The 72,089-nt window shown below is 37.3% G+C and overlaps 2 protein-coding genes across 8 annotated transcripts; one reads left to right on the top strand and one right to left on the bottom strand.

The window, feature by feature from the left end:
* The first annotated feature begins 18,790 nt into the window (after nt 1–18,790).
* Nucleotides 18,791–51,635, top strand: LOC131193945 (methylcrotonoyl-CoA carboxylase beta chain, mitochondrial-like). Of its 7 annotated transcripts, none has more exons than XM_058174411.1 (14): nt 18,791–19,186; nt 20,511–20,770; nt 24,196–24,389; nt 30,761–30,939; nt 35,369–35,449; nt 36,110–36,288; nt 38,347–38,539; nt 39,305–39,396; nt 42,253–42,409; nt 44,177–44,299; nt 45,033–45,181; nt 46,977–47,058; nt 49,873–49,958; nt 50,146–51,635. In XM_058174411.1, exons 2-14 carry the CDS (start codon nt 20,550–20,552, stop codon nt 50,147–50,149), a joined length of 1,740 nt encoding a protein of 579 aa, XP_058030394.1. In that variant the 5' UTR covers nt 18,791–19,186; nt 20,511–20,549; the 3' UTR covers nt 50,150–51,635. The 7 variants fall into 7 exon arrangements, with proteins under 7 accessions (XP_058030394.1, XP_058030390.1, XP_058030392.1 ...); XM_058174407.1 differs by having other exon boundaries at nt 18,792–18,968; nt 49,873–49,966; XM_058174409.1 differs by having other exon boundaries at nt 18,792–18,968; nt 20,436–20,770; nt 49,873–49,966.
* A 415-nt stretch (nt 51,636–52,050) lies between these two features.
* Nucleotides 52,051–70,018, bottom strand: RPE65 (retinoid isomerohydrolase RPE65). Its single transcript, XM_058176663.1, has 14 exons — nt 70,008–70,018; nt 69,165–69,247; nt 66,334–66,484; nt 63,842–63,949; nt 63,604–63,745; nt 61,094–61,241; nt 60,729–60,810; nt 57,554–57,686; nt 57,138–57,277; nt 55,975–56,104; nt 55,461–55,575; nt 55,282–55,376; nt 52,429–52,540; nt 52,051–52,202 (listed from the first exon to the last, which is right to left on the bottom strand). The coding sequence occupies exons 1-14, from the start codon at nt 70,016–70,018 to the stop codon at nt 52,051–52,053; spliced, it is 1,602 nt and encodes a 533-aa protein (XP_058032646.1).
* Nucleotides 70,019–72,089: the final 2,071 nt, after the last annotated feature.

Here is a 72,089-nt window from a genome sequence, read left to right as displayed (position 1 = left end):
GGCCCGGTGTGGAAAAGTACAGCTGGGTGTCATCAGCGTACAGCTGGTACCTCACACCGAAGCCACTGATGATCTCACCCAGCGGCTTCATATAGATGTTGAACAGCAGGGGCGAGAGGATCGACCCCTGCGGCACCCCACAAGTGAGGCGCCTCGGAGCCGACCTCTGCCCCCCTGTATTATTATATAATTATTATATTATTATATAATATTAAGGGAAAAAGAATCAAAATACCATTGTTGTGGATATTTACAGTAGTATCTTGGTACTCAGCTACTTTGAAATTCATTGAATTGGTATTCAATACATTTTGACACAAAAATTTTGTTGGACACACAAACCAGAATTTGTTGGTGTCAGCTGCTTTGTGGCTCACTATATTATTCCTTATGGAAAAATTTTGGTACTTATTGTTCTTGATGCTCATTGAGCCTCCCAGAACCAATTAATGATGAGTACTGAGGTACCACAGTACTTAAAACTAATGCAACAAACCAAGCAAAAGCTAGACATAAAATCTTTGCAAAGTCAAGATATTCAGGAAACACAATTGTTTTCAGCTTTCCTGAAATCAACTAGAAATCAAATTCTAAAACAAGCAGGCATGCTTTGTAGAAAGTTTCATTATCCAAAAATTGGAAAAGGCAACCAGAAGATCAATTATATTGGACTTACTTACTAGCAAAAAAGAAACGGTTAAAAAAGTGAAAAGTGGTAGGAACTTTAGAGGAGAGTGACCAGAAAAAGGAGAAAGGATTTCCATGGATGAATATCCTGAAGGGAAAAACAATTGTGGTACAACAGTTTAAAAGAGTTGGGAAATTCTGGAGAGAAAAAAACAGAAATTAGGAAAAAGAGGATTTCTGTACTTTGGGGGTGGGGAGTTGTAGAAAAAAATAAGAGAAAAGATTAGAAAGGAAATTGATCATTAGAAAATAATGTAGGCCTAGGAACAGAATTAGAGGACTAAACTGAACAATAAATTATTTAGCTAATGAGAAATAACCTAGATGGTTACATGGATGGAAATACTTCCTTGTGTTAACTTTATTATAATATGAAGTTCCAATCGCTAATGAACATTAATTCCTATATGAAGTACTGACTACTCTGCCCTTCTCATCAATAGTGGAAAACTATGTGAATTATGTTAGCAATTTATGTTATATTTTATCCCGCCTTTTTAATATATATTTTGGTCAACTTAAGATGGTGAATTTGATCTATTTTGCATTCAATTTTCATTGTGGCAATTAATATTTCTCAACAGTGTTTTATTCTCTTTTGCTTCATCTCTGAAATTCCTACATCTGGGATATTTAAACTGAAGATCAGGTTCTGTGTCTGTAATCAACAGATGGAAAGAGTAACAAATGAAATTGTGTCTAATAATAAAGACAATCTTATGCCTGAAGCCAGAAACTGTGTTTTTGTTAGTGATTACATAAAGAAAGCATTTAAATAAATGCCATAAACATCTTTTGAACATCTTTAGTTAAAAAAAGCTTTAGAGCACGGGTGTCAAACTTGCATCATCATGTTGTTATCACATGATATATTGCGCTTTCCCCCTCCCTGCTAAAACGGGGGTGGGGGATGGCCAGTGCATGACGCATCTGGCCTGCAGCCTATGAGTTTGATACTCCTGCTTTAAAGAGTAGAGCCAAATAATCATCTTAATTCTTTTGCAAATTAAAGAGCCATTTTTTTCTTACATCATCATCATCATCATCATCATCATCATCATCATCATCATCATCATCATCATCATCATCATCATAATTTAATTTGTATACCGCCCTTCTCCCGAAGGACTCAGGGCGGTGAACAGCCAGAATAAAAATACAAAAAGAATAACAAATACAACAATAAAAACAACCCTTAAAAAACTTAGCCCATTGGCCAAATTTAAAATACAGTAATACCCTATAAAATTAACAAAAATTTAAAACCCATAAAATCAAAATTAAGATTCTAAAAATCAAGCCAGTCCAGCAAGACGAAATAGATACATTTTAAGTTCGCGGCGAAAGGTCCCAAGGTCAGATAGTTGTCGAAGTCCAGGGGGAAGTTCGTTCCACAGGGTAGGAGCCCCCACAGAGAAGGCCCTCCCCTGAAACCATGATCGACATTGTTTGGCTGACAGCACCCTGAGGAGTCCCTCTCTGTGAGAACGCACCGGTCGCTGGGAGATAGAAGACGGCAGTAGACGGTCCCGTAAATACCACGGTCCTAAGCCATGGAGCGCTTTAAAGGTGGTAACCAATACCTTGAAGCGCACTTGGAAGACAACAGGTAGCCAGTGCAGTCTGCGCAGGATAGGTGTTACGTGGGAGCTTCGAGCTGCTCCCTCAATAATCCGCGCAGCCGCATTCTGGACTAACTGGAGTCTCCGGGTGCTCTTCAGGGGGAGCCCCATGTACAGAGCATTTTAGTCCAAGCGAAAAGTGACGAGAGCATGAGTGACCGTGCATAGGGCATCCCGGTCTAGGAAGGGACGCAACTGGCGGATCAGGCATCACATATACAAAAACGTTTAGTAACCTATACTCTATATTTCCTTAGAGAAACATGTATTAATTCAGTGAACAATTAAGCTGGCAGTAATGAGATAAATTTCATTGTCCACAGTTCTCTCAGATTCATGGAGAAACACTGAGAGGGCAACAAACTGTATACCTTTTCACTTTTAACTTCACAAGGGAGTCCCAAAAAGCGTTGTAACTCATCAGCAGTCTTGAATCATATTCCCCTCTTTCTCCATATTTCTTGTTATTTAAGTGTGGCCTATGAATTTTGTGGCTTGGCCTTTTGTGGCTTTTCTGCTGGCATGAACCAGATATGGAGGGAGAAAAAGGAGAAAAAACAGCTCACTTTTAGCCGTGAAAGGCAGCTGGTCCATCATGAGGCCTCATGAGCTGACCTGCCTGTTGGTTGGGACTGGTGTGAAGAGATTTTGAATCAGCAGTCCCACTGGTGCAGTGAGATTTATAGGTATTGGGGGCTAGAACCCCACTTCCTCAGACATTGTGGGACTGTGCAAGTCTAAAATTTAGAGAGAAAGAGAAAGTGTAGACTAGAGAGAAAGCAAGCAGACTGAAAGTTTGTAGCTGCAGGAAATCCAGAGAAGCTAGACAGAAAAGGCTGGAGAGGTGTTTAAGGATGTAGCATGCAGGGCAACTATCAGTTCCTATTTGGAGAAAGGAGAACCATCCTGGATTTTGGGAAGTGAAGACCCAGAGGGACAAGCTAAACCCAAGGCCAGCAAGGCAAAGAAAGAACCAATTGGTTGCAGAAAAATCTGCACCTTAAAAAAGTTTTAGGATGGTATTTCAAACATATCTTTATAATTCTGTCCTTTCATCCTGGTAATACAATACTCTCTTTTATAGGTCTGAAAATATATGAAAAATATATAGACCAAAGCCTGAAATTTCACACACTAAGGAGTTAAGTGTAGATAGCAGAATTAGACACTTCTATACAGGGATAAAATTCTACATAAATTTACTTAAGAATAACTCCGTTGTTTTTCAAAACTAAATTTATGGGCATACTGTTGTGGACTTACTTTAGGTTGCAATATTTCTCCAATATAATGTTATAAAAATATATTTCTAATCTCCTAAAATAGATTGTTCCTTAAGTAGTTACCTGAGTAGAGTTCTAGCTTTTTATAAGAAAAAATACCTATTTTAAATATAAATAAATAATAAAATGTGGCATATAGTATTTAACTTATCTTACACAAATAGGTCATTCCACCTAATAGTTAATTCAAAGATTTGACTTTAAAATATGCAACAAAACAAATGTAATTAACTACATAGTTGCATTTTTAAAGGACAATATACTCCCTGGAAATTCAATAAAAGCTTTATTTGATTAAATTATTCATAAGGCATTTAACAATTTATAAGGTACTCAATCATGATTTTTTAGGATACTGCCATTCTCTCATAAAATAGATGCATTTAAAGTTTAAAAAAAGGAAAGTGAAAATAGAACATTTATAGTATTAAATGATGTAGATGTAACAAAAAATCTGGTTTATAAACTAGCTTTCGGGAAGTAAATGATTAAAATACTTTAGACACTTGTATATAACTAAATTATTTAGTTTTAAAAACCCCAAATCCATGACTTTATTACAAATCATAACAATTTTGGATTAATTCACAGTACAATAAAATTACAGTATTTTACAGTTCAGAAGAGAGGCAAAAATGGGAAACAAAATACTTAAATAATGGGTGATAGATCTTGGCCAGACTTTAACAAAAGTTTTTCATTGTCATCACAAAACAACTATTAGTAGAAAAAAAATGTTATATAACATATCAATTGCTGTTGCAAATATATATGAATCAAAATGTTTTTAGATATAAGCAGGGGTGAAATCCAATTTTTTTTACTACCGGTTCTATGGGCATAGATTGATGGGCGTGGTGTGGATTGGTGGCTTAGGCGTGACAGGGGAAAGATACTGCGAAATCTCCATTCCCACCCCACACCAGGAGAAGGATACTGCAAAATCCCCATTCCCTTCCCACTCCTGGGGCAAGGATATTGTAAAATCTCCATTCCCACCCCACTCTGGGGCCAGCCAGAAGCAGTATTTGCTGGTTCTCCAAACTACTCAAAATTTCCGCTACCGGTTCTCCGAACTGCTCAAAATTTCCGCTACCGGTTCTCCAGAACCTGTCAGAACCTGCTGGATTTCACCCCTGGATATAAAGATATTTACATAGACTTGATGAATTTCAAAACTCACAAGGCAATTATACTTTTAAAAATATGTATTGAGAAATGTAATATAATGAACAGTTATTTATCTTTCAGCAATCAAGCTACTCATCAGAAAAAATAGCAATTCAAATCCTGATATTTTTCTCAAGCATCTTCATCCTTCACTGCTGCTGGGTACTTGGCTTCAGTTGTGTTTTACTTTTTATGATACAAGTATTCTGCTTAATGATTCCAGCTGATACTGGCAAATAGATTGTTAAGCAAAGCATTCACTAAGTAAAACTGAGACTGTGCTTATGATCTTACTTCAGCTTCTTTTTTTTTTTTTGCTTTACAGACCTGCAAAGATCATAAATGTGAGGATTGGATGCAAACTTACATTTTTGTCATCATCTGCAAATGATCACTAACTGAGGACTATCTGTATGGTACAGAGTAAAAACTCTTTTTACATTCCAATTTACAAACTTTTATATATCATGGTTGTCACAGATGGGCCTATACATATTGAACTCTGCTGCCCATTAAGCTTTTGATCAATAGAGGATTTTATAAAATGTTTTTGAATAATATAGAGAAGGTGTCTGTTAATGATAATAGTATTTCTCAGTTTTGGAACCTTCTGATCAGTATGTCAGAAAAGCAAATAAAGTCCAGAGTTAACTCAAGCATATACACAACATTCTATGCAACATGAAATGTCTAATCTGCCTTGCAAAGCTAGTGTTGTTGCTAATATCTCATTAGCTCAAAAGTATGCAAGTAATCCTTGACTTATGACAGTTGGAACTATAATTTTGATTGCTAAGTGATCATTTAGTGATGTGATTGTTAGATGAGTTAGCACATGACCAGATCTGATTTTACAACCGTTGTTACCAGAGTTGTTAAGAGAACCACTATGGTCATTAAATCTCATTAAATGAATCACGTAGTCATTAAATGAATCCAGATTTCCCAATTTACTTTGTTGAGAGCTGTCTGGGAAGGTTGTAGATCACCATCATGTGATCACAGGATGCTGCAACCATTGTAAATGCAAGACAGTTGCAAAGTGCCCTTACTGTGATCATGTCACCATGGGGATGTGCAAGAATTGCAACATTCAGGACAAGTGATAAGTCAGTTTTTCCAAGGCCATCATAGCTCCAAACCATTGATAAATGAACAGTCATAAATCAAGGACTATCTTATGTAATATACTGACACATACTCAGGATACAAAGTTGAACACATTTCTTACAGAAACTATAAATATGAGGTAGAAGAATTGAATTGTACAAATGATCTCAGTTGTTTCACTACTGTCATTGTTAATACTTTAAAAATTTTCTTTCACTAAACTAAAGATCTGGCTGGCACACTGTCAGATTATAAAATCACAGAAAAAGACAGTAAGGAAAAACCTTTAATATGAAAATCCTTGTGACCCACTTTACTGAACAATAGTTCTGCAAAGAAACCACAGGTGACCCTTATTCAAAAAATAGTTCAAACTAACATTTCTATACAACACATCTTACTTGGCAAATTTTAGTAATAGAAACATTTTAAGAGCTAGTTTACTGAGTTCTTTCAATTCTTTTTTAAAACATTCCTTTCAATTAGCAGGCTCCCTGCAGAATTTAGCTGACATGAATAATGAACAAATGGTTCTCTTATTATATTTCCTACTGTCTACTTTATGTGAAGATGATTCAAATGATACACGCATATTTATGCCACACATAACACAAATAAGTACATGTCGGTTCTGAAAACTAATAGTAGTCTGATCTTTTGTGGTATTCATTTGTTTTAGATGAGAATACATCAACAGTTATATACCAATAATGGACAATATTTGTAGCTCAAGGTTGAAATGAAAGGTCCTTGGTGCTCTCTGAGCTTGGCTGTTTTCTTTCAGACATTTTATTACCCAAACTAGGTAACATCATTAGTGCTACCTCGGAAAGCACCAAGGACCCCTCAGTTACATACCATTTTTCTCAAAAATAATGCTTTTGTCTAATGCTTACAGGCTACAGACAGTGCTGTTTGAGACTGAACGTTTTTAGAAACTTTTATTTTAGAATTTTTATTTCACCTTTATTATTTTTATTAATATCTCGACAGCAAACATACCCAATACTCCTTTCTCTTGTTCTTTCCACAGTAATCTTTGATATGTATATCTCTAGAAGCAAGAGAGCCATTTGATATAGTGATTAAGATATGAGGTTACAGTGAGACCATGAGTTCTAGTCCCACTTTAGGCACAAAGACAGCTGGATGACTTTGGGCCAGTCACTTTCTCTCAGCCCTAGTAAGGAGGCAATGGCAATCATTTCTGAAAAACCTCCCCCAAAAAGCTATAGGGACGTCTCCAGTCAATCTCTGAGAATCAGATACAACTGAATGAAAGGGGAAAAAGCAGATACCTGACATCAAATAGTGAGACAAAGCACATGTGATCCTGATAAGTCCTTTTTAGAGTACCAATTTTGGGCTGCTGATATGAATGGATTCTGGTTTCTTGTTCAATGGATGTACAGAAACTTGGCAAAAACCAGTCTTTCTATTTTTATTTTATAGACTGAAAAATGTTTTAACTTCTGATTAAATGATATAAGCTTGGAGACTTTTGATGATGTGCATTAAAAAACAACTTCATCCATCACCAAGGGAAAGCAATAAACACTTTTATGGTGGGGGGGGGTTGAGAACTACACTGGCAGTAATGTACATTACATTATTGTTCAGGAACATGTAATTTCTCCAAAGACATAAGGCAGAAACCGGAAGATACAAGTGCAAGAAAACATCATAGAATTAAATTACTGAAAAATTTAGTTTTTGAAGAACTTTCAAAAGTGCAGAAACAAGTTTTCATTTAGAAAAAAATCTAATTCACAGCTATATGATTTAGAATACCTGACTTGATGGTGATGCTTGTGGAAAAGTACTGGAATAATAATTTATTGCAAAATGAATAAATATAAGCCAGACACATGATGTCACTGCAAAAAATTATAGGTTTCATCAACAGAAATATCAAAATCACAGAAACTAATAACCACATTATTTTGCAGACATCCCCACCACAGTCTACTGTATCTTGTTCTGAGCATGCAAACTTAGGAAATGTTGGAAAAAATGCCTGGGTTTGAATCTAGCCAGATTCTCATAGAACACATAAAACACAGAGAGTTTCTTCAGACAGAATTATGTGGAGTACAGCAATCAGAAGTTAGGCTACAAGATGCCCTGGGGACATGTGAAGTCCAAAATGGGCTTTGTTCGTAAAGAGTGTGTGTTAGATGTATAGATCTTCCCAGATGTGGAATATTATGAAGGATCTGATCAGTGGTGAAATCAATTTTTTTTTACTACCGATTCTGTGGGCTTGACTTGGTGGGCGTGGTGTGGCTTGGTGGGTGTGGCAGGGGAGGATACTGCAAAATCTCCATTCCCACCCCACTCCTGGGGGGAAGGATATTGCAAAATCTCCATTCCCATCCCACTCTGGGGTCAGCCAGAGGTGGTATTTGCTGGTTTTCTGAATTACTCAAAATTTCCGCTGCTGGTTCTCCGAACTGCTCAAAATTTCTGCTACCAGTTCTCCAGAATTGTCAGAACCTGCTGGATTTCACCCCTGGATCTGATATAGTATTGTGATTTAGGAGATTTCTTTATCTTGAAGTAATTTTACTTCCTGGCTGGCTTCCCGGGAAGATGCCCTTTTGTAGCCTTCCATAAAATGAAAGCTTAAGTATCTTCTGTAACTTTGTGGATTAGAAGAGGTTTTTGCCTATTTAAAGGGGTGATCCAGTTGGAAGGTGGATAGTTTTCTTCCTACAGAAGGATTCATAAAAGTAGAACAGATTCAGAATCGGACAAATGGAATCATCAAATGATTACAAACCAAGTCTTATAATAAAAGATTGGAGGATTTCACTATAATAATCACTGAGAAAAGATCAAGTATCTGAAAGGATGTTACACAAAAGATTAAAATCTGATCTACCTTATTCCAGAGTCAAGGACCCAGAAAAATAAATTTAAATAACAACATATTCTGGATGAATATCTAGAATAGCAAGAGATATTTGATAGATCAAATTATCCATACATAGTAGACTCCCCTTCACTGGATTTGTTCAAATGAGATGAATCCATCTGGGATGCTTTAACTGGGACTCCTGCACTGAGCAAGTGGTTGGACGTCTAACTAAATGGCTCCCTTCAACTTACTTATTCTATAAAGGCAACAGGAAAGAAATGTAGCCCTGAAATAACAACCAAATCTATTTGCATCATAACATTTTCCATATTCCTTAAGAAATCTTAATGAACATAGTGCCTTTGGGAGTCAGCATCCACGTACTTTTTATTCAGAATCTGTACAAGTAAAAACCAAAGCAAGACGTATTTGGATAAAATTGCCGGGCTTTGTGCTGTAACTTATATCCCTCTGCTGAAAATTTGCTAGAACTTAAACCTGCTCATAAGATGCTGAATTTAAGCTTAGTTAGAAGTACTAATCAAATAAATCTGAAAAAAATGAACAAAGAAACTTCACTTAAAGGGCTAAAAAACAAATCAGAAAAACACGTATATGCCAGGTAACACTAGTTGGTTGCTCATTCCTTGAAAAGATCTGTACGCTCCAGCAATTCAGAGAACATTTTTTAATAAATAACTTGTACAAGAACAATGCTTATGTAAGAGAAGAAAGCTGTCATCTCAAGAAAAATCCTGAGTGATCGTTTATTTGAATGATTTTATAGATATATTGATAAAGATTTTAGCTTCTTAACCCACATTCTAACTAAAGGATTAGTTCAAAATATTGAAATTGTTCTGAAATGTGACAGAAAATGTAGTTAGATATTATAAATGTTTCAATGTAATTTTTTAAAATATATGAATAATCTTGATGTTTCAAATAAGTATTAAACAGTATGGGAGACAAATAGAAAACAGTAAGACATAATAGAGAAAACTAAGCCATTCAATCAATAGTAGCAAATGCAAAGTTAGCTATTCATGTATATTCAGAACCAGTGGTGAAATTTAGTCGGATCTATCTGGCTCGCTCAATCTGATAGGGCTGGCAGCGGGAGGCTCCACCCACCTGCCCGGATGTCATCCCATCCCATTTTTTACCCTCTGCACATGCGTAGAAGGCCCTGCGCATGCATGGAGGAGGCGCGCTCGCTCACATTTGCAATCCAGTAGCGAAGGTAAGTGCATTTTACCCCTGTTCAAAACCACTGCCAAATTGTGTTTTCTTATCTCATCTCAGCCAAACAATTTAATTGGTATCGTGGTCAACTCATAAAAAGCTAATATTAAAACACCATTGGTCTTGTTCACAATTGTGCAAAGCATTTCCGGAGCACATAGGACACTGCATGAAATAGTACACATATCACACACACACTCATACACAGAGAATAAATTTATCTTAGATAATTTATAAGAGCATAGAAGGTACTTAAGAATACATACTGAACTGAACTGAAAGTGAAATGACAAGATATGGTTAAACTATTCCATCTACAGGCTAAATTGTTCCATCTGCAGCTAATTTTCTCTTTGTGGAACAATCAGATTTTTAAAATAAGTGCTCAAAAGTGTTTCACTACCACCTGATAGTAACTCATATGTATTCAAATCAGCAAAAATATTCACGTGCTTTTCTAGAGAGAACCCTTTTACATGCATTTCAAATTATTATAATTTCTGGTTCTTGTATTTCTAATGCAAACACACAGCAGAATGATCATAATTTAGTACACGTATGGTCCATTGTTGAATGTCTAAATAAGAAATAGCATGTGCCATAAATGTCTAGGAGATAAGCCATCCAAACAGCCATCCAACCAACCAGCCAAACTACCATCCAACCAACCACCCAACCAACCACTCTACCAAACATCTCAATAAAAAATCAAGTACCCAACATCCAAACACTCACCTCCCAAAACATCCATCCACCCATCCAACCATCTATACAACCACCTGTTGTACACAACCCCCAACCTACCAACATCCAAAACTAGGTATGCACGCCCCTTACCTCTTCAACACCAACTACTACAGATCTCAAATGCAAATTGATAAATGCGAGAAGCATTGTTAACAAATTACCTGAATTTATCCTCTTGTTAAACAGTGGTACATTCGATATCATTTTTGTTTGTGAAACATGGCTGAACTCATCCCTTCCTGACTCTATTATCTCAAACAAAGAATATCAAGTTCATCGATCAGATCGTGAAATCCGAAGAGGTGGTGGAGTGGCTATCTTTACAAAAGTCACTGAATCTAAAAATATTCAAGTCTCACACAAACTTTCTCTCCTGAAACTATTGTATGCGACCTATCCCTTAACACCACTCTTGATTCTTACTATGCTACAGAGCCCTGACTATGACATTACCCATGCAAATATGCTAACCTCACTGCTAACATGGGCTACCTCTTGCCCATACCCTCTCATCTTCCTGGGTGACCTAAATCTACCTCTCATTAACTGGATAACTAATGAATGTACAACTGATCCAATCCATACTACACTATACAACGCTGTTACAAACCTAGGTCTTGAACAACTTGTAACTAACAATACAAGACTCAACAACTGCCTTGATCTCATCTTCTGCAACAACCCAAACTCAATTTATGGACTACAAATTAAAGAACCTTTTTCCAACAGTGACCACTGCACGATTGATTTTCGTCTCAATATACGTCCATACTCAAATCGTCATAACAATAGTATCCCCATCTACAACTTCAAAAAAGCCAACTACGACCTTATAAACAACGATCTTTCATTTCTGGACTGGCAAAATCTGTTTGCAAACTGCATAACTGCTGAAGACCACTATAGAGTTTTTCTACTTGAAATCAATAGAGTCATTAAACTATATGTACCACAAATGACTACCATGACCAAGAAAAACAAACTACCCATATCAATAAAAAAGCTTCAATCAAAAAAATCCTCTGGAAAAGAAACAAAAAAGGCTATGTTACAAATTTCAAAAACCGCTACAGAAACATATGCAACCAAATAAAAACTGAATGCACAAATTACCACACCAAGCAAGAAGAGAACCTTCTACGCACAAATTCCAATCGTGCCTTTTATAATTTTGTCAACAATAAACTTAAAGACTCAAGATCCATCCCACCACTAAAAGATTCTAACAACAAAGAATACAATGACGAAACAGTCAAAGCAAACCTCTTCAACATTTTCTTTGGCTCAGTTTTTGTTAACTTCGATAACACATATCGGACATTCCACAAACAAACCAGCAATGACTATGATGATTTAACTCATATAGATTTCACAGAAGACAACGTTGGAAAAACTCTTCACAACTTAAAACCATCGCTTTCTATTGGACCCGATGGACTATGTGCATACTTCTTAAAAAAACTTTCCATTAATATAGCAGAACCCCTAAGTATTATCTTTGATAAAGCTTTCACTACCAGTTCTCTTCCCAAACTTTGGTCACTAGCCACAGTCATCCCTATCTTCAAAAAAGGAGACCCCAGCTTAGTCGAAAACTACAGACCGATCTCCCTTTGCTGCGTCACCTGCAAAGTCATGGAATCTATCATCAACCAATCCATTACCTCACACTTAGAAACTAACAACCTACTCTCCAACAAACAATTTGGTTTCAGGAAAAAATTATCATGTAACTTACAACTTCTCCACTGCAAAAACATATGGACTTCAAATCTCGATCAAGGCAAATCAATAGATGCAATCTACATAGACTTCTGCAAAGCTTTTGACTCAGTAGTACACGATAAACTTCTCCTAAAACTAACATCCTATGGCATCTCAGGACCCCTTCACAAATGGATATCTGCTTTTCTGTCTAACAGACAACAAGTGGTCAAAATTGGCAATGCTTTATCAAATCCTGTTCCTGTCAAGAGTGGCGTTCCTCAAGGCAGCGTCCTTGGACCAACACTCTTTATACTATACATTAATGATCTTTGTGACCACATCTCAAGTAATTGTGTCCTCTTTGCTGATGATGTCAAACTATTTAATACCACAGACAATTCTTCTATCATTCAAAACAACCTTGATCATCTAACCGAATGCTCAGTCTTACATATAGGAAAAAAGAACCCAAAAACTAAGTACATACTAGATGGACATTACCTTACAGATGACCCCCATCCCGTTAAAGACCTTGGAGTTTTCATGTCAAATGATCTAAGTGCCAAAGCCCACTGCAACTACATAGCAAAAAAAGCTCTAAGAGTTGTAAACCTAATTTTGCGTAGCTTTTTTTCCAAAACACCACACTACTAACCAGTGCATATAAAACATTTGCTAGACCAATTCTAGAATACAGCTCACCTGTTTGGAACCCTCACCACATCTCTGACATCAATACAATTGAACGTGTCCAGAAATATTTTACAAGAAGAGTTCTCCATTCCTCTGAAAACAACAAAATACCTTATCCCACCAGACTTGAAATCCTAGGCTTAGAAAACTTGGAACTCCATCGCCTTCGACAAGACCTAAGTTTAACTCACAGAATCATCTATTGTAATGTCCTTCCTGTCAAAGACTACTTCAGCTTTAATTGCAATAATACAAGAGCAACCAATAGATTTAAACTTAATGTCAACCGCTTTAATCTAGATTGCAGAAAATATGACTTCTGTAACAGAAACATCAGTGCTTGGAATACTTTACCTGACTCTGTGGTCTCTTCTCATAATCCTAAAAGCTTTAACCAAAAACTTTCTACTATTGACCTCACCCCATTCCTAAGAGGACCATAAGGGGCGTGCATAAGCGCACAAACGTGCCTACCGTTCCTGTCCTATTGTTTTTCTTTTCTTTTTCCTATATATATATGCTTATACCTTTATATACTATATAACCTTTCCGTATGATAGTTACATATATTGTTGTGACAAAATAAATAAATAAAAAATAAAAATAAATATTTAACTCTGACAATATATTTACTTCATTGATTCTTAGCTCTGATAGTACAAGAAAGTATATTTGCTATACTGATACATGGATGTATTCATAAATAAAAAGTAAATCATTACACTAAAGATTATGACTGGGTTATATTGCATATCACTTTTAAAAACACTCTAAGCTTACCTGAAATTCTTCTAAAAATCAGCAAAATTGAAAAGTTATAGTAGTAGTTAAGATGTTGAATTAAGACACCAAAAGATGGTGAGTTCTAGTCCTTCCTTAGACATGAGCTCAGCCCAACTCACCTTATAGAAATTGTTGCAGTGGGGAGAGGAAGCAGGAGCATTATGTATGCTGCCTGAATTTGTACAGAAATAAAGGTGGGATAGAAATAAAAAACATATAGATCTCTAGGCAAAAAATGAGAAAATGAAGTTCTATGGATATTACTGAATTGCACCTCTCAGCAGACATCACTATCAGTCAAGCTAACAGGCTGCTGGGAGTTTTATTTCATCACTGACTGGAAAACAGTTCTACACTCCTGCCTTGAAAAGATTCTGGATAAAGAAGCAAGCAGTGGGGAAAGTCACGTGAAAATAGAATTTTAATTGCCAATTCTGTATTCTTCTCTTTTACTTCATCAGCAAATGTTCCGTTCCTCAAAGGATTATGACAGCTTGCTACCAGTGATGCTGAACATTGAGACACCATGTTAATTAAATAAAAATATGCCAGTGAGTAACTCTGAAGGAATGTTTTCCAATCTTGAACAGATGGTTGTCAGACAAAGTAAGATGTTAATATATTTAACAAGTTTATATATGAACATTTTAAGGATTAGTGATCCAGTGGAAAGGCAATATGACTTTAATGTAGCTGACCCTGAGACTTTTGAGAATTACTCTTCTAAACATAAAATTATCTGCCGGTCATATTATACAAATATACCAATTTCCTCAAATCTCTCATTTATTGGATGATTAAAAAAAGGAGGGAAGGGACACAATGCCCCTTTCATGTCACATTATCTGTCTCTGGTTGAAACATTAATTTTTGTCATTATTGTTCTATGGAACTAAACCCTCTTTATACATTCAGCAACTATTATTTTCTTCTTTCATGATGTGACAAAAGTGATGAAGTCTTCTTCAGGTTGAGGTTGATAATTGATGACTTGTTAACTTAGCCATATTATTTTCTTGGAAAAGTTCAGAAGAAATTTGTCATTTCTTTATTCCAGAATGTTTTTTTTAACTTCCTGGACTAGAAGGCCAGTATTACTACTGAAAAGCAGTGCCTCCAGGCTTACAACTCCTAAAAGTGGGGATCCACCAGCTCTTTTGCCAGCAAATGCAAATTGATTACACTGTTGTAGTAAGTGTATATGGTCCTGGAGATAACTTGGTGCCAACCCATAAATTTATATTCAGGAAGAACTGTCATCTATACCAATATCTGGAGTTCAGATTTAGTCAACATGAGAATCTTCCGGAGTGAAAACATTTCTGCAACTACTAATTAAAGGTCCCTTTTCTCACTAATTTCAAGGAAAGAAATGCAAACTTTATTCAGCGGAGGCTAAGCAGCACTTCAGATTTTAAGCAACTCCATAAACCAAACATGTCTTTTCCTGGGATCACATCACAGCTGAGAAGGGCAGCCATGTAATACAATAAAACTGCAACTGTTAAAAACTGAAAGGTTTTATATGAGCCATCCCACATGCTCCAAAGCACTTTTACTCCCTTTGAATTTAAAACACTGTACAGTACACATGATTACATAATAACCCTGACTGGAAAAAAAGGGGGAAATTACCCTTTTGTTTCAAATGGGCTGAAACTAGTGATTAATTCTATTAGCAATTTAGCCTCTGCCCATTCAAACTAGCTCCAGAAACAATGGGAAGTGGGACTGTGGGAGTGGAATAGTAAAAAGAAGCACTGTCTTGTGTAACATGTGAGTAAACAAGTTTGTATATCTTCAAATATTTGCTGATATAAATTTTAAAGTAAAATTTAAATTCATTTACATGAAATTACATTTACTTTTCTTTCCAATTGGTACTTCTTTAGAATAGAATAGAATAGAATAGAATAGAATAGAATAGAATAGAATAGAATTGAATTTTTATTGGCCAAGTGTGATTGGACACACAAGGAATTTGTCTTGGTGCATATGCTCTCAGTGTACATAAAAGAAAAGATACATTCATCAAGGTACAACATTTACAACACAATTGATGGTCAATATATCAATATAAATCATAAGGATTGCCAGCAACAAGTTATAGTCATACAGTCATAAATGGAAAGAGATTGATGATGGGAATTATGAGAAGATCAATAGTAGTGCAGATTCAGTAAATAGTTTGACAGTGTTGATGGAATTATTTGTTTAGCAGAGTGATGGCCTTCGGGAAAAAACTGTTCTTGTGTCTAGTTGTTCTGGTGTGCAGTGCTCTATAGCGTCGTTTTGAGGGTAGTAGTTGAAACAGTTTATGTCCAGGATGCGAGGGGTCTGTAAATATTTTCACGGCCCTCTTCTTGATTCGTGCAGTATACAGGTCCTCAATGGAAGGCAGGTTGGTAGCAATTATTTTTTCTGCAGTTCTAATTATCCTCTGAAGTCTGTGTTTAGGAGTACAAATGAAAATGGCCATAGTTAATATACATGGAAGAAAAAAACAATTATCTATGTCTATGAACAAAATATCTATGGATAAAAATCATGTCCATCTAATCCAGATAACATAAGGATGAAGTCTTAACAAGCACACACAATTGAATCCTGTTTAAATACTACATGACACAAATCATGTTTAAGATTGTTTAGTCCTTGACTTACCACAGTTCATTTAGTGATTGTTGAAAGTTATAACAGCACTGAAAAAAAGTGACATGACTATTTTTCACATTTATGACCGTTGCACCATCCCCAAGGTCATGTGATCTAAATTCAGACATCTGTAACTGATTCATATGATAGTTGCAATGTCCTGGGGTCATGTGATTGTCTTTTGTAACCTTCTAACAAACAAAGTCAATGGGGAAGCCAGCTACAATAGGGTTACTAACTTAACAACTGCCATGATTCACTTAACTGTGGCAAAAAAGTCATAAAATCAGCCAAAACTCAAGAACTGTCTTGCTTAGCAACATAAATTTCAAGCTTGTGGTCAGAAATTGAGGACTATCTGTATCCTCTTCCTTCGACAGTTCCTATATTGGTTGAAAGAAATGTCCATCTGGTTCAGTTCCAAGTGGGAAAAAAGACACTGGAAACATGAAGGCTAATTAGAAAGATGGTTTATTGATGGACAGGACCACATGGGTTTGAGGTCCTGGGCAGCTGACCACATGGAGTGGAGAGTGAGGGCTATTTATAACCACTCTTGGGCCTTGCCCTTGGCTTCCTGTTCCTGTGGCAAAAGCATGTATTCTATTGGTTGTTGTAGGGGTCACCGTCACTCCTAACTTTGTAGGCTGTCTGAGTCCCAGGTTTGGTTGAAGCTTGCTGGGTGATGCAAAGAAGGGGCTTGTTGTGGCATGTGGTGAGCTTTGCTGCTAGATGGTAGAGGGCTAATCCTATTATGTCTTTAGGGGTCATGTCTTAATCCCATCACCCTGCAGCTGAAGGTTTTTTGTTTTGTAGATAGGCCTGCCCAGTCCTGCTGGGGATATTAAGAAAGGTGGGAGCTGCTTTCCCAGAGCATGTTTCCCCTTTAGCGAAATATATTCTGCCTTTTTTAATATTTCATTCTTCTAGGAGAGGGGTGAGTGCTAACTTTCTACATATTAAAAAAGAACAAAAACCTGAAGGCAGTATTTCTTCAATGTTGCCCTACGACCACTGAGGGTTCCCCAAGACTCTTGCAGGGGTTTGCACAATCCAAATAGAATAGAATAGAATTTTATTGGCCAAGTGTGATTGGACACACAAGGAATTTGTCTTGGTGCATATGCTCTCAGTATACATAAAAGAAAAGATACGTTCATCAAGGTACAACATTTACAACACAATTGATGGTCAATATATCAATATAAATCATAAGGATTGCCAGCAACAAAGTTATAGTCATACAGTCATAAGTGGAAAGAGATTGGTGATGGGAACTATGAGACGATTAATAGTAGTGCAGATTCAGTAAATAGTTTGACAGTGTTGAGGGAATTATTTGTTTAGCAGAATGATGGCCTTCGGGGAAAAACTGTTCTTGTGTCTAGTTGTTCTGATGTGCAGTGCTCTATAGCGTCGTTTTGAGGGTAGGAGTTGAAACAGTTTATGTCCAGGATGCGAGGGGTCTGTAAATATTTTCACGGCCCTCTTCATGATTCGTGCAGTATATAGGTCCTTAATGGAAGGCAGGTTGGTAGCAATTATTTTTTCTGCAGTTCTAATTATCCTCTGAAGTCTGTGTCTGTCTTGTTGGGTTGCAGAACCGAAAGTTTGAAAGCTTCTGCTGAAAAACAAACGACACTTTTAAAATCCCCATCAAGCAATCATGAGGAGCGGGAGGTAGCATGACCGTCCCCAATCGACCACAACCGAGTCCAAAGTTCCCGCTGCTATGCAAGAAAGTTGCTAAGTGAGTTTTGACCCATTGTATGCACCGTCCGTTCCGCCGCCCCCCCCCCCCCCGCCACAAATCAGAGCTCCGCTGTAACCTCTAGCTCTATTTTTTTCACGGAATGAAATTAAAACGCCCAAAGGAAAATAATCCAACCAAAGTTTAAACGTTTGGTCGCCTCCATCGCAGGTGAGGCGCCCCCCTGAACCTTCACGACCAGACGACGTTTTTAAAAAGCGCCTGGTAAAACAAAGACGAAAAGAAAGGGAGCTATTGGGCTTCTAAAAGGAAAATAAAATGAGCTCCTACTTTAAACTGCAAAACGAACGACTAATGGTGAGGCTTAGGGAAACTTTTGGCGGGAAAAGCGCCGGCCTACCAACCGACCGGCCTGGCAGCAAACGGCTCCGGGGCCTCACATGAGGCAACCCCGCCTCAGCTCTTCCTCGGCACGTGGTAAAAGACGGAGCCGGAAAAGCCAGGAAGCGGAGCGGGCCTGCGCACTCCGCCACGGAGCGGCTGGGAGTTCCAGGTTGTGGAGACCGGAGTTACCAAGACCGGGAGAGGTGGCCCGTCAGTCCGTCTGTCCCTCCGTCCTTTCCCTCCCTGAAGGCGCGGCGCCGTTTGTCTTAGCGCGGGGTGAAGCTTCTGGGAAGCGTTGCGCCTGATAAACGGTTTGGAACGGCCGAGTTTGGGTGAGGCCGGGGCCGCTTCCAGCCACTCGGATCTTTTACTCTTTTTCGCTCCAAAATTTTCAACGGTCTGAAGGGTGCCGGGCCCGCTTCGGTTCTTTCTTTCTTTCTTTATTATTGTTTTGCTTTCTGGTTACGGAATGATAGGATTTCTCGTCGGGGAGCGCCTTTATTGAGCAATACCGAGCCACAGCATGTCGGTATGCAACAGTTGCAAAGTCAGGTTTTTGCAATGTGGGTGTCCTTGTGGGATTTGGGTATCCAGGTTTTCGGCGCGGTCGAAGTGCATTTGCGCAACTATGGGAAGGATATAAAGTACTCTCCTCCCCACCTCCAGATGTATCAAATGAGTTTTATGCTGTGACTGTATCTCAGTTACTATTGCAAAAAGTTCTGTTTAGAACTGTTTTCAAAAAGTGGTTGGAAACGATCTGAAACGGCCAGTGGACTTTTCTACTGATGGCAAAAAACCTAGGAGCTGATTTCTACCTTTATTTTACATATGTTTCCAACTGATAGTTATGACTGTAGCGAACCTCCAAGTATTTGCAATCTGATTTGGAAGACTATACTAATTTCTGAGCTTGGTCAGGCTTTAAAATGTTTGGGAAATTCTTCATTTTCATCTAGAAGAGCTATGCCTAATTCTGAAAAATCCCTGGAACTGGATACTAAAGCTTGAGTATTATTAGGAAATAGTTACTAATAGTAACTTTTTAGTAACTGTTTTCAAATAATACTGAAGCTTTGATACCCAGTTGCTAGTTACTCTTCTTCCAACAGTATCTTCACTGTTCTGTACTTTTGCATCTCAGATGTGATAGCCCTGATTCAGAATCTGACAAGAGGCTGGTACATTTTACCTACCGTAAAAGTAAAATCTGATTTTGAATTAGAATAAATAATATCACAAACAGATAACTGTACAGATAATCGTCAACTTAAAACCATCAGTTTAGTGGCCAAAGTTAACAACAGCACTGAAAAAAGTGACATGACCATTTTTCACATTTTACAAGCTTTGTCATATCCCCGTGCCATGTTATCAAAATTCAGATGCTTGGCAACTGTCATGTACTTACTCTGGTTGCAGTGTGCCAGGGTCATGTGATTGCCTTTTGTGCTCTTCTGACAAGCATAGTCAATGGGGAAGTCAGATTCACTTAACAACCTTAACAACTGCAGTGATTCACTTAGCAACCGGGGTAACAAAGGTCATAAAACAAGGCAAGATTCACTTAACTGTCCTGCTTTGCAACGGATATTTGGGGCTCAATTAGGGTTGTAACTTGTAAAGTCATTGGTGAAATAACCTGGAAAATTGTGGTGTATAACTCAACCTATTTGGAGACCCTAAAATTGGGAAAAGATTTCTATTATATTATGTGATTTTGTAATTATGTTTTTTTTTGGTATTAATAAATGTTTTTGTTGTTTTTTTCAATCCAGAATGATGTAGAACTATGTTCCCTTTATTCCATTCTCCGGGAATTCACAGTCCCCTTTGTTTACATCCTACTTCAGATTATTCTAAACACCAAGAGGCAGTAGCAGGAAATTGACATGGGCAAACAACAAATATGGAATTTGCTGAACTGCAAGTCTGCAATAAAATCGATCAATAAAGTTCCATATAACATGATGCATTCTACACCTGTGATTTTAAACCTAAAAAATAAGTGTCAGGATATGAGAAATTTTCCAGTATTGGAAGGTGAAATACCTTCATTCTGTAAACATATATTTGAGGGAAATGCAAGGAACAGCAAGACATGTATTCAAAGGTAATTTTCTTGTTTGCAATATTCCTACCACTTTCATCTTTCACTTCATCATCAAACAATTTGGAGTAATATATTTATATATGCATATATTTACTGTATTGATTTATATATTGCTTATCTCACAATTGCAATTTTGGGCAGCAAACGGGAGTTTAAAAAATCTAATAGTAACAATAAACATTTTATATATTAGTATTGGAAGTAATTTTGTATTGCTTTAGCTGAGATTGCAGATTCATTTAACTTGTCAGCACATAACCAAAGTTATATATAATCAATAATTTATTTTTTAAAATGTTTATTTTATTTAGCCTATTTATATCAGCGCTCATCTACCAAAGATACTATGGGCAGACTTGATAAAGAAAAACCAAAATCACAATCAAATACTTAAGAAAAACAAACAATGTAAGAGATACAATTGCATATACATCAGAATTCCATTAGTAGTTGTTAGTTGTGAAGTCATGTCCAACTCATTGCAATCCCATGGACAACATTCTTCCAAGCCTTCCTGTCCTCTACCATCCTCTGGAGTCCATTTAAGCTCACGCCTACTACTTCAGTGACTCCATCCAGCTACTCATTATCTGTCTTCCCCTTCTTTTGCCTTCAATCTTTCCCAGCATTCGGCTTTTCTCCAGTGAGTCCTTCCTTCTCATTAGGTGGCCAAAGTATTTGCATTTCATCTTCAGGATCTGTCCTCCTAAAGATCTCTAGGACTGACCGGTTTGATCGCCTTGCAGTCGAAGGGACTCACAGGAGTCTTCTCCAGCACCAGAGTTCAAAGGCCTCAATTCTTTGGTGCTCAGCATTCCTTATGGCCCAACTTTCACAGCCATACATTGCAACTGGGAAAACCATAGCCTTGACTATACATACTTTTGTTGGCAGGGTGATGTCTCTGTTTTTTAACCTATCTAGTTAATCTACCTAGATTTGCCATAGCTTTCCTCCCTAGTGTTGTGACCCAGGCCCAAGTAGGTAGTAGGAAATTCAGTCAGTGAAAAAATTAACAAACTTTATTCAAACAGCTGAGAATGAAGTAATAGTTCAACTAAATTAAAGCAAATTCCTCCCAACACAAATTTCTCAGTTCTGTCACAAACCTTGATCCAATTAGGCAAACTGCCAAGGACCTTTCTTGGCAAACATTCAGAAGACACCGATACAAAAATAAATGCAAGAAGACGAAGCTACCAACGTTGTTTTCTGGCAAAGCCCAAACACCATTGCTGGTCTTTTTTGGCCTTATGGGAGAGGCCAATCATCTCTTGGCCCTATTCCCAAATTGTCCTTTCTGCTTGAGCCGCTCTTGTCTTCTGGCAGCTCTTGTCATGCATGCATTAGGAACAGGCTCTTCCTGTTCCTCTGCCTCACTACTGTAAGTCTCTGGAGGCTCTGGAGTCCGCACATCACTCCCTGATGGCCCTGGCCTCACCTCAGCCTCCGACGCAGAACCCTCATCCAGGCCTTCCCCAGCCTCCAGGACTGGCCCATGCTCTTCCTCAGCCTCATCACTGTCAGACTCTGTTGACAGCTCTGCAGGCTGCTGGCCGACCACAACAACCAGGAGCAAGCGTCTTAATTTCTTGGCTGCAGTCCCCATCTGTGGTGATCTTAGAGCCCAGGAAAATAAAATCTGTCGCTTATCTCCATTTCCTCCCCATCTATTTGCCAGGAATTTAGAGGTCTGGATGCCATGATCTTAGTTTTCTTAATGTTGAGTTTCAAGCCAACTTTTGCACTCTCCTTCACCCATATCAAGAGACTCTTTAGTTCCTCTTTGCTTTCTGCCATTAGAGTGGTATCAACTGCATATCTGAGGTTGTTGATATTTCTCCCGGCAATCTTAATTCCAACTTTTGATTCATCTAGCCCTGCCTTTCTCATGATGTGCTCTGCATATTCTGCATGACCTGTCTGTCTTGGGTGGCCCTGCACAGCATAACTCATAGCTTCATTGGGCTACACAAGCCCCATCGTCACGACAAGGCAATGAACCATGAAGGGGAACTCCATTAGTACCCTGGGCCTAGTGTATTGGGCAATAGCCAGATTTTCATGGTCTTAATGGAAGGGAGGCTGTTTCACAATACAGGTATCAATATAGGGATGTTTTCTTGGCCCTACCAAGTGACACTCTTCACCAATAAAACCCAGTGCATGCTGATTCTGTCCAATGTGGTGAGGTGGGCAGAAATAATTGAGAAGTCACCACAAGCATCTCATATACTGTATTCACAAAGTTTCCATAGTTTATTAAGAATCGAAGATGGATGGATAAAGATACAAATATATTTATTCTTTAACCATATTACATTATTATGTACATTCTTAGGATCATTTTTGGATGTAGAATGGCAGAAAATTATATTGTCGTCTCAAAAATATCATCAAGAATATAGTACCAATTGATTTAAAATCAATCTGATTCAAAGTATTTGGAATGAAGAATTACTTAACAGGCAAATATAAAGAATCATTACATCTTTAAATAGTATATAGGGTCATACGTATCAATATTATGAAGGATTATAACACATTCTATTCTTATAAAAGTATTACAGAAAGGGCCTTCTATCACTGCTATTTATAAACATAAGTTAATTCCTCCTTAAACGTCTTCCACATAATTTCAGAGGAAAATAAATACTCAGCAGCTCTCTTTCTAGCATCTATACAAGGCTAAGAAAGTAATCAAAACTAGATACAAATAATACATCTTCTATATTATTGAATTTGAATGCAAGATGTTTATATTGTAATTACTCGATCTTTTGTAAAATCCCACCAAATGAATTGGCTGTTTACTTCAGTTAATCGTGTTCCACAGATAAAAGCAGAGAAAGCAAGAACTTCACTCAGAATCATTAACGAGCCGAAAGAGTAACGTGAAGGCAAAGGAATAACTTTTCATAAATTCTTACAGCTTAATAATTTCCAGAGAATTTTTTGAGAAAACCAAAATCCACAAATCAGAGAATGAAGTAATTTAAAATGGTAGATTTCTTTAAGATCTCCGATATTCACTATCATGGCAAAAGATTTCTTAGTGACTTTATAATAGAGCAGATCAGACATAATCAAATCTAAGTCAAGAATGGCATGCTTATATGTCAGGGAGCAGCCAGTCTTGCCAAGAATTTTGGCTTACCATGAACAATCAAGCATGCTAATTCAGGCTGTTTTATTTCTACCAGACTCTCATATAAGTTTACTTTTCTTTACATACTGAATAATAAAAATACTAGTAGCTGTTAAGTATGTGGAATTTGCATTTAACTATATACAATCTCATTATTTCCCTGCCATACCCATATGATAGCAAAATAATATGCATACTGCTGTTTAACATCTGAGAACATTGATAAGGAGATTTGGGAAACATTTCTGGTCTCTTGACTGTTTCTTTTTCATATTAGATATTCAGAGCTATCTGAGAAGGTCAAAAGCAGAACAAAAAGTGCAATATTGATTCATACACAGAGGAAAAAGAAATTGCTTGTTCATGAACGCTTAAAATTGCTTCTTGACGATGAATCTTTTCTTGAGCTTTCTCCTCTTGCAGGGCTTGATATGCCATATGGTGATGTTCCTGCTGGAGGATGTATCACTGGTAAGTTTTGTATAAGGTATAACTGGCCCAGGAATTCTGGGAATTGAAGTCTACAGGTCGTAAAGTTTCCAAAGTTGCCCACTCTTGGTATAAGGAGAAATTCAGTGTACAAGTAGTCCTTGATTTACAACCACAATTGGGACCAGAATTTCTGTTGCATAGCAAGGCAATTGTTAAGTGAGTAGTGCCTGATTTTTCTGATCTTTTTTACCACTTTTTAAAATTGAATCCCTGTAGTTATGCAGTTATTAAGCAAATCCAGCTTCCGCCATTGACTTTCCTTGTCAGAAGCAAAGTGGGAAGATGATCACATGACCCTGGATATTGCAACCATTGTAAATACATGTTGGTTGTCAAGCACCCATATTTTGAACATGCAACTGTGGAGATGTCACAATGGTCATAAGAGTGAGGACCTATTGTTACTCTTTTCAGTGCCATTGCAACTTTGAATGGTCGCTAAACAAGTGGTTATAAACAAGGGCTACATAGCATCAACATTTGTGTGTCCAAAAGTTCTAACCAGTTCAGATGTGGTAGGAATTGGACTTGCTGTCAAACAATAAAAAAGAAAAGAAATTTGGTGCATATTCAAAGATATATTTTTGAATGCAGAATTAGGGAAGTATGAATTTTGTGACTTCTTGGACACGTTTTTGGAATTAGTTCTGATACATCTTATAAAATTGTCATCGTTTGACCCAAATTCACACCAGCTTATGATTACCACATTTCTAGGTGAAGATGTGCTTATAATGGATACTTTTAAAACAACATTATATATTTCTTTTAGTAATTGAAAATTTCTGAATACCTAACTAATCTCTAGGTCTTCTGGTTAACTATACCACCCATTGTATGTAAGTGGCAGATAATTATTAGAAGCAGAATTTAATATACAGGATTGGGAGAATGATATAATTTATGATGAAAAAGACTGTGATAATTATTGGTGATGAGATCCTAGAAAACATGGCAATGGTATGTTATTGGCAGAATATGCAAGACTGAAATGTTTATTTTATTTTGGAGTGCTTGAAGATGGTTTAAGAGGTTAATGAAAAGATGTAAAGTTTAAATGTACCCATTTAACCTGTGTTAAACATATAAAAAAAAATAGGAAATTGGATGAAAATTGTCAATTTTATCTCTGAATTTTATATAAAAAAATTTTATTTTCATTTTCCAACATCATATTTATGTACAATCTGTTATCCATCATTAATCATTAATTTTTATTTATTGCTGATTCGGGCCTGCCCGACTGCCACTTCCTTTCTTCACAACCTCCCTCTACCCTCTACTATTTTCCCCTCCTTCATCTCCTTCACTTTACTACTTCCTCTCCTCCTTCTCCACTCCTCCCTTCTTCCACCCTTTCTAACCTTCTTATTCCCCTCCTCCTTCTTAACTCTTTCCTACCTACTTTCTTCCCTCCTTCTACTCCTCTCTCCCTTTCTTTCTGAAATGGCAGTCGAGTAGTCCCAATATCATTTCAAATTTTAATTTCATATCTTCAATCATTACTGTAAATTAATAACCAATCCATGTATCATTTTCCCCTCTCCTCCCTCCCTCTCCCTCTCCCTCCCTCCCCTGCCCCTCCTCCCCTTCCCCACCCCCAGACTTCCCAGAGCAAATACCGGGTATTATGACCAACAGTCACAAGCTAAAATATACAAAATATACAAAAACTCCCACCCCTCTCTAAAACTTTAAATCCCCTCACAATAATGATAAAGAGATAAGAAAGAGTAATAAAAAAAAAGAAAAGGAACAATACCAATACAATCTTCCCTTCACGTATTACTTCTTCTTACAGTCCATTTTTAAAATTAGTCCATCTTCTCAAATTCAAATGTTCTCCACTTGCATATTCCTTCAAATTTCATAAGTCCATTTCTTAAATTACAGTCCATCTTCTCAAGCTCAAATTTTCATCACTTACCGTATATACTCGAGTATAAGCCGAGTTTTTCAGCACGTTTTTTGTGCTGAAAAACGTCCCCTCGGCTTATACTCGGGTCTATACGGCTTATACTCGAGTTTTTTTTTTAAGCCCTCGGCTTATACTCGGGTCTATACGGCTTATACTCGAGTTTTTTTTCCTTTTTCACATTTACGGACGGAAGCCCTGCCGGTGCAGTGAGAGGGCGGGCGGGGAGCCGCCAGCCTTCTCAGCTGAGGGAGGAGGGTTTCAACCGGTAGGTGCCTCATTTCCCACCCTCGGCTTATACTCGAGTCCCCAGTTTACCCCAGTTTTTGGGGTAAAATTGGGGACCTCGGCTTATACTCGGATCGGCTTATATTCGAGTATATACGGTATATATTTCTTCAATTGTCATAACATTTAATGTCCAATCTTCCAATATTACTCCATCAGTCAAATATCATTACGAATAGTCTCTCAGATACGATATTTCCAACTTAACTTCATAACTTTTGCTGTCTATAAACCTATATCCAAAGCGTATCAATTAAAACGAATAATCATTTAAGTTACATCCATAATATAACAATAAACAATTAACATCATTACATCCACAACATGATCTAAATTCATAAATTTTACTTTCCATCCATCAAAATTAAATAGTATCATCCCATAGGTTTATACCTTACAAATAACAAATAACAAAAATCCTATAATTTATATCCTAAACAAATCAATTCTAGAAATTAACCATAATCATCATATTCACATCTTAAACATTCCTCCCCTCTCTTATTCTATTTTCCATCATCTCCAAACCAGTTAACTTAGCATCTAACAACAAAGGATTCCCACTCTTTAAAACATTAATATAGAAATGTCTTGCTTTCATAACTGTACTAAGAAAATACTTTCTACCTCTAAAATTCACTGACAAACCCATTGGAACTTCCCATCTAAAATATATCTGATATTTCTTAAACTCATCCACTAAAAAAGCAAATTCTCTTCTCTTTCTTAACATTTTAGGAGGAATTTCCTTCATCATTTTTATATCTTGTCCCAATATTTGAAATTTATTTTTATAAAAGGCTTGCAAGATTTCATACCTAACCTTTTTAGTTGTAAAATAAATAATCACATCCCTCGGTAATCTATTTTGTCTTGTCCACCAAGAATTAACACAATAAATTCTTTCAATATTAATCTCAAAGTCTTCTGGCTCCACACCCTTTATCTGAGCAAAAGCTTGCGTAAAAATCTCTTTTAAATTTTCCTTCCTACTTTCCTTTAACCCCCTCACCCTTATGGTATATTCCATTAATCTATATTGTAATATTACTCTTTCTTCATCTGCCCTATCTACCTTTGCCTGTATATCTTCGATCTTATTATCTAAGTTTCAATTGTTTTGATTCTTTTGAATTTCCTCTATTTTCCTTATTTTCCTTTATTTATTTATTTATTTATTTATTTATTTATTTATTTATTTATTTATTTATTTATTTATTTATAATTACATTTCTATACCGCACCATCTCCTGGAGGACTCAGGGTGGTTTACAGCCAAAATTAAAATACCCACACCAATACAATATAAATATAATAAATAACAATATTTAAAAACAATTAAAAACAAATATTTACTGGCCAAATCACTAAAACGGTCGGAGACCGATTAAAACCCATTAAAATTTCGCTAAAATATGTCTTAGGCTAGTCCCGCTCGGTGAAATAATAAGGTCTTCAGTTCACGTTTGAAGGCCCAGAGGTCGGGGAGTTGGCGTAACTCCGGAGGAAGCTCGTTCCATAGGGCTGGTGCCACCACAGAGAAGGCCCTCCCACTGGGGGCCGCCAACCTACATTGTTTGGTCGACGGCACCCTGAGGAGGCCCGCTCTGTGGGAGCGCACAGGTCGTTGGGAGGCAATTGGTGGCAGAAGGTGGTCTCTTTGCAACTCTAAATTAACTTTATTAAGTTCTTCCAAACTATCCTCCATCTGAATACAAGACCTTAATATTTGCGAAATTGCATCCTTTACCATTTTCAATTGCATCCTTTACCAATTGCATCCTTTACCATTTTCATTTCCCTCTTCTGCTCTTCTACCACTTCCTTAAAATCCAACATCTCTTTCTCTATTTCATCAAATTTTTGATCTATTTCTGAAAAATGAGTCTCCAGAAACTCCTGTAAAAAATTTATTAATTCTTCTTTGATGTCTTCTTTTAATTTTCGTATCTGAACTGAAGAAATTTCAAAGTTTTTAGTGGCTTTTGGTACTATTTGCTTAAAAGCCATTTTTTAAAATATATAACCTACCCAGTAACTGGGGACAAAAAGGGGTTAAAAAGGAAAGATTCAAAAAACTTTTCTTCTAAATCACTATAATCCCAAAGAAGAAGAAAAAATATAAATCATAAAATTCTCATTTCTTCCATTTAGTCAGTATCTTCTTGTATATCTCCTTGTTCCACACTGGCCGTTAATAAGCATTTCCTTAACTTTCGTTTCCAATACACAAATCGCCATTTGCTTGCATTCCACAAAACACCATTTGCTTTCTTCTCTCCTATCTTCGCAACAAATGTATCCTCTATTAGGGGCTTGCAATCTTCTTACAAACAAATACTATAACTCCAGTTTCTGCTCTATCCATGTTACAATCCATCACAAATCCATTTCTGCCATGGAGATTGGACGCTATGTTTTTTTCCTGCCAAAAGGCAGATGCCCTCCAAGTCCGGAGCTTCTTTCAGGCTTTATAAGGAGCACTCCCCTCAAGGCTCCAGAAACTTTTCTGGGGCTCCTCTGGGTGGCTCAACTTCAGCCCGAATGCTCATCTCTCCCTCTTTGCCTGAGGGGGAGATTTTCAAGCTGCCGGACAGTTGATTGACGCTGTCCTGGCAGCTCTACAGACTACGGGGTTAGCGGTCTAAAAAAGATCACCATCAACGAAGCGGAGCCAACAGGAAGTCAATTTTATCTCTGAATTTTAGTACTGTGATCTAGGACGGTACTCTGGAAAAATTGTAAATGGGACAATGTGTGGATGACCTTGAGGAATGATGGGAAGATATACTGCCTAAGAAACAATCAGATAAGCAAGACAGAGGGCCCCAGTGGCTTTGCTAGTCGTATTATGGTGTGTAAATTGGTCATCTATACATCTACTTGCTGTTGGTGTTATAACAAATGACAAGATTGGTCTCTGATCCTCTGACCCTAACCCACTAACTGCAGAACATCTGGTAGTCACATTGTTACAATACGAACAGCAAGTAGATTGAACATAGTTATAAATAGAATAACCTGGAATAAATTAATGAATAAATATTGGGAAGTTAAAATGAAAAGCAACTCCAAAATTGTATCAATTAATTCAGAAATAAATATAAATTATAAACAGATCAGTGGCAAACCAAATTATTAATGAATTAAATAGTTCAAGTTGATAGAAGTAATTATATTTAAGACAAAGGTAATAACTAAAAGGAGACCAAATAAAATTGGGGTACAAACTGAGTTTTCAAGATGCTTTGATAATTTTGTACTTTTTGGAGTGTAAGACAACCGTTTCCCCCCAAATGAAGGTGGAAATGTTGGTGTGTCTTATACACCTAATACAGCCCTTTTTGGCCTCCAGAAACTCTGCCCTGCATGTCCCATTTTTGCCAAAAAGAGGCCCATTTTTCACAAAAACGGGATGTGCAGAGGATTTGTGAGGCTTGCAGAGTGCTTCTGGGGGCTGGGGAGGGCAAAAATGTAATGCATGGGGGGAGGTGTTTGGAAGGCCAAAAACAGGCCTGTTTTTCACAAAACAGCATTTTTGCCCTCCCCAGCCCCCAGGAGCACTCTGCAGGCCTCCTAAATCTGTGTGCCCTGTTTTCGGCCTCCCAAACTCCGCCCTGTGTGTCCCATTTTTGCCAAAAACAGGCCCATTTTTCACAAAACAGCATTTTTGCCCTCCCAGCCCCCAGGAGCACTCTACGGCCTCACAAACCCTCTGTGCATCTCATTTTTGTGAAAAATGGGCTTTTCACAAAAACAGGACGTGTAGAGGGTTTGAGAGGCCTGCAGAGTGCTCCTGGGGGCCGGGAAGGGCAAAAACTTTTTTTCTTGTTTACCTCTTCAAAATCTTGGTGCATCTTATATTCTGGTATATCTTATAGTCCAAAAAATACGGTATTTGGGGATTTTGAAAAAGCAAGAGTTTTGTCTCTGCATTATTCCATATATTTCAACCCTATCATCATAGTAATGCAGCAAATATTGAAAATCAAGCTATCTGCTTGGTAGCTCAGTTACAAAAGTTATCAAAAACTATCTGGAATATTCTGTACTATGCCTTAAAGTTGTATACAATTATAATTTATTTACATTTGTAGAAAGCCTGCTAATGTTTCTCTCGTGATAATTCTTTTCACTTTTGTTGAAGGAATTGGAAGAATATCTGGAATCTGGTGTTCTTTTATAGCAAATGATTCATTAATAAAAGGTGGAACCATTTATCCTATTACACTGAAGAAAATGCTAAGATCTCAAGAAATAGCAATTAAAAATAAACTTCCATTTGTCTATATAGTAGACAGTGGGGGAGCATTCTTGCCACTTCAGGTAAAACATTAATAATATAACAAATAAGTTATATATAATACTGTATACACTTAGGCATATAAGACTTATAAGATGGATAGGTGTATAAGCTTATCTGTCACATTTTTAACCAAAGTACTGTGAAAAATGTGCCACTTTCAATAAGCCAACTCTCAAATTTTCATTTGTTTTAATTTCCACAATTGATCTATCTCTGGGTAATTCACAGAGCATCCATTTCTCATAGTAGTTTTGCTAAAAATTTGAAGGTCATCTCATATATGTGCATCTCATATATGTAAGTATATACTGGATATACAGGTACAGGTAGTCCTTGACTTATGACTGTAATGGAGCCTGCCAGTTACAGTCGTAAGTCTTGACAGTTGTAAGTGGACTATAGAACAAATATCATAGGGCTGGAAGAGACTCGAAGGTCTTCTGTCCAACCACCTCCTTGAAACAGGAGACCTTATACTATCCCAGCCAAATGATTATCCAGTCTATTTTTGAAAACTTTCTGTTATGGAATTCCCACAACTCTGTGAGGCAAGCTATTCCATTGATTAATCGTCTTACTGTCAGAAAATTTATCCTTTCTTTTAGGTTGGATCTCTTTTTAACAAGTTTCTATCCATTACTTTTTGTCTTGCCCTTCAGTGCTTTGAAGAATGAGTCAGTCCCCTTTTGTGACAGCCCCTCAGGTACTGAAAGACAGTTATCAAGACGCCCTAATCTTTCTTTTCAATAGAATAGAATAGAATAGAATAGGCTAGACACACCTAGCTCCCTCAACCATTCATCATACATTTTAGCCTCTGGACCCTTTCTCAATTTTATTGTCCTTCTCTGCATATTTTCTAGGGTCTTATCATCTTTCTTTTTTTTTTTTGTATTATAGTGACCAGAACTGTTCTCAGGATTCGAAGTGTGACCTCACTAGTGCAATATAAAGCAATATTATCACTTCTCATGATCTTGATGCTATCCCTCCTTTGATGCAGCCAAGGACTGCACTGGCTTTTTTGGCAACTGCAATACATTGCTGGTTCATAATTAAATGTTGGTTCACTTGTCCACTTAGATCTCTCTTACAGTTACTATTGTTGAGCCAGATAACCCCTATTCTGTACCTTTGCATTTGATTGTTCTGCCTAAGTGCAGGACCTTACTTTTCTCATCACTGACTTGCTGCTTCTTGGATAGGATTCAATGCTCAAATTTGTCAAGATCCTTCTGAATCTTGAGTCTATTTTCCAATTATCCCCAACTTGGCCTCATCTGCATATTTGATGACTTCTCCTTCTTGTCTAGATCATTTATGAAGATGGTGAAGAGTTCCATTGAGAGTTGCATGCTAGATGTGGTTGGCTAGCCAATTGTGAATCCATCTGGTGATGGTACTGTTCACATTGGTGTGTCTTATTATGAATGGAATGGAATGAGCTGGAAGGGATCGTGGAGGTCTTCTAGTCCAGCTCCCTGCTCAAACAGGAGAACCTATACTATTTCAGATAAGTGATGGAGCACCCATGATTTCTGGAGGCAAGCTGTTCCACTGGTTAATTGTCCTCACTGTTAGGAAGTTTCTCCTTAATTCCAGGTTGCTTCTCTCTTTGATTAGTTTCCAACCATTGTTTCTTGTCCTGCCCTCCAGTTCTTTGGTGAATAATTTGACCCTCTCTTCTTTGTGATAGCCCATCAAGTACTGGAAAACTGCTATCATGTCACCCCTAATTCTTCTTTTCTTTAGACTAGCCAAACCCAAATCCTGCAGCCATTCTTCATATGTTTCTTCATAGGTAGGCTATGGTCTATTTTATCAAAATACTGTACTGAAGTCCAAATATAATATGTCTACAGTATTTCACTGGTTCGCTAAATTAGTCACTTTATCAGGAATGCAGTAAAGTTTGTCTAGTATGATCTGTTTTTAACAAATCCATGCTAGCTTCTAGAAATCATCTTGTTTGTTTCTAAGTGCTCACAGACCTTCTGTGTGATTATTTTTTCCAAGATTTTCCTGGGTATTGATGTCAAGCTGTTTCCTTGAATACCTTCTTGTTCCTTATATATTGAAATGAACTTCTTAATTATATATATATATATTGCATTAGTTCTCAGTATCAACTTATTTTGAGCCATAGCTTTCCTGACTATTTCCTTGCAGATTCAGGCTATTTGCTGGTATTCTGTTTTAGTTATGTGACCCTTTTTCCATTTTTTATATTCCTCAATTTGTCATAGAGCTTTTTGTGGAACCATGCTGGTTTCATATGATGTCTTTTTTCTTTTTTGTTTTCACATATGTGATCATCCAATTTTACCGTCTTTTTATCAGCAGTCATTAAGTGAATGCTGTGGTCATTAAGTGAATGCTGTGGTCATTAAGCAGTCATTAAGTGAATGCTGTGGTCGTTTATGGAATTTTTGTACCAAAAACCTATAAGAGGACTAGCAAAGCCAGGGGAAGGAGTTAAAAGAAGCATCAGTTTAGAATCGCTACATAACTACAAATGAACTAAGTCCAATTCCCTTGAATGCTATTGACCCTTATTCTACTCAGATGTTTACTGTTAGTCTGAGAAGATTCCTGTGCACATGCTTTAATAATAAATCAGCAATCTGAAACTTCTCCATGTGGGTATAGTTTTTCCACACTTGATAAAATTGGAACTCTAGGATTTGGCAAAACGTAAATTGTAGTCTTATGACTGCAGGACATTACAAATGATTGTAAATGCAGGCTGGTCACCATGAGACGGGGTGGGGGCTGGGGGGCTGGGACTGGCTTTGAGAGTTTCAGAACCAGGCCACAACTACCTTTTGGAGAGTATTGTAATTTTGAACTACCTGTAGTTTAAAAAATGCCTTATGTACTTTGAACAAGCCTATCCATGGATAAGCCAAACCCAATTTTGAAGGTATATTTTGACACCTAAATGTTTTGGCTTATCTATTTATATAAAAGCGAAAACCACTCACACATTAATCCCAAAATCTCCAGAACAGCAAAGCCTTCAAACTTGAAATTTGCCACGTATGTTCCTCTTGGCTTCTAGGTACTCACTAAGAAAGGATTTTTCGAAATGACCATCAGAGCATTAGTATTTCCTATATTATTATAATACACTCTGATGCTAATTAGATGTTCTACTCCCCCTCCCAACTTGAAAATAACTGGAGAGAATGGGATAGCATAAGACAAGCTTCTGTGGGGCAAGCCACAGAAGGGGCTAGAAAGCCTGAGGGAGGGAAGGGGATCGGATAGTAGAGGCTTCTGTGGGGCAAGGCTGAGGGAGAGATGGGGAGATGAGAGGCTTCAGTGGGGTCAGCCTGAGGGAGAGAAGGGGAGAGGCTTCTATGGGGCAAGCCTGAGGGAGAGAAGGGGAGTGGAGAGGACAGGAGAGGCTTCTGTGGAGCCAGCCTGAGGGAAAGAAGGGGAGAGGAGAGGCTTTGTGGGCCAGCCTGAGGGAGAGAAGGGGAGAGGAGAGGATCTATGGGACCAGCCTGAGGGAGAGAAGGGGAGAGAAGAGGATCTATGGGGTCAGCCTGAGGGAGAGTTATAAGAACTGAAAATTGAATGCAGATTTTCTACAACAATTAGGAAATTGGTTTTTTCCCCCCTTTTCATTGCTTTCTTCTTGAGAAAGGTTATACCCTCAAAATCTTTTCCAGTGTCATAAAACAGATTGGGCTCCCAACACAATGCCTTATAAATTATTTTTATTTAATTTCATAGGGAGGCACACTCTGCATTCATTTTGTGGTAGTATCTGATCATTTTGCTTTTGTTTGGAAACATAAGCAAATTAATGGAGAGGAAGTTTTTACCATGTAACTTTATTTTAGTTCTTTCAAGGGTTAATGTAAGAGATTAGATTTGCTTTTTTAAAAAAACCAGCTAAACAAAATTCCACTAATATATAACACTGTTTAAATATATTGAAAGTACTGTACTATAATAAAATAAAATATAATAATGTATATTCACAAACTTTTGATCGGCATTTTAAAAGCGTTTTTCTCTAGCCAGACCTAGGATTTGTAAATGTTGGCCTTACATAAGAGAACTTTAGCTTTATTCAGTTACTGCATGAAAAAAGAACAAATAAAATCTTGAAAAGCTAACACTGTACCCAGGGACACTGCAACTGTCATAAATACATGTCAGTTTCCAAGCATCCAAATTTTAATCATGTTGAATGCAGATATGCTGCGGTCATAAGTATGAAAAGCAATCATAAGTCACTTTTTTCAGTGCCATTGTAACTTTGAATGGTTGTAAGTCAAGGACTACCTGTATAATACTGGTTTTCTAAATCTGGGTGAAGGAAATACAGAAACATAATATGACTTTTGTTAAAATGAAAAATGATATGTATAGGCTCTAAATTTATACATTGCTGATGCTTATTTTCCTTTGCTCTTTTCTGCCTCTAAATTTTAGGCTGAGCTGTTTGCTGACCAATTCCACGGAGGCCGAATATTCTATAATCAGGCTGTAATGTCTGCACTGAAAATCCCTCAGGTATAATATTATACTGGACAGTACATTTCAAAATGTATTTTCAGCAAAATTAAGTAATAAGCAGAAGAATAAACAACTGTTGAGCATAGCACTTAATAATTTCAGAAGAGATATGTAGGAGCTATTGTTTTTCATGGACTGGAATTCTGTTATGATTCAGAAAACATTTTGTAAATAGCTCTCTGGTTAATTATTTAATGAAGTTGTTAAGCATTTATATTAGCTTCTTTATCTGGTTCTCTGCAATGAATTATTGGGGCACAGTAAGTGGATCATATACAATTATTCATAAAAAAAACAAGTCATTTCAAAATTCCAATAGTCTGTGACTGATTTGGGGTATTGTATCAAACCAAGTACAGATTTCCCATTATTACCCGAGATACATGATAGATAGAAATGTGCACGCATGCTTTTTTTTGTTAATATATTGTTTATATGTTAGCTATTTTTGCTGTAGTGTAGAATTTAGAAGGGAGTTTTGGTTCTGCATCCTAAAATAACAATCTTTATTCTTGTATTTCTATGGGGTTTTCTGAAATTACTAAATGCTGCTTCTCCAGAATATGTTATGAAGACAGCATGCCTTTAGAACTTACTTAGAAATTTAAATTTAATTTCATTTATTTTTTTCTTACACAGCTATCTTGTGTCTTCTAGATGTCAATTGTATGTGGCTCTTGTACTGCTGGAGGTGCTTATATTCCTGTGATGTCAGAAGAAACATCCATTGTAGATAAAATTGGGACAGTGTTTCTCGGTGGTCCCCCTTTAGTTAAAGCAGCCACAGGAGAAGATACTAATCCTGAGGAATTAGGAGGAGCCAGTGTGCATGCTAAGTAAAACATTAGTTTCTCAGCTCTTAATACTGATTGAATTGTACATTCAGTCATAGGTAATTTTCTATAATAAAGGTTTGCCTGATATATACTCAAACTACTGGTATTGAAAAAACATATTTCAAAGCCAGTGTAAAAAGAAATTGCCAAACTGGAACATGTCCAGAGGAGAATTATCAAAATAGTCAGGAGACTGGAAACAAAATAGCTTGAATAGGGGTGTGCATAAAATGGTAATATAGTGATATGGCCGCTCAATTCTGGTAACTCTGGTGACTCTAGGCTATTTAACAACTAAAACCCCAGATACAAAACTCAGTGGACACTTCCTCCCATGACAACAACAACAAAAAATTATTCGATGGGCTCCATATCCCCCTGTCTTCAGGGCTTTTTGAAAGAAAATCAAGGCAGGAGCCAATCTTCTGAGCCATGGTGGCGCAGTGGTTAGAATGCAGTACTGCAGGCTATTTCTGCTGGCTGCCTGGAATTTGGCAGTTTGATTCGCATCGACTCAAGGTTGAGTCAGCCTTCCATCCTTCCAAGTTTGGTAAAATGAGGATCCAGATTGTTGGGGGCCATATGCTGACTCTGTAAACCACTTAGAGAGGGCTGTAAAGCACTCTGAAGCAGTATATAAGTGTAAGTACTATCGCTATTGCTATCTCTACAGGGATGGTGTACCACAGAGAGAGGGAGTCACCCCAGAGAAGGCCCTTCTTCTTGGTCCATCTAGATGGCCCCTACATAACATACCCTGCATCATTTTGTCTAATCTGAAAAAAATGTGGCTCATTCTGGGTGATATGCTAAACCACTTTGGATCAGCCATAGTAGTACAGAAACAAAGCCAGGATATATTGGTTGTTCTTGTTCCAAGTTTTGACACAAACAATATATAGACAGATCTGTAGGTAAGGCTAGCCCACATTTTCCTCTTTACCCTCCTCTACATAGCCTGAGTATTGGGCAACCTATGACCATCTTCTTTCCAGCTTTTTCTTCTCTTCCCTCCTTCCATTGCCTCTCCAAGGGATTTACTGGTTTGAGCTTCTGTACTTTATTATGATGGTCTCAGTACTACAGAAAGGAACAGATTTTCAGCCTGGCATATTACACTGTTATTTATTTATTTATTTATTTATTTATTTAATATTGCCACCTATTCACACATGACGAATAAAGGCGGTTTACAGAATATAAAGCCACATTTAAAACAATAAAACTAATAAAAAAAATCAAATAAATTAATATAGTATAAAAAATAAAATCACCCCACCCAATTATTCCACCCCAACATCATCCATTCCCTTCTCCCCTCCCTTTCTTAACTGCTTCCATTCATGTGAATGAATACATCATGAGAATGATGAACTTCTTAAAAGTCTAAGCTAAGCTTTGCCAATACAGAATTAATTTGATTCAAATGCATAAAGAGCTCAATCCTTTACTAACTTACGTGAATGGTGTAATAATAGTAATAGTATTTGTGCAGCAATATAGATGCAAAATGTGATTTGGAGGATGCATCAGCATGTTCCATTTGTCTGTTGAGAATGCCTGTAACAAAATACATCTTTCCCATAATAGTATATCACCAGTGGAGATCGCTGATGGAGTTGGATAAAAGATGCAGCTGGTTTTAAGGTGCTATAAGCATTTAAGTGATAACTAGTTAAGTGCAAGCTAAATCACATTTTGTCTTTCAAATACAGATTGCTGCATAGTTTTATTTGTATGCTGTATTGCCCATAACTAAGTCATACACGAGAAGCTATCTGACTTAGGAAGAGTGACTGCCAAGTTGCCTTGAACATAGGCATATCTCTGTTCAAATTACTGTATTTCATATAAGCTTTTATATACTGGCAATATTTTCAAATGTGCATTTTGAAGTAGCATAATAAAAAGTAATATTTAATATTTTTCATGGATCTAGCTGTTACTTAAAATAGATCTTCATTTTTCATGCTTTCATTATTAATACTAATATTTTAATGGTTTAACCTGAATGTTGTATTTTATACTACTTACATATAAAGGAAATCTCTCTTTTAGGATCAGTGGCTGTGTTGATCATTTTGCAACTTCTGAAAAAGAAGCATTTGAATATACTAAAAATGCTATTTCAACACTGAATTATGTAATTCCTATAGAAGAGAGTCTAGAATTTGATAATCCCTTGTATGGTGATGATGACCTCCTAGGACTTGCACCACAAGATTATAGTTACACATTACATGTAAAATTGGTAAGAATCCAGTTGCAGGTCTGAACACAATTAAATTGATTTTCATCATTCTGATATAGAAAGACTGAGCAACCTATTTGGGTGTATAAATCAGTGATTAAAACAGAAGTCTTGAGATCCTTAACCTGCATAAATCATTTATGGAAGCTTATTTTATTGCTGACAACAAGCATTTTAAAATCTTAAATTTTATTATGGTATACTTTTTGTGGATCATTGTCTATTTCATATATGAAGTGTAAACCTATATTTTCACATATAAGTTACTTTTCAGTGACGGTTATAGTATACATCTAAAAAAACTGGCTAAAATTCCAGAGATGTTATATTTAAAAAAAAGTGTTTAGGGACTTATTATTTTTTTATTAAAAAATAAATTTTTAATTTTTTAATTTTATTAATTTTTATGATTTTTATTAATTTTGATGTAACAGACTAGTGCCATTATTGTTACTGCAATTATATTTTAGTTAATTAATTTTTCAAGATTTTTGAAACACCCATATCCCTCAAAGACGACTCTACATTAAGTGTAGATATTATGCTGTGGTGATTTAATTAATTAGAAGGATTTTCAGGACTGAAAATAAAATTAAATTCTGACCATACATTTGATGTCTAAGCATCAAATTAAAAATTTAATACATAATTCTGTATTTGATTTGATTTTCTTATCAAACAAAATTGAAAATGAGCCAATAATTTTTTTTATTGAAGAAAAGTGACTTCATGCTGATTTTTCATTTCTTTAACAATATTTTACAGATTCTGAGCCGGATAATAGATGGCAGCAGATTCCAAGAATTCAAAGCTAATTATGGTATAACTTTGGTAACAGGATTTGCCTACTTAGAAGGGTGAGAGTGAAATTTGAAATAACTGGCAAGTTATTTTAACAATTTTTATGACTGCATTATTCAAAATAAATGATTTAATTTTATTAATCATAATTAAGTCCTTTTATTTAGATAACCCCAGTATTGTAATATGTGCACGTTTTAGATGCTGAAATCCTAAGTATGCTTATACTGAGGTAATCATCATTGAACTTTGCAGGATTTACTTCTGAATTAAGTTTATAGAATTGCACTGAAACTAATTCCATTGAATAAGAATCAGATGTACTTTATCTTTGTGAAAACATGTATCTGCAAAAATCAAATATATTCCACTTTTATTGTTATCTTAATTGTAATTGCTGCCAACTGTTATTTCCTTTATGCCTTTTTTAGGCTGCAAGATCTTTCTTGATGTACACTAGGCTCCTTGCCCCTTCCAACATTTAAAAAGCTCCTTAATTAATATTTTAATTTTTTTAAATTGGAAGCCTATGTGCTGCAAATTACTGCCAGCTTCCAAAAATCATCTTCAAAAATGAATATTTTTTGAATTGAAGCCCTATTAGCTAAGACCCTGAGCTTGTCGATTGAAAGGTTGGCAGTTCAGCAGTTCGAATCCCTAGTGCTGCGTAACGGGGGAGCTCCTGTTACTTGTCCCAGTTTCTGCTAACCTAGTAATTCAAAAGCATTTAAAAAATGTAAGTAGAAAAATAGGGACCACCTTTGGTGGGAAGGTAACAGTGTTCCGTACGCCTTTGGTGTTTAGTTATGCCGGCCACATGACCACGGAGATGTCTTCGGAAAGCGCTGGCTCTTCGGCTTTGAAACAGAGTTTTTTTTTTTGTTTTTTTTTTGTTTACATTTATACCCCGCCCTTCTCCGAAGACTCAGGGCGGCTTACAGTGTATAAGGCAATAGTCTCATTCTATTTGTATATTTTTACAAAGTCAACTTATTGCCCCCCCAACAATCTGGGTCCTCATTTTACCTACCTTATAAAGGATGAAAGGCTGAGTCAACCTTGGGCCGGGCTTGAACCTGCAGTAATTGCAGGCTTTGTGTTCTTAATAACAGGCTTTACCAGCCTGAGCTATCCGGCAGAGTTGAGCACTGCCCCCTAGAGTTGGGAACGACTAGCACATATGTGCGAGGGGAACCTTTACCTTTACCTTCCAGCTTTCTTAGATCAGAGGTGTTTACAGTTTTTCAAACTGGAGAACCCGTAATTTTTAAAAAAGGGAGAGAATAAAGGTTTTGTGATAGAAAATTCACTCAGCTGAACTGACCTTTTATTTTTGTCCTTACTTTCTCATGGATCCTAATCAAGTTCCAATATATCCTAAGGATTCTTCTGAATACAGATTGAAAAACACTGTTTTAGATAATAAAATCATTGGGTAGTTGCAGTCCTCTGCGTGTTGTTGTTGTGTCAGTTCATAGGGAAATCTGCTTTTTCATCTTCCCTACAACAATATTTTTATTGCATATAGTATGTGAATGCTGGGCATTTGGCCAGAAAATGTTCAGCTCCATCCAGTCACCTCGACTCTACCCTGAATTAAGGGATTACAGGGTTGTAAAAAGGGAAGGTTTTTTATAATGGTATGTGAGTGCTAACTTAGACTATCATTGATGTTGTGTATTTGTATTAGATACCACAGTACTAAAGATGCATAAAGTCCTCTTCTACTCTTTCTCCCTTAAAACGCTCAATTTGTTTTTCAAAGTATTTTGTATGAAAAAAGTATTCCTCCCTGCTTTTTTTCTTCAGTGCTGCTTGATTATGAGTATTCATCTAGCCTTAAATTACTGAGTAAAGAAGGATCTTGACAAATACTAGTCAGATTTTTTTTTCATACATAACATTGCAGCTTTGCAAGTCTTCCATAACATTCATTCTTACAGTATTCTTCAGTATTCATACTTATACAGCCTCTTTAGAATTAAATATAGTATTAGAGAAGGCTGGGTTTAGTGTACTGATGTTTTGATCATCTGTTTTAGTCCATTCAGTATACTAGTAACTAAATCTTATAGACGTTATTGGGCTACTTCTATTTTAGCAATGTAGTGATACTGTATTCTTATGTAATGGTTTCTTGTGCAGAAAACTCAGTCTATAAAACCAGCTGTTTAAGATGAGTTTAGACCAGTATGTATTTATAATGTAACATGAAAGAATCTGAAAAAATTCTCCCAATACAAATACATTGTAAAAATTAAACTTGTCCTAAACAACAAGTTTTATTTCTTTAGAAGTGTTAATAAGGCTATTCTCATAAGCCCTCCAAACCTTTAAACAAATACTTAAATTTAATTTAGTTTGCGAAAGAGCTATTTTTAAAATCCCAATACTTTCTGATAATATTAACCTGATTTTGAAATAGGTTAGAAAGTAAATTATTTTGCCAGGATTAATAAAGCATACTGCAAATTTAAATTCCTTGATTTCCCCCGTGGTGAAAATGTAATTATTAAGATTTTTTTTTAATGGTTCAACATAAAAATAAGTTAGGGCAATACTTGTTGCTAAAAATGCATCAAGAGCTTGAAATCCTGTAGCAAACACATTTAATTATTTCCTGTATCGGTACTTGAAACTGGTTTCTCTGTCTTTTTTTGTATAAACATCACATCAGTAGAAACTATTGTTTCCTTTAGGTATTCGTCCTTTGATGAACCATGTAATATTTACTGAATATACAGCTTTGCAAAAATATAACCCTCTGCATTGTTAGCTTCCAAACATATTTTCAGAAGCTTTTTTATAATATTATTTACAATATTTATTAAATGTTTAGGGAACATTTGCTGTTCTGACTTCAGGATAGCCAGTGTTCTTGCAGTACAGACTGTATTTTATGTTTTTCTTAGAGAACTAGTTGGAATAGTGGCTAACAATGGTGAACTGACACAGAATGCTTCTCTAAAAGGTTGCCATTTCATACAGCTTTGTAGCCAAAGAAACATTCCTATCCTGTTTCTCATGAATACTGCTCCATATATTGCAGAGGCAACCAATCCCATACAGGTAAGTAACTGATACAAAATGCATTCAAGTGGCTCTAATTTGGAAGCTCAGCTTTATTAGTTCAAAAGATCAGAGTCTTGATAGTGAAGAGCAACAGTCTTAACAACTATTTTAGATCTCCACTGCCCCAAATAGTCGAGAGAAAGTTAATATTATGCCAAGTAGGAATATGAGAGAGATGTAGGATAGTGGACTTTTAAACTCTGTTCCAAGCAATCTTTGGCTCAATAAGGATCGGTTTTCCTTCAAGAAGAATATAAAAAAAGGTAAAGCTTAGCTTAGCTTGTCCCTATGGATTTTTTGACAGCAGTATGGAAATGGTTTTTCCAATGCCTTTGGGAAATGTTTTTTTCTAATTTGTCCTATAGCTCTAGCATATCTCTCACCATTCTAGTAATAACCAGGTCAACCTTTCTTCACATGTTTAAATCTGTTAAGTTCAATTAAGTACTGCCATCTAGTTAAGCGTGGATATTATGGATTTTTTTTCAAGACAATGCCCACAGGTTCTATTTTTTCTTTTAGTGTAGCTATATATAATTGCAACAGGTAGGAATTCTTTTTATGTTGGCATTTCTCTCAAAATCTAAATCTGAAAACAAAAACCTAGGCCATTTTTACTTGAGTATTGTATATCAACTGAGGAATGATGAGATTATTGTGAAATATTTGATAGGATGTTATTTGGCTAGGAGAGAGACAAGTGGCTTGTAACTAGTGTTAAACTAATACATACTTTTCTTTATAAATTTTAGCAAATTGGTTGCCACTTTTGATAGTTGTAGATTCTGAGAGAAATGAAGGGAACAACTGAAGGATCTTTACACTTAATTATCCTGAGATAGTATATCATGTCTCTCCTGTGGAGCTCTAATTTGTTACTGCTGGATTTTCTATTAAAATAACTATTTATTTTGTTTGTATGCTTCTCAATCACTAGATCAAGGTAAGTTTCTTTTCCATATCCATGCATATATAAACATATAAATAACAAGGGATATTCTTACCCATGACCCAAGATACCAACAGCAATGATCGTATTCTTTTTCTCAACTGATCTTGCGATGCTTTGTTCATGTTTAGCCTGGGTCCTCACCGGTTCCCCTCTGTTGTCTATGGAGATTCTCAGTCATCCAGGTCATGGTTGGACCAAAGGTGCTTATTCAGGAGGCAACTGGATTTTCTGGTTTTTCTTTGAAGATGTTTCACTTCTCATTCAAGAATGAATTGAAGAAGCTTCTTGGATGAGAGGCGAAATGTCTTCAAAGAAAAATCAGGAAGTCCTGTTGCCTTTTGAAAAAGCACCTTTGGGATTCCCATTCCCTTCCATTGATTTAACAGCACATTATAGAAAAAGGATGCATGAACAGTAAAGACAATGTACGTTTCTAAGATGAAAATTGTAGTGCCAAGCTGGAAACATAAGAAATTATATATTTACCTCTGATAATTATTCACCAGGAATATGGCTTGGATTTGTTTTGAAAAGTCATATCTTTTTATTTCTTGTAGTTGTGTATGTGGGTGTGCGCATGCTAAAAACAAAGCACCTGACAAATGATTAAATATTAACAGGAAATATTAACAGGATGTTAGGAGAGAGACATTTTCTGGCATTTTATTTTTATTTGTTTGCAACTTATCAGTCTATTGAAAATCAGAACTGATTGAGCAGAGTAATCAAGTGAACTTTTAATTAAAAGGAATAACAGAACCTCTCTGTTCTATATAACATAAAATAACTCAATTGTTTGCATTTTAAATTAGGCAGAAGATCAAGCTAATAGGTTAAAGGCACAGGCCTCCATGATGGCTGCAGTTGCCTGTGCCTCTGTGCCAAAGATAACAGTTGTGATTGGTGGCTGTTTAGGAAGTGAAAGTTATGCTATGGTAAGATGATGAACATCCTGTTTTGGGGGTGGTGGTGATCTGAGGTTTCTTGCCCTTTGATTAGAAGTCCTTTGATTAAAAGTATTCTTCAGACCTGATGATATTTTAGATTATCAGGATATTATGTGTGAAAATCAGCTTGCCTGTCTTAATCACCAACTCCAAACAGTCTCTATTATATAATAAAAATAATGTAAAATAACTCATATGCTGGTTTTCAGTCGGTTTGCAACAATTAATAGCTTAGGAGCAAAAGTGAGCTTTGACATGAACTCCCTCCTTTTTAACAGCTTCATGATATTTTTCCATAAAATATACACATTAATTAGTGCTATAGTTGTTGCAGTCATTTTAGGTCTGTAACGTGGAACCTGTTAAGTATTTCCATGCAATTACTAAGATAAAAATTACGTTCTGAAATGAAGACCATCTCTTGGTGATGAAATGGACGTATCCATTTAATATTCTTAAGCAGTAATATGGAAGTGGTTTGTCATTTCCTTCTTTCAGGATGTTTTTAACTTAACAATAATGTCTTGCATCCTTGCTATTCTTGGATATCTTCCATCCATGTACTGTCAACCCTGATCCTACGTAAATTTTGAGCCAAGTGCATTATGTTTCCTAGTCTTTCTGTGACTTTAAGTGTTATCCATAAGTCATCAATTTGTTCAGCTAACTTAAAATGAGCTTTGTTCTGAATTCATTGCTTTTATATTATTAACCTTTTCAGTGTGGAAGATCGTTTGATCCAAACTTTCTGTTTCTTTGGCCAAATGCAAGAATTGCCCTTGTGGATTCAAGACGTAGTTTCACATTCACACAGCTCTGGAACAATAACTATTCAGAATCAGAAATAGACTTAAAATTATTAAAAGGAAAGTAAGTGTATTAAAACATTAAAGCATTGACATTTCAATGTGTAACTCCTAAACTTTAAACATTTGAAGTGTCTTTACTGCATCTTTTGTGCTAATATGCTTTGGCAAAATAACTATATTACAAATGGACAGATTTTGGCAGTGAAGGACATATTTTTAATTGTATTTTGGAGAGCATTTATGAATTGAGGAACTGATCAAAATGAGCCAAAACTGAAATGTTTGTCTTGATAGCTGTTGGGATTCTAAGGGTTCGGTGCAAAATAGCTGTTCATGGTGCATTTGTCATTTCATGGTGACTTAGACAGAAACAGATCTGGTTTGGTCTATATATTCCAGAACAGCATAGACTGCTCCTAACTCGTAAAGTTAACTTTCAGAAACCACCATCTGATAGCAGAATCAATGTGATCCAGAGGAGAAATGGAATATTTCAGAATTTTCCCGAACCAGGGGTGAAATGCTCCTGGTTCGCACCGGCTCCCCCGATTGGGTAGCGATGGCAGCTGCTGGTTCGGAGGACCGGTAGCAAAAATCCCTGGCCCCGCCTCCCCTGCCCCTGCTGAGCCGCACCATCAGCAGAGGCTTTTTTTTAACTTTTAAAAGTTTTTCTTCAGCCAAAAACATGTCTTTAAAAGTAAAACAAAACAAAACCAACCTCTAATGATTGCGGTGCTGAGCAGGGGATCATCAGAACACTTTAAAAGTTTTTTTTTAAAAAAGCTCTTCAGCCGAAGGGGACAAAAAGGAAAAGGGGAAGGGCTTTAAAAGGCTCCTCTGGCCATCCCAGCTGAGTTCCTCATCACCAGAACCTTAAAAAACATGTTTTCTACATGTTAAAATAATTATTTTAAGAGGTTCTGGGCTGCTATGAGGGAACTTCAGGTGAGATCGTCAGAGGAGCTGACTTTAAAACTTTTTTCCCTCTGGCGATCCCAGAGAAGTTTCCTGATCCTAGCAGGCTTTTAAAACCACTTTTTAACAGCCCCTACTTACAAGAGCCCCCACCCGTGCCCACCCAATGCCCCCTCCTCACCTATAATTACTGCTCCTTTCGGGCTGGCAATGCAATGCTTACTTCAGCTACTGATTACAGCCTGCTTTGACTTCCTGCTTTGCTGAATGAGGAACTCTGGGAGTTGAAGTCTACAAACCTAAAGCTACTAAAGTTGGAGACCCCCTGATCTAAAAAAATAAAATAAAATAATAAAATAAAATATTTGTGCAGCTTTCTGAGATTTGGTGTGCTTCTGTAGTGTTTCACTCTAACTACACAAACACACAAAATCTCACAAAGCTGTATGTGGCATTTTGTGTGTGTGTGAGTCAGTTGTGTTGTGTGTGTGTAAAGTGTGAAAGTGTGAGGTTCCTGCTTGTTGCAGGGGCCATTTTGGGTGAAGTGCAGCTGCTTTTACATTGTGTGAGTCAGTTGTGTTGTGTTGTGTAAAGTGTGAAAGTTGGTTTTTGGTATCTCTTATTGTTTTGTATACTTTGTTAATTATTTTTATTATTTATTGTTATTGACCACGCCCACTCAGCCATCTGACCATCAAGCCATGCCCACCAATTAAGCCACGCCCACAGAACTGGTAGGGAAAATTTTTAGATTTCACCCATCCCGAACACTGCATTCTCACAACAGCAGGTTTTGCACATACCTAATAATCAATCTTTGCTTCTCATTCTTGAAAAGAAAACCTCTGTAAGCTCTTAATAATTCCATACAGAATCTTCATTTATATAAACCTGAAGATATAGCAATGTGTCTGTTAAAAAACAAATTCTTATATTTTCAGGCTGCAAAATGAAAGTAATGCACTTTACTCCTCTGCCAGGATCTGGGATGATGGAGTAATCTTGCCCCAGAGTTCAAGGAAGGTATGCACTAAATGTGTTTTTAGGACTTTTCTTTCTTTTTGTTCTCCAAAAGCTCATTTTTTAAATTGCAGTTTATTTTTCCTTTTAAAATCAGCTGTGTCATTTTAGTTCCTTAATCTTACCAGATATCATAGACTGAATTATCCATTGCTGTACATTGAGCAGTATTCAACACAATGCTTCTTTTTCCAGACAAATCAGTTGCTTTCTTAGATTTGAAAACAATATGGAGATCATGAAATCTATCTCAACTTGGGCATCCTTTGGATATGTTAATCTTAATTCTTGTTATCTCACCTATGGCCATGTCTGTAGAAAGTTTGGAGATGGATACCTATACTTTCAGAAGGCATTTTGGTTTGAAAAGTCTAATTTGTAGTATGTTTCTTCTTTATTTTATTATTAACCAGTGTTATGAACTTGGTAGACATGATGATTTTACTTTGTTGGTAAAAAGTTTCCCAAGATTGCCCAGTTTAAAAAAGAAAGAATCTGTGGACTACTGTAGAGTAGATTAGTAGACTATCAGTAATCAGAGTAATCCTCCTTACATTCCTAGTTTGTCCAGCTGGAGCACTTATCTCTTCTATCAAGGTACCTTTATTGCTGTTCTTAGGAAAGACAAATAAGTGTCCTTTTTTGGATTTTTTTGTTCCAAACCCAGAAAAGCAGGAATTCTGAAAATCTTGTGAAAACCTGTAACCACAAGAGATAGCTGTGCAATAGTCTTTCATATGATGAAGAGTATAATGAAACATTCTTTTAAAACAATAAATTCCTTTAAGTTCACTCAGACAAAGTGGAAAGCAAGGTATGCAAAGAGCAAAAAACAAACAAAAAACCCCAAGTAAATAATGGTTTGTTAAGAATTACTTTGTAATAATAAAAGCGACAAAATAAATAGTTTTCTTATCATGTCTGCAGAAAGCCAGCAATCCTGTTTGAGGTAACTCAATCCCTCCTTGGTAAGGAGGGGGTGGTGAAACATCCATGGGGCTATGTGTAGGTTATTTAAAGCATCTATTAGTTAAAGTTACTTTGTTTCATTTTTAGTTGGACTCAACGTAACAATCTCAAAGGCACCTGGGTTAGGAAGTTAGTTATATGGACTTGGTTATATAGACTGAAGAGGTAGACAAGGTCCTCGGGACTGTAAGCACAGCCAACTACCGTATTTTTTGGAGTATAAGACACACCTTTTTCCCCCAAAAAAGAGGGTGAAAATCTGGATGCGTCTTATATTCCAAATGTAGCTCACGCAGCTTCTCAAATGGAGTTTTCAGAGGCTGAAAGAAGCTTCAGAAAAGAAGCCCCCAAATGGAGCTTCAGAAAAAAAGCCCCGAAACAGAGCTTCAGAAAAAAAGCCCCCAAACAGAGCTTCAGAAAAAAAAGCCCCTAAACAGAGCTTCAGGGAAAAAAAACCAAACCCCCCCCCACCAAATAGAGGTTCAGAAAAAAAAGCCCCAAACAGAGCTTCAGAAAAGAAGCCCCAAACAGCTTCAGAGGCTTTTTTTCTGAAGTTCTGTTTTGGAGGCTTTCAGAGGCAGAAAAAAGTTTTTTCTGAAACAGTGTTTCAAAGGCAGGAAAAAAAAGTTAAAAAAAAGCAAGGAACAGAGCTCACAACCAAGGAACCTGTTGCTAAAATACACCTCTGGGAACAGCTGATTGGGGGTATTCCGGGAGGCCAATCTACCTGCCAATCAGCTTTTTTCTTATTTTCCTCCCCAAAAACTAAGGTGCGTCTTGTACTCAGAAAAATACGGTATGTTTTAGATCCGTGTGCCTCCTGGTAGATCAAGATTTTTGAAAAGATAATACATTATTGGATCCAGGTAGTGATGGATTATCCTTGAAGGAGAGAATAGTCTTGTCAGCACTTAAGGAGGCAGTGCTCCTTTCTTTCTCAAGAAACCTGTGGTATTAGACAGTTTTCATCCTGTCTTTAATTGTCTCTTACAGAAAGTTGTTGGTGAAAATTGGGCCACAATGTCAGAGGCACATTTAAGAAGGGTATAGTGCTAAGATTGCAGACTTACGATAATTGCTGATAGAACCAATATGGCGGTAGTGTATCCATCCTGGCTTTTCTTCTGTTTTAAAACTACATTTAATGCAGTACATTTTTTGTAGTGGAATATCAGAAGTTATTGCCATTTGTTTATGCGAAATTAAAATGTAGTGGATATTTTTCTATGAAGAAAATATGGCTCATGTTGGTGTCATGATGAGAAACATTAGTGTTTCAGAGAATGTAGTAATCAGGAATGTAAAAACCCTAGACTAAAATTGTCTAGGACTGTTCTATTTGTACAAACCAGCAGTTGTTTCAAATATCTGAATTTTGGGATAAAGATTCTTTAAGACATTAATAGTATATTCTGTAATACATATTTATAGGATTATCTTAATTTCATTTGATCTTAAAATTCTCTGTCAAAATTGAATATTAATTTGGTTCCTATTAAAAAAATTGAATAAATCTGTTTTCCTCTATAAATATCATCCAACTAATTATCATGCATCTGATTTCATATTTCTAATGTTTGTGCTAGTGGTATTGATCACTGAGAAATGTATATGCTCTTTTCATATTAATTGTATTAAATATATAAGAGAATCTGTGATTAAAATGCAGCATTTTTTTTCACTAATTTCAACATGTCCTATATTGTCTCTTTCCTGAGATATCCATTCTTTCTCATTGGCACATGGCTTTGATAATGCACATGGAAACCTCTGTATTTATTATCCTACTTTTTCTCTCTTGATCTGAATTCAACATTATCACTGATACTAATTTTTATCTTTTGACAGGTTATTGGACAATGTTTAAGAATTATGAAGCAACAAAGATACCGGATAGTGTCCATGCAACAATCTTCTTTTCCTATCATGAGAATGTAAGCAAGTAAGTTGGCTTATAAATAACTGAGTTTGAGTATCAGATTGGGCTGATGTCAAATAATAATACATTAAAGTTGCCAGTAAAATACCATTATGGCATCACAATATAAAAAGTACCTGGATGTAACAAATATTTATATGTTTGCCATTTAATCATGTGTTTTTCTTATTTATATGCTATAGGTAAAAGTACAGACACTCTCAAGTCAATCTTGACTCTTCTACCCAATGTGACACATCCATCTGTGATCTTGGCAACAATATAGAAGAAAAGTACTTTTTACTTCCCAATGTAACTCCAATGTTAGAACACTATTATGTATAATTTATATAATCAAGAATTTTTTTAAAGTCTCAAAGATTTAAAGCAATTGACACTAACTTTTTCAACTTTGAAAAAAACTTCAAAAATGCCAAAGACTAGCTCCCAGCACCTCAATCCTTATAATAGATTAATCCAGAAGTTCAAGGTGTGTGTGTGTGTGTGTGTGTGTGTGTGCACGCGCGCCAGATGTAGAGCAATATACTTTTTATGGAATCTTCTCATATCTTTTCACCAATTATATCAAAACCCTTTTTCTAGTTATAAAGGTTTTCACTTCCCAGAACATACATATACAGAACATACTGTGAATATGTAGGTGTTCAAATCTGAAGATACAAATACAGGTAGCCCTTGACTTATGACCACACTAGAGCCCAACATATCTGTAATATTTGTTTAGTGAATTTTTCCCCATTTTATGACTCCTAACATGGTTGTTAAGTGAATCACTGCAGTTATCAAGTTAGTAAAAAGGTGGTAAGCAGGGGGGAAATGCTCCCGGTTCAGATCGGATCGCCCAATCTGGTAACGATGGCGGCGGGTGGTTCGGAGAACTGGTAGCAAAAATCCCTGGCCCCCCTCCCCCCATGCCCAGCTGAGTCGTGTGATCATCAGAGGTTTTTTTTTTTTTACTTTTAAAAGCATTTTTTCTTCAGCCGAAAAAATGCTTTTAAAAATTAAAAAAAAAAAGCCTCTGGTGATCGTGCTACTCAGCTGGGATTGTCAGAGGAGCCTATTAAAAGCATTAAACCGAAGAGGTTGTAGAAAAAATGCTTTTAAAAATTAAAAAAAAAGTTGGCCACACCCACCCAGTCATTACCCCTCCTGACCAAGCGACGCCCACAGAACCAGTAGTAACAAATTTTACGTTTCACCACTGGCTGTAAGTCAATATGGCTTCCCTATTGACTTTGATTGTCGGAAAGTCACAGAAGGTGATCACATGACTCCAGGACACTTCAACCTTCATAAATTAGTCAATTGCCAAGCTGCTAAGTTTTGATCATGTGACCATGGGGATGCTGCAATGGTTGTAAGTGTGAAAAATGGTCATAAATCACTTTTTTCAGGGCTGTTGTAACTTTGAACCATCACTAAATGAACTGCCGAGGACTACCTATAGTACAGTTGAAGATAAGGAGAAGTTATGACTATTTAAAAAAAAAATATTCACATTTTACATAATTTTTATTAGACAAATCATTATTTGTAAGATAAAGATGTTTAAGGTATCAGAGAGATCAAATTCAAAATATCATTTTCTCTGATAAGTGAAAAAGATGAATTATTTCATTTTAATTTTTAAAAATAATTTATGTTCAAATATTAAAAATATAAGAAATCTAAAGTTGTTTCTGAACTAATAATTTGCTAAATACTTATTTCTAATTATTCACTACTTAATCTGCCAGAGTTCAAGGTTATTTGTTATGTTTCACCCATGTTCTATTACCAAACAATGTTAACACTTTTAAATTGTAAATGTTTATCTGAAGTTTACTGAGATTATAATGCTGATGCTGTTCATCAGAATCTACAGTATTAACAACATTTAATTATCCTTATTTATGGTACATTACAGTCAGGAAAGCATTCTTAAAAATGGATACTTTCTTAAGTATTAAAATATTAAAATTGGGCCTCAGCACAGGAAATGATTAATGTTAAACTAATTTTGCAAATCACTGGCAGATAATTAGCAGAATGCTTTATGTTGTTCTGCACATTGTATGAAAAAGAAAGATTGATGGACAAGACAGACATCATGCTTTTTTGAAGAGTCCATGGAAAGTAACTGGGATATTTATGTCCACCTGTGCCCTGGCAACCTCACTCAGATTCTTTGCATTCAGGATCAAAAGATAGGCAGGCTTTGGTCCAGAGCCAGGACTGATGACTATGCTCAGGATAATACCTGTATCAAAATAAATGCAAATTACTTAAACAAAGAAACACAAAAACTTTAGCACAGATAGTAGGTTTGAAAATACAGTAATTCAGAAATATACTGATTCCCCCAGGGAATATTTAGTGGGTTTAATTATTTATTAAATCCTTTTCATATATATATATATATATGAATTTATCCAAATTTGGATAAAGCCTTTTTCTCAACTTTAATCAAAATGTCATAACTTTACCATCATCCTCTTCTATAGCTTCTGGGTGAGGAACAAAGATTGGTTCAGAAGGATATGTATCTGGTTCTTGCCATACCCATGTCTCTTTAGTTTTAACATTCATTTTGCAAAGCTGGAAAAAGAAGATTTTCATTTTTAAAAATGCATTTTTCTAAAAAGGCTGGTAAAGAAGTCAATGCATCACTAGTAGGATGCATAAAACTTTCTGGCTCCTAAATCTTCCAATCTTAAAATGGCAATTTTGAATGTTTTGAACATCAATTCATTATTTTCCATTTTTATCAATGGAAATAATGTCAAAGAAACAGTAACAGATAATATTTATTGCATGGAGTTACCCCATGTGGATTGTGCTGCAATGAGTTGTCCTGTGGTGAGTTTTCTTATAGCGAGTTGGCCATGGCACGTTGGCTATGGCAAGAAGGCTGCAGTGAATTGGCCATCTACAGCGAGATGGCCGTGGTCGCTGCAAGTTGTCCCATTCTGTCAGTGCACATTTAGGTAGACCTCAACTTATAACCACAACTGAGCCAAAAATTTTTTTTTGCTAAGCAAGATAGTTGTTAAGTGAATTTTGCCCCATTTTATGACTTTTCTTGCCACAGTTGTTAAGTGAATCACTGCAGTTGTTATGCTAGTAACATGGTTGTTAAGTGAATCTGGCTCCCCCATTGACTTTGCTTGTCAGAAGGTCACAAAAGGTGATCACATGACCTCAGGACACTGCAACCATCATAAATATATGCCAGTTGCCAAGTGTCTGAATTTTCATCACATGACCACAGGGATGCTGGAGTGGTCGCATGAAAAATGGTCATAAGTCACTTTTTTCAGTGCCTTTGTAACTTCAAATATTACATCATTCAGTGAATAGATGTAACTTGAGGACTACCATACATTGTTGTACTTTACATTTGTATTGATAATCCTGCTAAGGTTGGTTGTTTAAGCTTTGGTCTGCTCTGCTTTTTGTTGTTTCTTGCTGCTATAGTGCATTTAAATGAACTGCATTTTAAAAAGTGAAGATTAAAACTTAACTCTTTTGGTTAAGAGTTTATTTGGATCAACCTGATCTGGAGATATTCCATCTTTAGTTCTAAATGGGATTGTACTATGCCTTCTGGGGCTGGCATTTCACCTAGGGATCTTTTGGACTCACAATTTCTGCTTCAGGAGATGGCAGCCATGGTGATGTTGGCCTTTGCACAGATTCAATTGATGCACCAATTGTGCTCGTAGCTGGACTAAGAGGCTCTTAAGGCAGTAACATATGTGCTTTGGTTATTTATGTTTGGATTTTTGCAATGCACTATACCTGGGGCTGCACTTGAAGACCATCTGGAAGCTACAGATGATGATGCCTTGGTGTGCCCATGTAATTTTTTCAGGTTCTTGGTATGCCCATTTAATTATGTCAGACAACATAGTCTTTGCACTGCTTACTAGCAGGCTTCCAGGTGCAGTTTATGGTATTGTCATCTATGAAGCCGTTCTTGACATAGCACTGGTGGCCTGTGGGCCTGATGCATCATGTGCAGGCCATGCTCACCCCAGCTCCGTGAATGGGAAAAACGTTGCCAAAAGTCACATGACGGCAATGTGATGCCGTGAATTTGACACCTGTGCCTTATATAGTCTGGCAAAATTGGCAAGTTCTGGGTCCCATCAATGAAGTAATGCCACCTTTTGTATTGTAGTGTCTGCCCACTGCAATAGCTTTCCCCTGATATTCTTACGAACCTCACCCCAACCATATTTAGATGAGTCCCTCAGACTGGCTCTTTTCCCAGGCTTTGGGCTAGAGAGAACAGCCAATCCTTGTGGGTTGTCTGATCTGAAATGATGGCCAATTTCTTTGGACAATATTTTTGTATGTAAAACAGTATTGTTTTATTGTAAATTTTAAAATTTAAATTTTGTATATTGTATGTGACTCTGAGCCACAATGGACTTGAGCAGTTTATGAATGGAATAAGATGAGGCATAAGCTGGAACCACAACAATATAATCAAGAGATAGGGAGCTGTCACCTTGATTTGATCACCCTATATTGAAAGTGAAAATTCAGGCTTACAAGAGGCTCATAATCTTTTGTAGAACAGCATAACAAAATATATATTATTTTAGTGCCTAAAAAGAATATATTTTGTATTTTGTTCAAATACAAGTCAGATTTGTCCCAGAACACAAAACAGATAAGTTAGAATTGGCTACATTTTAAAGGCTATTTGGTTTTGTACAGCATGCTCAAAGATGAAACTTAATGCAAGTCTCAGAAGGCATAAAATCTATTTTTTATCGAAGTATGAAACATTTGCATCTGTTCATTTGGTCAAATACATTGTATTTTCTTGATAGTTTGAGCTCAGGAGCAGATTGAGCTAGGATGAGCAATGCAAGTAATCTGTTTGAATGGAAATCTATTAGGAGCAGAGCTTTATGAGAAACTCAACCCTTTCGCATTATGGTAGCTGTGACTGCTGTCGAGACACTATGACCTGGAAGAAAAATTTGTTGTATAGTTGCTATCTATGGATTTCATACTTGATATGTTTTTTTCCTATAATAAAGATAGGCATCCAGAGTTGGCTTTGCAAAGTACCGTATGTGTGACTCCCTTAGCACCCTAGGGAAAATGGAGCATTCCCTCTCTCCAACAATGATATTATTTTCCTGTTAAATTGGAAATAGACTTAAAAGTAAATGTAATAATAACCTGAATAGCAAAAGAAGCAGTTCAAGATGATGCACCTATCTTGTATATTCCTATGAACCATATAAAATAGTTTTGCTTTAGACTTTCCTTTGCCTTTTTGCAAAAACAAATCTAGTCTATTAATATCTAATACTTACTCTGTCTGGAACAAAATGATTCAGTCCAAGACCATATGCATATGTATAAGGTTTCCCAGAATATTTTGCATAGTTTATTTGTGGAAACTCAAATGCTATAAAGCAAAACAAACACATTTAATTGGTTTCTTGTATTTGTTAGGATGGTCTTTTTTGCTTTTTGCTGAGCTTAGCCTTACCTTGTCGTGGTCCTGAAAAAATAACTTCTGGATCCAGCCATATGGTATCATCACTGTGCAGAATTGCTGTTGCTGTTGTATTAGGCAATGTGATTAGATTTTTCCCCGTATCAGCCTAGAACATCGCCCACAAAAAGAAAGTAAGAAGAAACATTCTATACTGTGTCCCATTTTTCAACATTCCATCTATTCTTCCAACAATATAAGTAAAAGATCTCAGGAACTCTTTTTTTAAAAGTCTTGGTTTTAAGAGGGAAACTGAAACACTAATTCAATCATGTTCTCTCAAAACATTCTTTTTTATTATTCCTGTATGCAAATGCCTCTTATTCTTTGGGAAAATACAAAATATTGCTCTTGAAAATAATATTGCAAAGAACGTCTGAACATTAACACACACCCAACCATCCCAATGTACATTGCATTCTCTATGAAGTCCTTACTGGCAATATCTGTACACATTACATGTGCAAAATATTGGTTTTCTTTTCAGTGTATAATACTTAATTCTTACCTTTTCAATATTTAAGGGAAGGACATACCGTCGAACTTCAGGTTGAGGAGCTTTTTGTGCGTTTTTCTTCACTTCTTCCCAGTTTTCTCGTAAATTGGCTAAGTATAAGTAATTGTAAACAAATTCATATCTATAGAGGAATAAAAGGCATCAGCTTCTCAATGAACAGGTCATGGGATCTAGCCTAACAGCTACCTATTTGACTATGGCAGAATAATAATTTCTGGGTCACTGAAATGTATGTGCCAAAAATATCACTGTATGTAAATTTATATTTTTCTATTAATGGCACCCAAATCAAGTATAGCTATGGTCTAGTGGTTAAGGCACAAGGCTAGAAAGCAGAAGACCATGAGTTCATGTCCCTCCTTAGCTATGCAAGCCAAGTGGGTGACTTTGCACCAAGCACTGACTCTCGGTCCAACCAACCTCACTGGGTTGTTCTTGTGGAGGAAATAGGAGGAGAAAAGTGTGCTGGATAGGTTTGCATCCTTCAGTTATTTATAAAAATAATAAAGGTGCCATATAAATAAATAAAAAGTAACCACAAGAAAATTAATAAAACTATTAGTACTAGCCAAATCAGGACCTTTTCAATATCCTAAAGTATCTCATGAAAAGTCACATATATTTTGTTAAATTCTTTGTCATCACAGCATTTTTCTGTGTATGCTGATACACAGTCTACTTTGTTTCTTACCCTTAAAAAGAAAAACTGACCTTTAACAAATGTCACTTGTACTGTTAAGAATAAATTTTACCTTCTATTCAATCAGAGTTCCTTACTGTGGTTGTCAAAGGCAGACTGATGCTAGTCCTATATTTGTGTGCTTCCTTTCTTTTTTCTTCTATTTTTATGTGTGCCACTAAATTAACTACCTCTTGACTTTATTCTGTTATTGTATACTCATTTGAACATAATAATAAACTAATGTGATAATCCCTGAAAGCAATCTGTTATACTGCAAATATATGAAGAAAGGATAATTGAAAACAAATGAATATATAGAAGTTATTCAAAAGCCAGTTTTCTGAACTAACATTCTTCAAATATATCCTCAGCTAGAAGATTATGGCATCTGGAGTCCAGTAACTGGGCTAGGAAGATTGCTTTTAATTATAGTTGTATCATTTTCTGTACACATAGGTTTTTCAGTACCTACCCTTTCCATGTACATAAATCCACAATAAGAAATCCATTATCCTCATAAGTATTAATATGATGAAAAAGATTAAAAGGTGAAGTTCTGTATTTGATATTGAGGTACTCCCCACTTTTCTTGTCAGCAACATGCATCCATACCTTTAAAAATTAAATATTATTAAAACTTTGTTAAATAATAAAACTATATTCTTGTGTCATTGTGTATATGTGTATATGCATCTGTGCGGGTGTAATTATATGTTTAAATAGCTTTGATGATGGAAAGTGCCTTTCATCAGTTTCAGCTGATACACACGCATATGCACACACACACACACAATTACACATGCATGAATACACACAATTATGCATGCATACATGCACAAACACACATACAGAGCATGGCAAAGGGACTAATAAATTTAAAAAACTTACCCCCATCTTTTCATTCGACTCAAAACAGTCCATGTAGTTGGCTCCCCAAAGACTCCAGGAAGAAAGAAACTTGAGCAAATTAATTTTCACTGGAGTTTCCACAAACACAATGTAATTCGGAGTTAGCCCAAAACTGTTAGGAAAGACAGTTGATGATCGTATATGAGATAGCATAGCATTTTGCATATGTACATGAGATTCAAAATGTAGGTTCATTTTTCAAATGCCAATAGTTTCTTGTTTGCTTCTTGTTGGGCTAAATGTATCAGTGTCAAATTTGAACTCAGTAAACACTGTTTTATACAAATGACAAGAATGCTGGGTCCATGTAGGACTGGAGGGATCTTCATCTCAAAGGAGCAGGTTCATAGCTGGGGGTGGGAGAGGCAGAACCTAGATTCATCGTTGTCACTAGAGGTGCAGGTAGCTTCAGTGATGGAGAGTGCCTTTCATCAGTTTCAGCTTATCTAAAAACTGCAACTATTTGGAAAGAGAGCTATGCAACCATTACCCATGCTCTTAATTTCCAGGTTGGGTTATTACAAAACATTATACGTGAGGCTGCCTTTGAAAGTGGTCTGCAAACTTCCATTGCTTCAGATTAAAGCAGCTGGACTGATCAATAGAACTGGCCAATACAATTATTTTAGGCCAATACTTTATCAAGTACAATGACTGCTGGTCCATTTCTGGGTCAAATTCAAAGTGTTGGCTTTCAACTTTAAAGTTCTAAACTTCTCAGGGCCAGGTTATCTGAAGGAGCATCTTCTTGACGTTGGTCAAGATCTTTCTATTTTCCCAGGGTATTTATATAGTGTTTTAACTGCATTTTTTATTTTAAAATAGTCTTTTAATGCATATTATTTGTTTTTCAATGATTGTCTTGTTCCTGCCCACTTTTATTTGTATTTGATTTGATTGTATATGTTTTAACTTGGGCTGTATTATTTAGGGCAGCAGTCACCAACTGGTGGTCCATGAGAAAATTTTGGTGGTCCGTAGAAAAATTATTTGCATTTTTTATATTGCACTAAATCAGGGGTCCTCAAACTATGGCCCCTGGGCCAGATACATGCAATGAACATTTGTGTTGTAGCCAGCCCGGGCGTTACATCAGCCCCTGCAAACTCCATCTCTCAAGGAGCCAGCCGAAGTTTCACATGCCGCTCACTGAAGCGCCTGGATTCCCACTGACGGGATGGGGTCCTTCAGGCACTTAGCTTGGCCTCCTGTTTAGTAGCTCCAGCCCCTCCCTCTGTCACAGGAGATCAGGTGCCTCAGCGAGCAGCACGCAAAACTCCCGCCACCTGGGAGGAGAGGAGCGCTCTGGAGGCCAAACCCTGGCCTCAGAAGCCTGCAGGCATCCCGAAAAGGCCACCCAAATCCCCAGGTTGTTTGCTCCACCACACCTGGGCCTGCTAGACACCATCTGCCCCAAATCAAGCAATGGGGAGGGACTGGCCAGCCGAGGTGGCGGCAGTGACCCGATACGATCCCGCTTAATGGCCACGCAGATGGAGCCCGCACTGGCTGCTTCTCTCCACTGTAGTGCTTCCTGGATATGGCTTACCACTCCGAGCCCAAAGTGGCGGGAAACAAAGGCTGCCTTGGCACTACCAGCTGGCACAAATGTATCATGACGAAGGCAGAATGCTGTTGCCACACAGACAAGTGGCACTTCGCTCCGGTCATCGCCACGGCCGTTTCGGCCCACCTGTCCTGCTGCCCCCCCTTGCTGCAACAGCACCATTACCTCATTCCAACCAGCGAGGGCTGCGATACTGCTTGCACGTTGCATCACTTGCAACATTGCATTTATCACCCTCTACAGCGGAGATTTCCAGCCCCACCATGAGCTGCCCAGCAGCTCCCCGACCGGCCTGTGCACCTGGGTAAAGAAGCTGCTCCAGGATGACCAATGGGCCAGTCCTGTGACTAAAGCCCTGGAATATGGTACCGACTTTCCCACCGATGTCAGCAAGCTACCATCAGTCTTTCCGTCTTCTTTTTCCTTGCTTCTCCTTGAGAGAAGGAACACAAAAGAGGTTCCTGAAAGGCTGTGTGCCCAGATCAGGCATTTTCTCTTGGGCCTCCACCCGGAGGCATCACAGAAGCAGAGATGGGCGGGAGGCCAAGAGAAAGTGCCTGGTCTGGGCACACAGCACCCCAATGTCAAGCTAGGTTGACGTCCCCCTGCATCAATCCAGCAGACAAAACAGGAAAGGGGTGGAGGGAAACAAAGTATGCCTGAGTGGGAAGCCAGCGAACCAGAGACCTTCCCCATCTTCACAGGAGTATGGGACTTCTTCCAATCGGGCTCTGAGCTCCCTTGCATATGGTTCTGCTGCTAAAGGATGGGTTGCAGCAGTCCCAACTTGGCCCATGACAGCTCCTTGCAATCACCCATGCCAGGATTGCTGCAGAGAATCTCCCCCTTAGGGGTCTTCTTGTGTGGATCAGAGGGGGGAAGAAATTCCAACTTGGGGTCTGCTTCGGCCTCCTGGTGTGGGGCTTTGGAGGAAGGCTGGAGGGAAGTGCCGCTGGTGACAAAGAGCCGTAGGACCTTGTTCCATTGGGACTGCATCATGGCCTGGAACTGACTGACCATCTCAGCCCTCTGACCCTCCAGGCGCCGGTACCTGGCCTTGCACTCCCACAGGTCTTCCTTCTGCTTGGAAAGCCTATGCTCCTAGTCCTCAATGAGGTGCTTCTGCTGAGCAGTCAGATCCAATTTGAACTGAGCCGGCTATTTTGCCAACTTTCTCGTGGTGGTTAATTAGCTCTAACAACTGCTTCCTGTTGGGGTACTAAGGAGTCTGGGCTGGCAGGCGAGGAAGGGCTGGGAGAGAAGGGGAGGGGCGAGTAAAGGCCGGCGAGTCGCCCTTTGACGAGTAACATCAAGTTGGCCATGCCCACCCACTCACATGACCACCTAGCTACGCCCACCCAGCCTGTCATTAGGCAGATCGTATTAGTGGTCCGTGGGATTTAAAATCATGAATTTAATGGTCTTTTAGGTCCAAAAGGTTGGTGATCCCTGCTTTAGGATGTTTATTGTAATAATCTTGGCTATTAGATGGTTTTAAAACTTAAATAAGTAAAATGATAAAAGAAATATTTTATAAAGCTATGCCTAAGGTATTTAAATACATCTTTTTGTGGAATTGCCTTTTACCTGTGCACATAAGACGGCTTGAATCTTTCACTGCAGGGAAACTGAACCACCACTTCGCATTTTGTCATTGGATCTTTCTTATCTGAGAAAGACAAGGAGGTGGGCAATGCATTTATCTGTGTTTAGTTGTATAGGCTAATTAATAAAAATTCATTAAAAAAAAGGAAAAAAAATTCTAGTGAATAAATAAGCATTCAGAATTTAAATACAAGTCTTGATTCTTTGAATATTAAAAAAGCCTTTTTTTTCAGAAATAAAAGTATTCTAAAGTTTTAGCTATAAAAATCTATATCAAGTTGGTTTAATCTGCACTGGAAGGGAGAAACATTCTGATTTTAGCAGCTGATGCTTGAAAGCGAACAGACCTGCTTGAAGGGGAGGTATCCTTACGATATTATAGGCAAAGGATAAATTCTTTCCGAAGCAGTTGCCAATATTATAAACTGTTCCATCATTTTCAATATGAGGGTGTGCTGTGACCCCGTTGACTGAAATATATTTGCTGATATCCACCTGAAGAATATAGCAGAGTAATTTGGTAATTTGGGGAAAATCCATACATTGGCCACCGACAAAATGCATTCATTATAAGCACATTACATTGTGTTGAATGTATTTTATGATTTTAAATAAAATAAACATAATAATTTGCTTATCCTTAAAAATTTGTATTTTGTGATTTTTAAATAAAGCATACTACAGTAGATTGATCAATTAGGTGGGAATAGAAAGCATATCCTAGGCTAGAAGGCAGTGGAACAGGAATCTTAACCTTATGTTGTTACAAAACTGAGCCTTTGTGCTCAGAAATACAGTATCTGAAAATGCTTTGTGGAATAGCAATGGAAATGAGTTTCTGAACAACTACAGGTGCAACTTTTGTGAATTTAGAGAGGGCCATAATTCTCTATCCAGCTCAGAAAAACTATTTTCTTTCAAAATGTAAACAACAAGATTAAAAGAACATACAACATAGAATAATAGGATTGGAAGGGACCTTGGAGGTCTTCTAGTCCAACTCTCTTGTCCATGCAGGAGAGATCTATACCATTCCAAACTTTCTTTGGGTTTGATGGGATGAATACAAGGGATCATAGAATATTATTACAGGAGTGCAATTACATTCATCTGCATCCAGCACATAGCATTCGGTTGAAAGATATATATCCCTTTCACTTACTGGCCACAAATAGGATGAACAATTCAACTGCTGAGCTATGGTTACTAAGGGGAAAAAAATCACATAACTGCTCTGGAATTATAACATCACTTCTGCTTCCATTGTTAAATTGCAAAATCTTATATGGTTCTAGCATTAATTCTAAACAGTCTTATTTTTATTTTTAATAGTGCTTTCTGGTAATTCTTGTACTAAACGAGAATAGGATTGAATGAGATTCTAATCAGCAGATAGAATATACAGCTCTGTATAAGACCATATTGGAGATTATATCATCTCGAAAGATCCATCTGTTAAACTACTGAAGTTCGCAGATGACACAACAGTGATCAGTCTCATTCAAGACAATTATGAATCCGCATACAGACGGGAGGTTGAATGACTAGCCTCGTCGTGTGACCGGAACAATCTGGAACTAAACACAATCAAAACCATAGAAATGATGGTAGAGTTTAGGAGAAACCCTTCCATACTTCCACCTCTCACAATACTAGACAACACAGTATCAACAGTAGAAACCTTCAAATTTCTAGGTTCTACCATGTCGCAAGATCTAAAATGGACAGCTAACATCAAAAACGTCATCAAAAAAGGACAACAAAGAATGTTCTTTCTGTGCCAACTCAGAAAACTCAAACTACCCAAGGAGCTGCTGATCCAGTTCTACAGAGGAATTATTAAGTCTGTCATCTGCACCTCTATAACTGTCTGGTTTGGTTCTGCAACCCAACAAGACAGACATAGACTTCAAAGGATAATTAGAACTGCAGAAAAATAATGGCTACCAGCCTGCCTTCCATTGAGGACCTGTATACTGCATGAATCAAAAAGAGGGCTGTGAAAATATTTACAGACCCCTCAAATTCTGGACGTAAACTGTTTCAACTCCTACCCTCAAAACGACGCTATAGAGCACTGCACACCAGAACAACTAGACACAAGAACAGTTTTTTCTCTGAATGCCATCACTCTGCTAAACAAATAATTCCCTCAACACTGTCAAACTATTTACTAAATCTGCACTACTATTAATTTTCTCATCGTATCCATCACCCAGTTCCTTCCACTTATGACTGTAACTTTGTTGCTTGTATCTTTACGATTTATACTGATATTGATTGTTTTCTGATTGCTTATTTGTAGCCTATGACCAGTGGTGGGATTCAGCCAGTTCGCACCACTTCGGGAGAACTGGTTGTTAACTTTCTGAGCAGTTTGGCAAACTGGTGGTTGCAAGAAATCATTATGGCAGAGAACCGGTTGTTAAATTACTTGAATCCCCCCACTGCCTATGACTATCATTAAGTGTTGTATCATAGTGTTAAATTTGTACCCTATGACTATCATTAAGTGTTGTAAATGTTGTACCTTGATGAAGGTATCTTTTCTTTTATATACAATGAGAGCATATGCACCAAGACAAATTCCTTGTGTGTCCAATCACACTTGGCCAATAAAATTCTATTCTATTCTATTCTATTCTATTCTATTCTATTCTATTCTATTCTATTCTATTCTATTCTATTCTATTCTATTCTATTCTATTCTATTCTATTCTATTTCAATAAAATGATCTATAAATACTTTTTCAATTACTGTTCCCATTTTAGGTGTTCTGTAAGTGATACAATATGTGTGCCATGAATACTCATTTCCAATTTTCATTTGTCTCTGTCTTTAATTTATAAAAAAGACCTTTTTAATTGTTTCCAGATTTTCTGTGTTGACTTTTGTTAAGAAGTTTGTCTCAGTACAGGCATAAAAATCATCTCCCACAGGATACACATTCACCAGGGCATTGTCAGTGATCTCCACACCTTGGAAGTATGAAAAAAATCTGCCGGACACAAAGAAAATAGATTATTTCTAGATTGCTGCTTAATACAACAATATGTTTCAGGCTTTCCATAATTATACCTTTATTTTTTTTCACCTGGAAAATATATTTTTGCATGGATCTGGGTAAGCATATGTTCCAAATTCTGTGATTACTATTCTCTTCTCAGTCATTGCTCTAACATAGGCATCAGTTCGAACAAATCTATGGAGAAACAAAGCAAGTTTATATATTGTGTTCCATTCTACTTACATCTTACCAGCTCATTTCTCACTTCTATTAATATATTCTAGAGCCATCTCTGGGATGAAACGCAATCCTAGGTTTGTAAATACTCCATCCATATCTAAGAAGCAGAATGTGGATGAGAAGAAAAAAAATCTTCCTTTTATTTCCTCCCAATAATCTTAGAGAAAGTGTTGCAATGTTCCAAAGGACTTTTGGAATTGATGAAGGCAAACTTAATAGAGACTTAATCTGGATGAAGAAACTAGATTCATTCATGATACAACAACTGCCCTACTTTCTTTGGACTTAATATGGGAATACTTGCATTAGAGAAGTCCAATTGACTTCTGCATGAGCCATGCTTTCCTCTTGCAGATATTCATGTTAAAAGAGCAAATGCCGCAAGGAAGCAAACATGCAGAATTCTTTAATGATCTTTAATAGGTCACCTATTATCAGAAGTTTACTAAGTAGATTGATCATAAGTCAAGGACTACCTTGACTTATTCATTGTTTATGTGCTTTATAGTTCTCATATTTCCTCCATACAGTTTCTGAAACAGATTTTCATTTTACAGAACCTAAGCAGTCAAAAATCCATATTCTGTTTTTGGAACAGAATAAACTTTTGATGTAAATTGGATTTTAATGAATTGATAAGATTTATTTATTTATTTATTTATTTATTTATTTATTTATTTATTTATTTATTTATTTATTTATTTATTTATTTATTTATTATTTAGATTTTTATACCGCCCTTCTCCCGAAGGACTCAGGGCGGTGTACAGCCAGATTAAAACAGTGCAATAGACAAATTAAAACAACAGTTAAAATAACATATTATATAATTGGCCAAAAATTAAAACCATCAAATTTGACCCCAAAAATAAAATACCCCAGTTAAAATTATTAAAATTCAAAAAATTTAAAAATTTAAAAAGTTAAGCCAGTCCCGCTTGAATAAACAAGTATGTTTTCAATTCACGGCGAAAGTCCGAAGGTCAGGTAGTTGATGCAAACCAGGGGGAAGTTCGTTCCAGAGGGTAGGTGCTCCTACAGAGAAGGCCCTTCCCCTGGGGGCCGCCAGCCGACATTGCTTGGCGGACAGCACCCTGAGAAGACCCTCTCTGTGTGAGCGTACGGGTCAGTGGGAGGCATAAGGTAACAGCAGGCGGTCCCGTAAGTACCTGGGCCCTAAGCCATGGAGCGCTTTAAAGGTGGTAACCAATACCTTGAAGCGCACCCGAAAGACCACAGGTAGCCAGTGCAGACTGCGCAGGAGCGGTGTTACCCGGGAGCAACGTGTGGCTCCCTCAATCACCTGCGCAGCTGCATTCTGGACTAACTGAAGCCTCTGAGTGCACTTCAGGGGTAGCCCCATGTAGAGAGCATTGCAATAATCCAGACGAGAAGTGACAAGAGCATGAGTGACTGTGCATAAGGCATCCTGGCGAACCTGGTAAAAGGCTCTCCTGGAGACGGCTGCCAACTGATCTTCAAACGACAGCCGTCCATCCAGGAGAACGCCCAAGTTGTGCACCCCTTCTGTTGGGGCCAATGACTCGCCCCCAACAGTCAGCCGCAGTTGCAGCTGACTACCGGGGTGCCGGCATCCACAGCCACTCCGTCTTGGATGGATTGAGCCTAAGTCTGTTTCTCCCCATCCAGACCCGTACGGCTTCCAGGCACCGGGACAGCACTTCGACGGCTTCGTTGGGGTGGCCCAGGGTGGAAAAGTACAGCTGAGTATCATTAGCGTACAGCTGGTAACTCACCCCGAAGCCTCTGATGACCTCGCCCAACAGCTTCATATAGATGTTGAACAGGAGAGGCGAGAGAATCGACCCCTGAGGCACCCCACAAGTAAGGCGCCTCACGGTCGATCTCTGCCCTCCCGTCAACACCGTCTGCGACCAGTCAGAGAGATAAGAGGAGAACCACTGATAAACGATGCCTCCCACTCCCAAGCTCTCCAACCGGTGCAGCAGGATACCATGGTCGATGGTATCAAAAGCCACTGAGAGATCTAACAGGACCAGGGCAGAGGAACAACCCCTATCCCTGGCCCTCCAGAGGTCATCCACCAATGCGACCAAGCTGTCTCCGTGCTATATCCGGACCGGAAGCCGGACTGGAATGGGTCTAGATCAGGGGTGTCCAAACTTGGTCCCTTTAAGACTTGTGGACTTCAACTCCCAGAGTCCCTCAGCCAGCAAAGCTGGCTGAGGAACTCTGGGAGTTGAAGTCCACAAGTCTTAAAGGGACCAAGTTTGGACACCCCTGGTCTAGATAGACAGCTTGATTGGATGAGTTGCTGGACTGTAGAATGGAGAAAATAGGCAGGAAGTGTAACTTACCTCCTGTAATAAGTGACGTGGCCTTCCTTGATATCAAACTTGTGAAGAAGTGCTTGGCCATCAAACAAATGATAAAACGGTTCTGATCCAACTTCAAATAAACCAGGCCCACATCTGAGCAAGCTGCCTTTCAGCCAAACTGGAACCTTGCCTGTTACAAATCAGCAAAAAATATTTACTAAAAAGGTTGAGAAATGAAGGTCCTATTGAGGTTTCACTATCTGAAGTAAAGATACTTTACTTATATATAATTATATAGTAGTAATTATATATTACTACTTGCAACTCCTGAGCGGTGTTGGGTTCAGCTTTCTTTCTTTCTTTTTTCTTTTTCTTTTTCTTTTTTTTGCATTTATATCCCGCCCTTCTCCGAAGACTCAGGGCGGCTTACACTATGTCAAGCAATAGTCTTCATCCTTTTGCATATTATATACAAAGTCAACTTATTGCCCCCAACAATCTGGGTCCTCATTTTTCCTACCTTATAAAGGATGGAAGGCTGAGTCAACCTTGTTAGTCAAATGGCTAAAACTGTCCAATACTGAGTTTCTAGAATCTCTTACTCAGGATTAGTTATGGTGGCTGGAAATGCAGGATTGACCACATATGGGATTGCAAGGCTGGATATTTGCCTAGTTATCTGCCTGCCTCACAAACCTCCATTCCACATCTTTCTGAAACATATTTTAGATAATGGAGGGTTACTTATAGTAAGAATATAAGGTTATAGCAGGTCTGAGATAGGTCTAAACTTTTTCAAAGCACAATTAGGCATTCTCTTGGACTCAGTGTTAAGTGGCTTGTGGGAGATTGTTACCTCGCTTTGGTTATCTAGATTACTGGCATCCAGACAGGACTACTGTACTATGTTCTGTATGGAGCTGCTTTTATAGCTGGGGTGTCAAACTAGTGTCATCACGTAACGTATTGCGACCTTTTCCCCCTTCGGTAAAATGGTAGCTAAAACAGGGTTGGGCGTGACCGGCATGTGACGCATCTGGCCTGCAGGCCGTGTATTTGACACCCCTGTTTTATAGTATCAGAATATGGTACGGGACAATTTAGGTCACAAATCCTACTTAATACATATAATTTAATTTAAGTACTGCCAACAAATTGCTGCTCGGCCTCTGGTTGCACACAACCAGTGAAAGAAAGATTATACTGAGAAAAAGTTTGGTCAATCTTAAAACAGAATATATAGGTAGTCCTTGACTTAGTCCATTTAGTGACTGTTTGAAGTTACAACAGCACTGGAAAAATTAAGTTATTACTGTTTTTCACACTTATGACTGTTGCAGTATCCCCATAATCACATGATCAAAATTCAAGCCCTTGGCAAGCAGCATGGATTTATCATGGTTGTATTGTCCCAGGGCCATGTGTTCATCATTTGTAACCTTCCTAGCTGGTTTCCAACAAGCAAAGTCAATGGGAGAAGCCAGATTCACTTAAGGACTGCATGATTCATTTAACCACTGCAATGCCTCGCTTAACAAATGTGGCAAAAAAGATTGTAAAATGGGGTTCAACTCTCTTAATAACTGTCTTGTTGGTCTTAATTGCGGTCATAAATCAAGGACTACCTATATAACTGCCAAACCATTCCTTCACCTCTAAACTTTCTCTTAAGATGTAAATCACTTGGAAATGAGCAGCTCATATTCCAAAATGCTTGTGTGCTCTTTCAACACTAGCAAGATTAACAGCTATAGTCCTATGACCACCTGTGAGAACAGCTGGGATCTCTGATACAAATAAGACTCTTTTTAGCATATAACTTTATACTATACCAGGGGTCTCCAACCTTAGTAATTTTAAGGTTTGTGGATTTCAACTCCCAGTTCCTCAGCCAGCAAACCTGGCTGAGGAACTCTGGGAGTTGAAGTCCATAAGCCTTAAAGTTACTAAGTTGGAGACTCCTGTATTATACCCTCACAATGTAAGTGTTTAGAAAAGCCCTAGACCTAAATATTCATTTATGGGGGATAGATACAAAGATGCAGAAGTTCTGATCTTGGGTAACACAGGAAACTTGATATCATCTGGAATTCATTACTTTCTAACAATAGTCCCTCTGTGTTTTGGTACCTATTGCTTGCTAGTTTAACTACTGTATGACTGTAGCCGACTGATACATAATGATTTCAGCTTGAATTGCTGCAGAATTTATAGTTAGAACAAGGTATAAACCAAGTTCTTCATTTGTGGAAATGAAGAGATTCAAAAATTCAACCTTACATCTACTGCAGTTAAACTAATATTGTAAATAAAATGTAGTTTAGAATTATCCATTTTTATTCCCTAAAATGATTCCCATTTTAACAAGGTTGCATTAACACAAACTATAGTGTAAAACCATTGTTTTCATATGAGTCCTTATATTCTGTAATATTCTAATGAGATATCATCAAAAGGAGAAAAAAAATACATTACAATTTAGTTTGTTCAATCTAATGTCATTCTGAAATTTTGTACTTAAGAGCCCATCAATGCCAACCAGCATGGCCAGTGACCAGGTACTGTAGCAATGGCAATATTAAACACCTAGAAAATGGTCTTAATTATGTGAACTGGGCTTGGTTTTCTGCAGTAAATTCTACCTATTCATTTTCATTATCTACATCTTGAAATAATTTTATTTTCATGAAGGCAAAAGAAAGCTGCAGAAAGGTAAAGGTGCCATCAAAGTGAGCTCAACTCATGAGGACTACATTGGCACATCCATAGTTTTCTTGACAATTGTACAAAAATGATTTCCCATTTCTTTTTCCCAGGCTAGGCTGTAACACTGGACTCCTATCTATGTGCTAATCGGGACTGACACAAACCTGTAACATTAGCAGTTATTGGTGAAGACAGTTCTTCTGCAGTCTCAAAAAGCTTCTTGTATCCACCAGCTGGATGCTCAAATCTGCAAGATGTTAAGAAAGTCAAAAGTGATTGATTTAGCATTTTCTTTAATAGTTTTCCTAATAATTGGATGAAAGAAGAAATTTGGAAAGTCTTTTGTTTTAGCATAGTTGTTGTGTTTCTAGATACCTGCTCAGGAAGGAAGGGATATTTTCAGCAGCAGGTATAATAGTCTAACAATATAAAATTCCTTCAGTAGATGAAATTGTACACTTATATGTGCCAATTATTTTCCCATTCTTGCATATACCTGAACCCTTCAGTAGCATTATTTTCTGTAGCCTCATCCTAAGCCTTTTTTTTTTTTTTGAAAATCAGGTTTTCAGCTATGCTTGCCTAGTGAAGCTCTAGGTATATATAATTTTGAATAGCAACAGTTCTCCATAAGTCAGACAATCAGAAAGATTAATAAATGAAACATAAGTGGCTCTGCTCTTCAAAGGAAAAAAAACCTAATTAATCTAAGAACAACCAAATAATTTTATTATTAAATGGAAGTCTAACTCAATAGACCTTTATACAATAAGTTCAATTTCAATAGTTAAAAGTAGAGAAAAAACTGTTTCTAAATATTCAGTTTTTCATCATCAATAGGATTTTAACTTGTTTCCTTCCATAAAATCCCTCAGATTCTTAGCACAATGCTTGACAGCATACAGGATGTCCCTCCTGCTTCTAGAAATAGGCTATCTAGCATCAGGACTAGACTTATTTGGTCAGCATTAAATCTTTATTCATAGAAAATCCTAGAGGATACTTACCGGCTAGACATTTTTTCCTCAGGAAAGAATGGAGCCTTTCCTGAGCCAAAGACGGAGCACCGAAGTAAGAGATTTGTGCTGGATATTTATATGAACATTGTCTTACTGATGGAAGCAATTACCTAAGGAAACTTATGAGCCAATCAGCTTGGCCCTAAGAAACAGAAGCATCTTTCAGGGCTCAAATTCTGCTGGAGATTTTGTCCTGCTGTGGTTTGCATATTTTCCAGGGACCCAAATCCCCATAGCAGAAATGGATTAGGAAGAAACAACCAGAGGAAACAAAGAAAGCTATAGTCACACAGTCTGTAACATGCTCTTCTTGGCACCAGCACTTTGCCCTATTTCCAAACTTCCAGCTTAGAGACACTGGCATACTGCTAACTCCAATTTTAAGAGGAAAAAAAATAGTAGTCTCCCAATGCACCACAGATTCAGTGGTTACCCTCTTCTATTCAGGAGGAGGTCTCAGATAAGCATAAAAGATTACAGCAGTTAATTCAGAATTACTTTGAGTCAAGTAACCTGTACAGACTTTTCAATATATTTTAAAAGAGCAACCCTCCATTCATCATAATCATCATCATTATCATCATCTATTAAGGGCACAGCACAAAAATATAACCTGCCAACATTCCTTTTGTTCTTCCCTGAACTTCTTATTTGCATATTAAAAGAATGGACAAAGGCTAAAGAAAGAATGGGTTAGGGTTAAATAAAATACTTTAACCTCCACTTAAGACCTTCAAGTATTGTCCAAATTCAACATGGTTCTGGTCATTTGTGGTGTGGATGTTTTGACACATTGTGCAAAGCCTAATAATGCTTTCATACTGATGGAAGCTTCACCCTTCTAATGTAGAGCCATACAGGTAGGTAATACTAGACTTACAATAATTCATTTATTGACCCTTCAAAATTACGACACTTATGATTGGTTTTCATACTTATGACCATTGCAGCATTTCCATGGCCACATGATCAGTATTTGGATACTTGAAAATTGGCATGTATTTATGACAGCTGTGCTGTCCTAGGATCATGTGATCACCTTCCTAGTCAGCTTTCAACAAACAGTGGGGGTAGCCAGATTTGGTTTATGACCAAATGATTCATTTAACAACTGTGGCAAGAAAATGGGCAAAACTCACTTAACTGTCTTGCTTAGCAGTGGAAATTTTGGACTCAGTTGTGGTCATAAGTCAAGGACTATCTATATTGGTTTTAGCATTATGGTATTTTTTGTGATTTTATGCCCTCTTAACATTTCTTGGTTTCTTTTCTCATGTTTAGTATGAAACTTTTGCCTATTTATTTTAGGATACATAAATATGTAATTTTTTATAACTGGAAATTATAGAGGAACTGAATAAATTACAATTTATAATGCCCTTCTTTATTTCAATTTCACTTTTAATTCTGGGTCAGAGCAAACCATTAGAGTCCAGAAATACTAAATTAATTGTTATTGTACATATGACATTGAAACATCTCTATTGGATGACTTGTATATAAACTGCTTCGTTGTCTGAGCAATAGCAGCCTGCTGGAAGGGGAATATTTTTGGTTTGGCTAGGAATACTGATTCTCTACAAAGGAAACCCAGGTTGTATCAGAAAGACATAATTTAGAAACCAATGGGCTAGAAGGCAGGAGAACAGCGTGTCGGCAACCGAGGGAGAGGTCTTCGGGCTTGTGGAGACCCTCCGTTGCCGAGAACGGAGCTGTGGACGGACAGCTGTGGACGGACAGCTGTGGACGGACTGTGGACGGACTGTGGACGGATAGTGGATGGTGGCGGTCAGTTTTCGGGCGATGGGGGGGTATTTCGGCCTGGTGCGGCCTGAGGCCTAGCCGCGGTTGCCATCTGCGGCGTTTAGGTCGCGGCTGCCATTAGTGGCGTTTATGCCGCGGTTACCATCAGATGATTCCGGACTTTGGACCTTCGGACTTTGTATTGGCCTGGACATCGGCCGACCCCCTAGCCTGCGCCGCGGCTACCATCAGCGGCGGTATGGTGGCCGACTCCGAACTGAGCTCGGACTTTTTAATCGGCCTTGGACATCGGCCGACCCCCCCAGC

The sequence above is a fragment of the Ahaetulla prasina genome, chromosome 3 (assembly GCF_028640845.1).
Source record: "Ahaetulla prasina isolate Xishuangbanna chromosome 3, ASM2864084v1, whole genome shotgun sequence".
Classification (NCBI taxonomy): domain Eukaryota; kingdom Metazoa; phylum Chordata; class Lepidosauria; order Squamata; family Colubridae; genus Ahaetulla; species Ahaetulla prasina.
This window is presented reverse-complemented; position numbering and strand designations above follow the sequence as displayed.

Excerpts from the sequence above, each read along its gene's own strand:
- LOC131193945 (XM_058174411.1), top strand. The coding sequence starts at position 20,550 with ATGGGCAAACAACAAATATGGAATTTGCTGAACTGCAAGTCTGCAATA. Across the intron at positions 20,771-24,195 it reads AGCAAGACATGTATTCAAAG|ATATTCAGAGCTATCTGAGA; the intron begins GTAATTTTCTTG and ends TTTTCATATTAG. Across the intron at positions 47,059-49,872 it reads TGCCCCAGAGTTCAAGGAAG|GTTATTGGACAATGTTTAAG; the intron begins GTATGCACTAAA and ends ATCTTTTGACAG.
- RPE65 (XM_058176663.1), bottom strand. Across the intron at positions 63,746-63,841 it reads TGCAAAAATATATTTTCCAG|ATTTTTTTCATACTTCCAAG; the intron begins GTGAAAAAAAAT and ends TGTGTCCGGCAG. Across the intron at positions 60,811-61,093 it reads GATACCTCCCCTTCAAGCAG|ATAAGAAAGATCCAATGACA; the intron begins GTCTGTTCGCTT and ends TGTCTTTCTCAG.